The sequence below is a fragment of the Macrotis lagotis genome, chromosome 2 (assembly GCF_037893015.1).
Source record: "Macrotis lagotis isolate mMagLag1 chromosome 2, bilby.v1.9.chrom.fasta, whole genome shotgun sequence".
Taxonomy (NCBI): Eukaryota; Metazoa; Chordata; class Mammalia; order Peramelemorphia; family Peramelidae; genus Macrotis; species Macrotis lagotis.
Window position 1 is genome coordinate 239126889 of NC_133659.1, and position 69769 is coordinate 239196657.

A 69769-nucleotide genomic window follows, 5' to 3' on the forward strand; every position below is an offset into this window, starting at 1 on the left:
ACTGAAACACAGACTGGGGAAAAACAGTTGAGCAAAATTCCTGGGAAGAAAAATCTCTCCAAAGGAAATATCCCCTCAGTGCAAAAGAATAATTTCCTCCTGGGCAAGGTCCCACATGTAATACTTCCTACCCTGGCCCCCATTACCTGAAAGCTAAAATATGTTACATTTCATTTTTTTTTAGTTTTTTTTCAAGGCAAATGGGGTTAAGTGGCTTGCCCAGGGCCACACAACTAGGTAATTATTAAGTGTCTGAGACCAGATTTGAAGCCAGGCACTCCTGACTCCAGGGCAGGTGCTTTATCCACTGAGCCACCTAGCCACCCCAATATGTTATATTTCAAATATATTCAGCATGAAACTTTGAAAGCAGTCCTTCTTGCCTGTAACGATTTCTGGCCTACCATCTGTTCTCTTCTGTGATTTTTTGGGGCCTATACTCATACATATTTATTTATTTATTTATTGTTCTCCATCTGTCAAAAGGTGATTGGGGTTCTGGAACATAGCTGAGGTCATTATATTCAATAATCAGAGTTCTTACTTCTTGAGTTGTTTGTCTTTACAAATTATTATTTTTATAAATTGTGCTCCTGATTCTGCTCTTTCAATTCTGCATCAATTCATACAAATGAAGACAGGATGAAGTAGGTAATGTGTGTGTGTGCTGAGGGGGTGGGAAAGAGATGTGGGCAAGGCTTTAGAGAGTTTATATCAGGGTAGAGTGAGGTTGATCTGTCTTGCTTTTAATGACTTATCTTGAATCTCATTCACTAGACAACACCCTACTCCCTCTCTACCACTACATCTGAGCACATTGATTGATCCCTCTCCAAGAACTCTCCTTAACCTTCCAGGCAACAGATAATGCACCCACTTCTTCCTGTGATAACCATTGCCCCTTACCAATTTTCCAGTCCATCACAAGGAGCATGAAACAGTGCCAATATTTCATACTGGCATTTTATTCTGCTGATCATCTCCTAGATATCCATTCAGGTAATTCAGTGTCCATCCAAGTTTCCTGGAAGCAAATGTCCTAAGTGAACCTTTGAGAACCAACCTGCTCATCATCCTACCACCTTTACCCACATCACTTGACACAGAAACCCATCTAAACTAGGAGGATTTTGAGTCATTTAGACACTGGGTAGCATTTATTAATTGCCTACTACATGCCAGGCATTATGGACATAAAAAGAAAGGCAAAAGATGGTTTCTGTTATCAAGGAGCTCACAGACTAAAGAGGGAGGCAATATATAAGCGACTGTGGATAAAACAAATAAGTTTTATACTTAGCATAAACTGAACATAATAAAAGAGGCAAAGCATAGCACTAAGGGGGTTTGGGAAAAGCTTCTTATAAGAAGGAAGGTAGAGATTTTTGCTAGTTGTGAAAGAAGAAAGGGAAGTGAGGAGGCAGAGATGAGAATGAAAATGCCTAAAGTTGGAAAATGAGGGCCTTGTATGAGGATTTACAAGAAGACCAATGTTGCTAGAGATACCAGAGTACAGAAAGTTAGAAAAAGGGTAAGAACAAGTGTAATTGATATTATGTTGTTTGCCTTCTCAGTGGGTGGGAGGAAGGTGGAAGGAAGGGAGAGAATTTGGAACTCAAAATTTTTTAAAATGAATGTTGTTAATGCTAAATTTTAAAAATTTTAATTGGGGAATCATTAATGAAATAAAAATATTTTTAAAGTGCAAGAAGAACAGAAAGGGGTGAAAAGAGGGGGAAGTGTTTTGAATTCTGAACTGAAGACTTTATATTTGATCCTGGAGATGATAAGGAGCCCCTGAAGGTCAGAGACAGAGACAAAGAGAGAAGAAGGAGGGAGAGGGAGGGAGAGGGAGGGAGAGGGAGAGGGAGAAGGGGACTGGGAAGGAGAGGGACAGGGGAAGAGGGAATGGGGAGGAAGAGGGAGAGGGGAGGGGGAAGGAGAGTGGAGGAGAGAAAATGGGGAGAATGGAATGGAGTGGAATGTTGAAGAGAGTAAGAGAGAAAGGGAGGGGAAGAGGAGAGAGGAGAGAGAGTTCAAGTTTGAGTATTGATGACATAGTTGGACCTATACTTTAGGAAAATCATTTTATTCTCTGAATGAAGGATGGATTGTAGTAGGGAAATATTTGAGGCAAGCAAACCAACCAGAAGATTACTGCAATAATCCAGGTGTGAGGAAATGACAGCCTGCACCAGGTTACTTGCAGGGTCAGATTGAAGAGGGAATATTTTAGAGATGTCACAAAAGGTAAGATCGACAGACCTTGGCAACATATTGGATATGGGAGGAGGGGATGACAGTATCCTTAGGCATGACATTTGAGTTGAGAGTGTGAAGGATGATGGTACTCTTGACCATAATAGAGAAATTTTGGGAGAAAGAAAATGAATTCAGTTTTGGACATAATGAGGTTAAAATGTCTATATGGTTTCCAATTTGAGACGACTAATAGGCAGTTGGAGATGGAATACTGACCATCAGCAGAAAGGTTAGGGCTGAATAAGTAGATCTGATGATCATAAGCACAAAGAGGACAATTGAATCCATAGAAGATGCTGAGTTCACCAAGTGAAATAAGAAAAGAGGGAGAAGAGAAGATCTAGACAGAACCCTTTGGGATAGCCATGGTTGGCAAGCATGATACAGATGAAGATCCAGCAAAGGAGACTTACAAAGAAGTCAAATAGGTAGCAGGAGATTTAGGAGAGAGCAGTATCCTGAGAAAAGGGAAAGGACAGTGGCAAAAGTGGCAGAGAGGTCAAGCAGGAGTATTGAGAAAAGCCCATTGGATTTGGTGATTAAGAGGTGATTAGTAACTTTGGAGAAAGAAATTTTGTTTGGTTGATGAAGTCGGAAGTCAGGCTAGAAAGTTAAGAAGAGAATAATGGAGGGACCTGGGGTCTTCTCAAGGACTTTCACCACAATAGGCAGAGAAGATATGACACAATAGGGATAGATGGATCAAGTGAGGGTTGGCATGTTCATAGACAGTATGGAAGCAGCCAGTAGACATGGAGAAACTGAAGATAAGTGAGAGTGGGGATTGATGGAGGTGTGCAATAAACTGTTGGAGGAGACAGGATGGAATGGGATCTCTTATACAGGTGGAGGTATTAGCCTTGGCAAGGATAAAGGCCACCTCATTATATCAGTTGTTATTATTGTTGTTTGTTCTTTGTTCTCAAAGAGGATCATGACATCTGGGAGGAGATAATCAGACAAGGATGAAGGAGGAGGTAGTGACAGAAGGCATCTGGGTGATTTGAGATGAAGATAAAAGGAGAAGAGGTAGCAAATGGCCTCAACTTTTTCAGTACTATATAAGGCAAAAAAGTACTTGTTTCAGAGGGTGGGAGGAGGGAAAGCTATGAGAGGTTTGAGGAGGAATGAAAATGTTTGGGAGAACTACTGTAGTCAGTGGGATAGTAAATTAATCAGAGAGGCATAAAAGGATTGCCTGGCAGCAGTGAGGACCCAGTCACAAGGTTTTTATGATTTTTCTCTACTTTTTTTTTAGCAGCACAGCATAGGATCTGAGGAAGTGGATGGTGGGAAATGATCTAAGTCAGAGACTTAGTAGGCCAAAATCAGTGACACGAGAGTAGATTGTGATCAGAATTTATAGAACACATGGATTGATGGCAAAATAAAGGTATGACCATGTTTGTGTGTGACTGGGGGTGGGTGGAAGACTAGGTTATGTTAAAATTTCATTCTATGAGGAGTTAATCTGGAGAGAGAAAATGTTAATAGTTATGGTCTGAGAGAAACTGTAGACAACAGAGATTGTTGTACCCACAAAGTGAGACAGAGACCAAGCTATGAAGTTCTGGAGATATATTTCCTGACTGTGTGGAGTTATGTCTCAAATCATATACCCCTGAATGTCCAGAGAACAAGATTTTTATAGTAGTTTTTTTTTGGGGGGGGGTATTGTGAGCAAGCAAGATTCAGAAGCAAAGACAGCAGTTAAATATGTAACATGTTTCCTGTGACATGGGGAGTCAAGTGAAGTTTACTATCTCATGGTCCCAGCTGCATCTGGGGAAGGGGGAGGCAGCTTTGGGAGGAAGAAGGAATTTTGTAGATACAGCAAAAAGGATTAGGTTAACAAGAGCATTTTGAGAGTCTCAGACAAATTTATGGTATATCTCGTGACCCCAGGGTCAACCATTTGGGTCCTGTTAGAATGTCCTCAGACACAGAGGCACCCAGCCAAATTTAGATTTCTGAGGAGTTTCTCGGGGGCCCAGAAAAGTATCAAGGACCCCTTTTATACAGGAATCACACAAATATTAATATTGTACTTCAAGATAAAGAAGATGGAAAGGACCTTCATTTCATAGTGGAACTGTTAAACTTTCTCTTGCAAAGAGTTTGAAGGAAATTCTTCTAAGAGACTTTGAGTGAACAGAATGGTGGAACTATGCTTACAGAAGTAAGGAGAGGTCATTTGTAATTGCAGAGATAGTTGGAGGAGACTAACTGTGGATCATTTTCCTAGTTAAAAAATTTTATAAGATTATTATTTGTGATCTCAGTGCTATTATTGATTACATTATTTAAATTACATGACTATAGCATTAGGGGTCTGGCCATTTGAATACACAGAGAGGTATGCACAGCTGATTATGAAGAAAGAAATTTCTTCAGTTTGTTAAATAAACAACATGCAATAAACTGTTAAATTGGTTGATTAATTTGAGAAGTATTACTATACTACAAAGCAGTGATCATCAAAACTGTATGGTGCTGGTTAACATCTCTTTCACAGGAATCAGATTTTCTTCCGATTTTATTCCACAAAGAAAACTTAACTTTGTTACTATTTAAGTGACCCATTCACCAAAAACTGATCTCAGTTTCTCTCTCTCTCTCTGATACATGTTCAAGTACAGGGCATTTGCACACATCTACACACACACACACACACACACACACACACACACACACACACACACACTCTTACACACAAAGTGTGGGTTGGAATAATCTAAGTTCCTGAAGCAGGGTAGCACTAGAGCTATCCCTTGATAATAGTATGGGATTTGGAAAATAAAAGAGGGCAGTTTGGTAAGGTGCCTGAGGGGGGAGAGAGCTACCAGGAATCAAGAAAGTATAGCCAACATGAATGATGACAACTTTACCTAATAGTCAAACTTTGCTAGAGCTGTCCTTGGAAGCCACAATTCTGTGTTCCTTGGGCAAAGACACCGCCAATCTCTTGGGCAGTAATATTTTTCCTGATCCTTTGCCTGACCCTTAGGAGTAACAGACTCCTCTCCCAGGGCTGGAGACCTGGGCTTGGTAAGCCTTTGATAGCAGGGGTGGGGAGAAAGTAAAGGGAGGACAGAGAGGCCAAGTCAGGGTAAAGTGAGACTGGGAGGCTCCAGATATGAGTCCAGTTTCAGGAGTCCTCCAATAGCCTGGCACTAAGATTCTTTTTTTTGTTTGTTTGTTTGTTTTTTTAGGTTTTTGCAAGGCAAATGGGGCTAAGTGGTTTGCCTAAGGCCACACAGATAGGTAATAAGTGTCTGAGGGCAGATTTGAACTCAGGTACTCCTGACACCATTGCCGGTGCTCTATCCACTGCGCAACCTTTTTTTTTTTAAGAAAGATTTTATTTATTTTGAAGTTTTACAATTTGCCCGCCATTCTTGCTTCCCTCACCCCGCCCCTCCCACAGAAGGCATTCTGTTAGTCTTTACATTGGTTCTATGTCATATGCATCGATCTCAGTTGAATGTGATGGTAGTGAAATCATATCTTTAAGGAAGAAAAATAAAGTATGAGGTAGTGAAATTCCATGATAATACAATGGTTTTTTTCCTAATTTAACAGTAATAGTCTTTGGTCTTTGTTCAAAGTCCATAATTCTTTCTCTGGATACAGATGGTATTCTCCATTGCAGATAGCCCAAAATTTTCCCTGGTTGTTGCACTGAAGGGATGAGAAAGTCCATCAAGGTTGATCATCACCCCCACGTTGCTCTGAGGGTGTACGATGTTTTTCTGTTCATGGCACTAAGATTCTTGATAGGTTTTGCCTATTTTGCCTACCAAGGAGCTCATTTGCACAGAACCCAGGGCGTGGGGAAAAATGAGGGGACTCCTTCCAACTGCTCTGTGACAACACCTCTAAAGTTGGTATCTTTTCCTATACAAAAAAACAGAAAAATCTCGTTTCTCTCACTATCCTTGTCTCCTGTCTTTTACATCGTCAGGTACCAACCTGCCCTTCCTCTGCCAATATCTGCCACTATTTTGCAAGTTGAGGGACCCACCATTGGTTGCTCCTTCTTGTCCACTAGACAGGAGACTAATTATGGGGCTGGTGAGAGTAGAGCAGACTGGGATTTCAAAGGCCGTATAATCCAAAATAAAAGTATTTTGCAGATGAGGGTGAAGAAAAGTGAAACTTTTGAAAACCAGTCTGAGGAGAGTTAAGTTAAAAAACGGTTGAATCTGTTAACTAATAAAAAGTGAGTATAGGACTTATGAAGAAAAAAATGAAGGTGCAGGAGGTGAAACGAGCTGCCCGGTGCAGTGAGAATGAGGGCCTAGGGCTCCTGACTCGCAGCTCCGGGACAGAAGGCCAGCTCCCGGGACAGGCTCCAGCGAGTCCTTTAATCATTTCGGGGCCGCTTCAGAAAGCAAGCTCCAAGGCAGCGCCGTCAGTTTTCTAGCGGTCGCGTGAAGCGATAAACAAATACAAAAGCAAACAGGGTCTATTTCTTCATTGAAGCTAATAGGCGTGGCAATTCTCTGTACTGGCCGTGATGGTTTAGCTGGTTAGTCTCAGCTCTGCTCGCCCTTCCAGTCCCGGGCTGCAGAACCCCAGCCCTCAGACGCATCAGAGAAGCGGAGCACAGCTTCCTCGCGGGGCTGAAAAGGGCCTTTCGGGAGGGACGGAGCCGCCGGAGCCCTCCAAAGCGCGCGCCCTGGCCAGCGTCTGCCGTGACGGCGCCACGGACCGCGGCCTCCTCCCAAGTGAACCCGAGACGCGCCGCACACCCCGGCCCGGCCCGGCGGCGAGCGGCAGAATAAAACAGCGCCCTGGAGCTCGGCCCGCAGCGCCGCCCCGCGCCCATCGGCCCCGCCGCACCCCAGTGCTTTGCCTCCTTTGCCACAAGCAGACTCGGATACGGACAACCACCAGAGGCGCAGAAAGGAGGCCCCGGGGCCCCGCGAGCCCGGGTATAGGAGGTGCCAGCGGACCTCTTAGAAAACCCGCAAGGGGCTGACCAGGCGGCGTTGGGGAACTGCCTCCGAGGCTCCGCCTTCCCCGGACCTCAGGCTCCTTGTCATAGGACAGAACGGAGCAGAGAGACCATCCCGGACGGAAAGCCGCCCCTCCTCTCAGTTGTCTTGTTTCTTTGGAAAGAAACATGTAGCATTCTTTTCTGGAAAAAGAAGCTTTTCCCCTGGTTTTTCACTGTGATGAGTTACGGACTGGTGCATGGAAGCGTATCTGGTTGCTTTGAGATTTTGTTGCCTACGCCCTGAGTGATCCTTACTGAAGATGGCAGTGAATCTGCGACAGGATTTTGTACTTTAATAAACCTGACGTTTAAGCCATTTCCTCCCGCAGCACACGACACCTTCCCCGCGGATTTCCAGGCTCCCAGCTGAGTCCTGTCTCCTCACTACCTCTGCCTCCACTTGGCTTCAGACCCAAGTCCTCACCGAGGCCATTCCTGACAAGAGTTAACGGCTGTGGATTTTAATCCAGAGTTAGTCACTGGCCTAGTCCTAGCCCGACGTCCCCACGCCCTTCCTACTGGGGACGGGGTGCGCGTGGTTTCCCTCTAGGGCTGACGATGTGGGGGTGCTGGAGCGGTGGAGGGGGGGCTCAGGTTGCCTTTCCAGCTGTTTACTCTCGAAAAGAAGGGGGCGGCTAAAGCGGTTTAGAGGGCGGAAGTCCAATCCTGGAGCCAGGAGGACCCTAATTCCAATCCAGCCTTCAGACACCTACTAGTGTGAGCTTGGCCTACGCACTTAACCCTGATTATCTCAGGTCCAGGGCTATCTCCCGGTTCTCCTGATTCATATAAAGCCTTTGGATCCAGATGGCTCTGGGTAAGGAGAGGCTGGTGACTATGCAATTCCTTCATGTCTGGGACTTCTTTAAGAAAAAAGGTCAAGGGCTTCCTCGATGGCAAAACAGACACTTAATATTTATCTAGCTGTGTGACCGTGGGCAAGCCACTTCCCTTCCAGTCCCTTGCAAAAACGTAAAAAACAGAAAAGTTAATTTATAGTACTTTTTTTTGATTTCACTGAAAACAGAACAAGAAATGTTCTGAGCCAAAAGACTGCTCTTAAAACTGTCAAAAACATTTTAACAAAAAAATAAACATGACAGCATTATGAATGTTTTAGAAGAGTTGCACAAAAAAACCCCACAGTTACTGCACTAATTACAGTATTTAAAAAGATAGATGCAAAAAAAATTCTATGACCAGCCAAGCCAACACAAAAAATTGATGGCAAATTTATTCACACTATAATACTAACAATTTGAAAAAAGGTTCTCCTACATTTTATACTAAAATCACTTTGTTCTTTTTATAGAATTGACAGTTTATATTTACTTGGTGAGTAAAAAAAACTCACACCAGAATCAGCACCATTGTTTGTGTTATTTTTTTTATTTTTTGTTTGTCTTAATGTTCAATAATGGTAGAAAATAAATCAGTTTATTAATCATCGTAGCATGTGGCTTAAAAATTAAAAAGTGCCCAGCATCAAATAAACTGACAGGAACAGATGAGCTGGTGCAGTGATATCTTGTCCCTATTATACAATCCTTGGCTCTCCTCAGCTCTTACTGAGCTCAGTGGCCTCTCAAAGAAATGCCAGTCAGAGGTTTGATATATGTGTTTCGGTGTGTCTGTGTGTGTATGTGCACACGCATGTGCATGTGTGTACTTTTTAAAAAGCAAATCAATTTTTCCAAGTTAGTGTTTGTACAAATTCCTTAAATATGTCCTCCCTAAAACTGTTAAAGTGAAAGAAGAGACAAATCCTTCTATAATGTGTCACCCCTGGAAACAAACACTGAACCAGTAACATGCTGAGGAGGCCAGACTCTTTAATGGAGACAGCTTGTGAGAGTGATGGTGGCTTTGGCAGGCTGGCACAAAATAGGGGCTTCAAGAAAGGGAAAGAAAAGGACTCCAGAAAGGTGAGCTTGATCACTAACAGGCATCTTTTAGAACAGATCAACACACTTGAAAGCAGTGTTCTTAACCTGGAGGTCCTTGACCTATTGGGGGGGGGGGGCAAGGCAATGAGGTTAAGTGACTGGCCCAAGGTCATATAGCTAGGTAATTATTAAGTGTCTGAGACCAGATTTGAATTCAGGTCCTCCAGACTCCAAGGTCGCTACTCTATCCACTGAGCCACTTATCTACCCCAGACTTTTTGTTAACTATCTTTTGACAACAGCATTTTTGCCTTATTGGTAATGTCATTTTACTCCTACTGTCAAAGGGGATAGTGACAAAAAAATACACTGGCATTAAAGGCAAGCTGCATCCTTCCTCTCCACCTCCAAATACTGCTTCCCTAACTAAAGCAAAATCAAACCTAACCATGGCCAGTCTCACAATTTTTCAGTCGTGTCCGACTCTTATTGACCCCTTTTGAGGTTTTCTTGGCAAAGATATTAGAGTGTTTTACCTGTTTCCTTCTCCTGCTCACTTTCACAATAAAGAAACTGAGGTACTTAGTGATTCACCCAGGGACACACAATCAATATGTATCTGAGACCATATTTGAACTCAGGTGTTCCTGACTTCAGTCCAGTCTCTCTAGTTAATTGTTCCATTCAGCAGCCCAGTCTACTGGGAAAGCCACAGTTCTTTGGGACATAGTAGCAGGTAACCATAACCTCTCCTTATCTCCATATTTCATAGGTGTTATAAATGAATAAAGAATGAATGAATGACTCTTCCAGCCTTGTGATTGGCTGGGCCATTCCCACTCTGTAATGGATTCCCTAAGGGCTCCCATCCACACCCTGTGAAGACCAACATCTTACATTTCTCACAACTCCCCCTTTTCTTTTTAACAACAACTTGGTCTTCACACTTCACGAGCAGTATCTTCCTCAAATTAATTCATAATCCTCATCCTTGAAAGGACTGACTTTCCCTATTAATATCTTTACCTCTTCCTTATTAGAATTGTAAACCTGTACTAATTTGCTGATAGAATCTCATACTATGAGTTATTACCTGGATCATACATGGGAGACACACATGGCTAATAGTATTCTCCTTAGGGCCAATAGTAAGGTACTTAGTAACTGTTTTCCACCATGAGCCGGTAAACCAGTTCATCCAAGAGGTACTAAATGGACTTGTCCAGGTTTGGACTGGAACATGTGCCAACTTTCTAATATCCCTGGTTATCTTCTTTACCACCTGCCCATTGTCCTCTATCTTTAGGCAGCAGCTTGACAAGTTCATTTTGTCACAGACTACTTCCTTGGCCAACAGGTAGTCTAGTACCAATCTATGTTGAATACTCGCCTCTCTTGTTTGCGTGGCTTGGGTAATCAGCAAGTCCAAGACCTGAGCTGTTTGACTGGCAATTATTTCAACTATAGCTTGGAGTCTTATTAGCCTATTGAGGATATAAATTGGGGTTCCATAGCCCCAGACCCCATCCTGTGCCCAGGTAGTAGGCCTTCCTTTAAGTCTAGATAACTCCCTGACCAAATCTTTGAGGACACCTGGGTCTAGGCAGTAGTCCTACAAATCCAATAATGTCCCTCTGGTGCTAGCTGGTCTTCCAGGAATAGTTTCCAACAAATGGATAACACTGTTCCTCCTCTTTACTTCCAAGAGGCCCTCTCACATAGGCCATATAATCATCATGATAATAGGTACATTTCCAAAGTTGCTGTACCTCCTTCCACGGCAAGTTTTTATCCCAATGTCTTTAGAAAGGTCTTCCTGGCTCCAAAATTCAAACTAAATTCCTGATTTTGTGTCATTGGATCAACCCTAAGAATAGCTAATATACCTAGTGATGTTCCTTGAAACTATCTTTCTTGCAAATGGCCATTTCAGCACTTTCCTTGAAAGTCCATACTAACTCATAATCAGTTTCCCTTAACAAATGCTCCAGTTTGCACATCTTTACAAGGGATCCAGGTAGTATCATTCATCTCGCATGAGTCTGAGGCCACCTATCTTGTTGAGTCCTGAACAGATGTGCCCTGCTTCTGGACATGTCCAGATATTTCCTACTCCCCAGGCAATTATCCTGGCCAGTCACTTATAAACAATTGTCACCCTGAACTGACTCAGTCACATGCCACTGGTATCTGTCTCCTCTGGATCAGAATTCTGCACCGCAGTGCACCTCTGACCAGGGACTGAGAATCTAGGCGAGATCCGGGGGTACCCAAAGGACAATACTCAAACTGCTGTGAACTATGGCAAGTTCAACAGCCACACCAAAAAAACTGGGCAATGACTTCTGCCAGCTAGACTCTTTTCCCACCTTTACTAACACTCTGTTGTCTAAATCAGATAGGACTCATTCCCTATACAGACTCACAGAGCTGTAATAATGCCACCCAATAATCTCCCTCTTTCTTTCTCAATGGAGAAGTTTTTGCCCTGCCTCCCCTCCTTTCCTGTAAGGAGAAGGGCATAAGTAGGGGTGTCACACTTACAGAGTCAAGGGGAAGTTACAGATGAACAATGCACACTACACATAGGGGAGAGATGGTGAAGAAAAGTGGTCCAGTGTCTCATCTCTCTTCTCATCTCTTCTCCCTTGGAGGCATCCAATGTCCTTCAGCAGCTTCTGAATGTGTCCCAAAAAAGTCCTCTCCAGCTCTGACTCCTTGAGACCTTGTCTTCTGGTAGAGAAACTGCTTAATATATTATTCAGATCAAAACATATGATTCCATCAAAAAACAATGAAATTCTGGAACTTATTACAATTTACATTTTGCCTTATTGCCATATTGACACACATAGTTCACTTTTAACAGAAACTTCCATTAGTATTTTACTGCATGAGCAAACTCACAAGGTGGAGTCAATATGATCATTCTCATTAGGAGTTTGATCCAAACACATACATTCAACAGTCATCTTTTTTCTACAAGTACCCAGGATCTGACTTAAAATAAAACAGTTTCAACCTTTGCTCTCATTACAAAAACGATTCCTGAACGACACCCTTAACCAAAATGAATTTTTTTCCAAATATTCCCATATTTTTGTTTTCCTAGTATACTTGTCTAACACATTTGTTTCCTTAAATTAGAACTTGACACTAATTATCCTAAGAATTTCCCATTTTTCTTACCTAAATATCTCCTCTAATACAAAAACTAAGGAAGCTTAATTCCTATCTTAGCATGTAGCTGATAGTATGTGTCAGAACCAGACACCTAACCCATTTCTGGCTATTAGATCTAATTTACCTAAAATTTTCCAGGACATTAAAGGAAATTTCCTTTATGAGTATTGAATGTCAGTGTCCAGGAAGAGGTCACATGGGTAAGTCAAATGTCTTAGTCCAGATTTATTCTTCCAGTTGAGACATTATCCACATGACATTTTGGGGAAATCAAGTCAAAGGGGTCTAACCTCAGCCATACTGAGAAGGCGCCCCTTCGGCTGCCCATCCCTGTCACCTGACATCCTTGGCCCATTGACTTCCTTGGCTCCAAGAACACGACATTGACCCAGTAGCATTTTTTTTTTGTTGACCATCCAGGTATCTGACATAAGAGAAAATTTAAAATCCTGTGATCTAAAATAGTTGTTTTACCTAATTAGAATTTCCAGCAAATACAATTCACTGAATTCCAATTATAATCTTAATGGAGTCCCAATTAATCAAACCCCTACCTAAAGATTGGACTATCCTTCCTGGGTCTTTGCCTAAAACCTGTTATTTTACCTATGACTGGCCCTACAGGCCTGTCTCTTACCTCTTACTAGAGACATCCCTTTGTCTGAAATCATATCTACTCTATCTCTATATAAAGATGACATATCAGATTCCCCTTGGCTAGAGAAATCTCCTTCTAGCCTGTTGTATCTTACCTCCTTTCCAGGAGATTGCACAGAGAAATATCAGATTATCTTCTGTTTATCTTTCCTATATTATATAGCGCTTTTACTCCAAAGTGGAACAACTACTGCTTTGGAATATACATATATAGATCCAAAATATTCCCAATTCACATGCAATTGGGTTAAGTGACTTGTCCAAGGTCATACAGTGAAGCAATCACTAAGTATCTGAAGCCTTACCTGAACCCAGGACTCCAGGGCCGTTGCTCTCTCCACTGAGCCACGTAGCCACCCCCTAACATAAAATTTACTTTTCAGAATTCTTTAAAACCATTAAAACATCTTAGGTAGCCTTAAATTTCCAATATGCGTTATTAATTTCATTATAACAGAACAGAAATAAGAGTGACAGAGTAACATACAAATTGCTAGATTGTACAAAGCAATCCCTCCATTAATACACCCAGAAAGGGTCATACTTTTTTCACATTTTCCTTATTGCCTTTCAAAGCAATCACACATTAATCCCAGGCTTTAACAATACAGTATTTAAATGACATTCACAAGAGATAAGTAAATATTGCAAGTATAATCTCTTTGCAGTTACAAATGAATATCACATAACTGATAAAAACATCTTATTCATCAATAAGTTACCTTACAATAGGGCCCACAAGTGCAATTTGTTCAGAGCCAAGAGAGAAGTCCACATTCTTGAGTTCTTTAAACATGCATTGTTAATATACATTAAACATTAAGATCCTTATTTAAACATCTCATTTGCCTGCAAACAAGAGCATAATGAATATCCCATGTTCTTTACACTTGCCCCTTTACCCAAAATCTCAGAATCCAACCTAATACATAATACATTTAAAATCCCAATGTAATTACAACTCAACTAACTTCCCAACAGTTAAGTTTGATAAAAACTTTACAGTACCTTATACAGAGAATCCAGTACTCACATTCCCCAAGCTCTATCCAAAATAAAAGTACAATTGTTAGCATTATTAAACTCAACATTAAAACCAATTAGAGCTTGTCGCCAAAAGACATCAGTAAACATCCCTGATAACCTAGGCATTTCTCTTCTTAGTAACACAAGACCACTTTTCTTTAACCCAAAGGTGTTACAATAGAGTGAAAAATCCCTAACCACATAACTCCTTGCAAAAGTTACAATTGTGTTGAAAGTTACAATCGTGTCAAAATAGTTTAATCCCAAACTAATTTAACAATCTAATTTATTTAATTCCCCCCATTCTGTACAAATTGTCAGAATGTTACATTCCTTGTATCCCTCTTTTAAAACCCTCAGCAAGCTTTCTAAAACTCTAAAAACAATGTGAGTCATCACTCAGGCCACGTGGCCAGCAGATATTCATTAAACGTGATTTCCTTTCCATAAAGGAGTCTCTTAACCCCTGGATGGATCTTAGAAGCTTTTATTTTCTTTCCCAATCACACATCCAGCCTGTTGAGGGATCTTTCCCTTTAAGGCTTAAACCTTGGGCTCTCCTGTCTCTTCCCCCTCCCTCCACGGGTGGGTGGGGGCACTTAGGTAGACTCAGTCTAGGGTTCAAGTCTTAACAAGATGGCCATGGGATCAAGACCACCACCAGTCCAGCCCAGGGAGAAAGCATAAGGATAGGAAATCTTCCCTTCTCTGCCTTCTCACTCTTTCCGTTAAAGGTTCTTTCTTCTCTTGTACTTCTTCTGTAGTCTGTCTCCAAAGCACAGCTTGCTTTTCTCTTTAAGAATCCCCCTCCCCTTTCTTTAACTGTGCATACCTAGCCCAGTACCACAGTACCACCGGGTGAGGGAGGAGCTGATTTCCATGTGGGGGGTCGCTGCACAACCACTTCCTCATCCTGTTAGAATGATTTGTAAGCCACTTTACAGAGTTCCCCAAATCCAGGGAGAAAGCATGGGATCTTTCTAGAACTTCTCCATCCTTCTCTTCTCTTAAACTCTTCCCAAAGAGCTTTTTCTCTTTAGGAATCCCCTCCCTTCCCTTAACTCTACACACCGTGCCCAGCCACCACTGGCTCAGTGAAGGAAGAGCTGATTTCCACATGGGGGCCATTGCACACTACTTCCTTCTCCCCCATCTTCTGAAACTGCTGGGCCCAACTCTCAGCTAACCCTGTTTTAAAACTTGAGCTGGGTCCTTAGACCCAGAGATGCCTAAAAGACACATGTACTCAAGACAGGACATAACAAATACACACGCTCCTGTGGGAACATTCAAACCCACTCACACAACATTGGGTCCAATCTGCTTCCTTACTTTAGAAAGCATTTCTTTTTCTCCTCTCTCCAGACTTTCCCTTTCCTCCTGGGCCTTGCTGTTAGCCTCCTCTCCAGGAGCAGCCAGGGGATCCCACCTGTTTTTGTTTATCTTTTTCTAACTTTCTTAGACATAATTTGCATTCCCAATTATCCAGCATGCTGCATATTCCACCTCCTCTTTATTTAAAGGTACTTTATGGTTCACTGTTCATCAGACCCAAACCTTGGCCAGCAGACAGGCTTGTCTTTGGATGGAGATTTGCGGCCATTCAGAACAGCAGTATCTGATGACCTTACTTTTCTCTTTACCCTGGACAGCATCCTCACTGTCCCAGCTAGCTCATTTACTACCCAGAGGCCTCTCCTTGGGATTTGGATTGGGGGGGGGGGGGGGTCTGTACCTACCCTCCCTGAGGGGCCTTTTCGACCCCTGGCCTCCCATCTAGGACTTCCTTTCCTGGAATTGTCTAGAATCTGCCTCGAAAGATAAAAACCAAAGTTTCCCTACCTTTCTGGGTCGTTTCCACAATTTTCCACCACTCTCCCCCATCAATGGCAGGGTTTCAGGTCCATTCAGAGATCCACCAGAGGGAAACCCGAAAAAGAAACAAGGATCTGGCTTGAAATCAAGCTATGAGGTCTCCTTCTCCTGGTCTCTTCTGGGGCTTCCTTTGAGGTATCCTGAAGATCCTGGCACATTAACCCAAATTGCTATAAATGAATGAAAAGAAAAACCTGCTAGAGTGAGAGAAAATTGTACATTTTATTCACAAACCTTGCAATATGCACCTTAGAAGATACAGGTACCTCAGTCCTAGGTGAGGCACACCTTAGTCTCAGGAGTCAGGTAATTTATTGTCCTCAGAAACTCTTTACCCTCCCTCTTTGATGTTCATAGGCTCCCAGAGTTTGATTTACAATCCAAAAGGTCCACCCCATTACATGATATGTCCCTAATGTGATCTCCCCCCCATCATCCAAGGCATGATATGCTAAAGGATCACAGGGGATGTGTGGATTAATATTCAATTATCTAATTGCACAAACTCAGTAGCATTAGGTCAAGATCTCTAGGTCACTCTTCACTATTGGGGTTTGGTATCCCTGGAATGGGATTAGGAAGACTCTTCCAATCTTGTGATTGGCTGGGCCATTCCCCCTTTGTAATGGATTCCCTAAGGGCTCCCCTCCACATGCAGTGAAAACCAACACCCTACATTTCTCACAATAGGTAAGGTGAAAAATGAGTCAATCACTCAGTCAATAATCATTTATTAAGTACTTACAAGGTACTAGACACAGTACTAAGCTGTTGGAGAGACAAAGAAGGGCAAAAGATGGTCCTGGATCTCTAAGAACTTGCTTCCTCTTCCCTCCTTCTCCTCCTCTTCCTCCTCTTCCTCCTCCTCCTCCTCCTCCTCCTCCTCCTTCTTCTTCTTCTTCTAACTGGGAGGGTGTGAGTGCAGAGAGGAAAGTGGAATGATGAGGAGCTATCCAAGCTCCAGACAAGGCAAAGAGATTCAGTTTACTTTCTAGTCTTGTTTCACCAAGCTCCAGTGCAATGCATGCTAAGGCCTTGACAATTTGGATTGTTTTTCTTCTGGTCTCCTTGCCCTCCCCTTCCTAGGGGAATCAGAGTGCAAACTCCCGGAAGGCACAGGCTCCAAGGTTAATGGCAGTCAGGTTGGAAATGAAGAGATGGTGGACAGGAGTACCTCCTAAAATGGAGGTTCTGAGAGCAGCATGAAACCCTCCAACCCTAAGAAAGGTCAGAGGGTACTGATGAGGTGTGAGTTGCTGGGCTTGCAGTGATTTTCACTCAACTCTCCAGCAAGTAATTCTGAACTTCAGGGAGATTAAAAGAAAAATTTATCACTAAGAGAAAGAGTAGAGTTTGGCAAATTAAAGTTATCTATAGTCATGTGAACTGATCCAACCATTTCTGGAGAGAGTTAAGTTGGAACTATACCTATAGGGCAATGAAACTCTTTGATCCAGCAACATTGCTAATGGGTTTGTGTCCCAAAGAGATCACCCAAAAGGGGGCATATTCATGGCAGGTCTTTTTGTGGTGGCAAATAATTGGAATTTAAGGGGATGCCCATCAACTGGGAATGGCTAATTGAGTTGTGGTATGCAATGCAATGTTATTGTTCTATAAGAAATAATGAGCAGTCAGATTTCTGAAAAACCTGGAAAGACTTACTAAATGAATTGATGCTTAGCAAAGTGAGCAGAAACAGAACATTGTAAACCTCAGTAGCAACAGTGTTCGATGCTCTTCTCAGCAATATAGGGATCAAAGACAAGACTAAAAGACCTTCGATTAAAAATGCCATCCGCAACCAGAGAAAGGTCTATGAAATACGAATGCACATCAAAGCATACAATTTTCACCTTTTAAAATTTTTTTTCCCCTTTCTCCTTCTCGTGGTCTCCCCCTTTCTCTTCTGATTCTTCTTTCACATTGTGACTAATATGGAAATATGTATCACCTATGTCAGATTGCTTGCTATCCTAGGGAGGGGGAAACTTCGCAAGACTGAATGTTGAAAATTGTCTTCACATATAACTGGAAAAATAAACAAAAAAGAGTAGAGATTGGTTGGCACAGTCAATTGGATTTAGAGCTCTTTGTGGGGAATCAGGAAGATCTGAACTCAAATATACCTTCATGAACTCACTTGGGGTGATCCTGGGACCCTCATCTGCCTCAGTTTCCTCAAGGGTGACAGGTTGTTTTGAGGATTTAATAAGATAATGTAGAGCATTTAGCATATGCTCGGTGCCCAAGAAGTGCTTCCTCAGTTACCTATCTCAGATTCCTGATCTGAGAAAGAAGAGTGCAGAAGATCAGCGAACTCATGTTAATTTGCTTGTGTAGGCAGGCAAAAAGGAGGAACAGACACATTTTAAAGCAAGAACAAAAACAACAGCAAATCGAATTTCCTCTGAGGTGCCGGTTTCTTAAGAGAAATCCAAGAGAACTCTGATTGGTTCAAGTGTCTAATTCATTATTGTGTCTGCAGTATTTTCGGAATAATCTAAATTCCCCGAGGGGGAGTTTTGCTTCTGTATCACCTGTCTCTTCGTACCGGGTCTGGGGCATGGTAGTTGCCTGAGAGGCTTTTTGGGATTGTATGAGGGCGAGGCTCTTCTCCAAAACCTCAGAGACCTCTTTGATTTCCCTTATTGCCTACATCCAAACAGGGTACCTGGTCTTTACAGATTTCAAATCTGGGATTCCTAATCTGCCCCTAACCTTCCCATTCACTGCCAATACAGTAGTTGTGTTGTTGTAAAAATATGCTAACAGCCTCCCTTCCCTAAGTCCAGTGATTCCCCTCTCCCAAATAGGCCTCATTTCACAGGGATGTAATAGGTTTACATGCATTGCCTTGAGAGCACTGTTGTAAATAGTCTGCTGCCTGCCTTCCTTCCTTCCTTCCTTCCTCCCTTCCTTCCCTCAGAAGGTTTTTCACCATCTGGCTCCAAGTTCACTTTCTGGTCTTGTTTCTCCAAGCTGCAGTGCGATGCATGCTGAGCCCTGGACAATTTGGATTGTTTTTCTTCTGGTGTGCCTGCCCTCCCCTTCCTAGGGGAGTCAGACTAAACTTGCTGAAGGTTCCTCTTTCCTTCCTAGCAGCCCAGTGGGGGCCTCAGTATGTGGCACTGGAGAAAAGCTGGGAGTTAGTTGAAAAGGAGTGAAGAGCAGAGCCCCGCCCCCAGCCCCAATCCTGGGGGTTTTCCCTCTCTCCTCAGGCTGTGGAAATCCCAGGCTTAGAATTTCGTAGCCCAGAAGAGTGGCCCCAACTCCGATGGACTTGCGAAGGGTGTGCGGGTCCCGGACGAGCTTCATCCCCGCGGCCCACCCGACGGACGCCGGCGCAGAGATCCCCGGAGCCCGTGTTACTTCCCGCACGGAGACGTGGGACTCGGGTGCAAACGTGGCGAGGGATTCATTCGGTTTTGTACGGCTGAGAAGCCAAGGGTGCAAGAAGCGTTCCCGGGAGGAAAGTGCCCCGGGAGCGAGGCGGCAATTTCCTAATTGAAAGGAAACACGGAGAGCTGCCTCAGTTTGGCCCGGCTTTTGCCGGTGGCTGCGGGGCTTGGGGAAGCTGGGAGCCTAGAACTGGAGGGGGCTCGAAGAGAATTCACGGGCAGCGAACAGCGAGGCTTTCCCCTTGAGGTCTGCATAGAAAGCGGGGGGCTGCGTGCGGAGTGCTGCGGTCTTTTCCTCCTTTTTCCGGGGACAAGAAACACAAGCGCGGAAAGCAGAATGACTGCAGGGGCCCGAGGACCGGGTTGCGCAAGCCCAGCGCACCAATCACAGCGCGACGCCCTCCCCTATATATATATATATATCTCCCCCCGGCCCGGCCGGCCCAGCTGTGGGGACTGTGCCCCGTGCTGTTTTGTTTACTTCGCCCTTCCCCTCTTTTCTTTCTCTGCGTGGTTCCCGTGGCCCCGGAGCGGAAAGCATGTCGGAGACCGCCCCTGCCCCGCCGACGGCCCCTGCGCCCGCGGACAAGACGCCTATGAGGAAGAAGCCTGGGAAGAAGGCCGCGGGCAGCGCGGGAGCGCGGCGCAAGGCCGCCGGTCCTCCGGTGTCCGAGCTCATCACCAAGGCCGTGGAGGCCTCCAAGGAGCGCAGCGGCGTGTCCCTGGCCGCTCTGAAGAAGGCTCTGGCGGCCGCCGGCTACGACGTGGAGAAGAACAACAGCCGCATCAAGCTGGGGCTCAAGAGCCTGGTGAGCAAGGGCACTCTGGTGCAGACCAAAGGCACCGGGGCTTCCGGCTCCTTCAAGCTCAACAAGAAGGCTCCGGCCGGCGAGGCCAAAAGCAAGGGCAGGAAGGCTGCCTCGGCCAAGCCCCAGAAGGCCCGCGCTGCAACCAGGAAACCTAAGAAGGTTTCTGGGGCGGCGGCTAGCAAGAAGAGCGCCAAGACCCCCCAAAGCGTTAAGAAGCCAGCTGCGGCGGGAGGCAAGAAAGCGTCTTCCAAGACTGCCAGGAAGCCCAAGGCTGCCAAGGCCAAGAAGGGAGCTAAGAGTCCGGCCAAGGCCAGACTAGCCAGGCCCAAAGCAACCAAGGCTAAGGCTGCCAGGCCCAAAAAGGCGGTTCCCAAGAAGTGAAGGAATTTCCGTCCCACGTGTTTCCTCCCAAACCCGTTCTTTTATATAAAAACTCAAAAAGGCTCTTTTCAGAGCCACCGCCCATAGATCTCCAAAGAGATGCTGAGCACCAGCGTGCATACACAGCCCTCGTAGGCCGGCTCAAATACTCCGGATTTCGAGTATTAGAGCCGGGTTGTTGCTGCATTAATGGGGCGGAGGGAGGGGCCGCCTATGGAAGCAAGCCTAGGGCGGGAAAGTTTTTTTTGAAAAAGCGCGCGCATTCGTGCGCGCCCCGCCCAGGGGCTTCCTCTCCCTCTGCCGCGGGCAGGAGAAAATTCCTAACTTATTTTTTTTGAGTTGGTGAGTGGCTGGAGTTGAAAACCAAGCAAGTGGCCGGTTTTCTACCCGCTACGCCACGATGCTGCTCCAGAGGGGACTCCCAGAGTTACGTGTGAATACAGCCGCTCTTTGCCGAAACTGTGGGTGGCTCTGAAAAGAGCCTTTGGTTGCTTAGCGTTTTCAAGGTCTCAAGCCCTCTCCCCGCGGATGCGGCGAGCCAGCTGGATGTCCTTGGGCATAATGGTCACTCTCTTGGCGTGGATGGCGCACAGGTTGGTGTCCTCAAAGAGCCCCACGAGGTAGGCTTCGCTCGCCTCCTGCAAGGCCATCACGGCCGAGCTCTGGAAGCGCAGGTCGGTCTTGAAGTCCTGAGCGATCTCGCGCACCAGCCGCTGGAAGGGCAGCTTGCGGATCAGCAGCTCCGTGGACTTCTGGTAGCGCCGGATCTCCCGCAGCGCCACGGTGCCGGGCCGGTAGCGGTGAGGCTTCTTCACGCCGCCCGTGGCCGGCGCGCTCTTGCGGGCTGCTTTGGTGGCCAGCTGCTTGCGGGGCGCCTTGCCGCCGGTGGACTTGCGAGCGGTCTGTTTCGTCCGAGCCATGGCAAGAGAGCGAGCAGCCTCACCTCCCAACGACCAAACGAGTACGGAAAACTGCCCCACAGGCGCCTATATTTATATCGACAGGAACGTTCTGATTGGGACGTTTAAAAGCTCCGCGCCCCAATGAACTGGCGGAAAGTCAACCCTTCCCACCCTCCAAATTCCGAGCCATTTCATTGGGTAGCGAGGTTCCACCCTCCCTCTCTTTCAAAATCTAGGCTCAAATCTATTCGTTTCCCCCTTTTTTTGCCCCCCCCCACTTCCTCTCACACGCTGGCCTAACGCCATCCTTACTGGGCCCCTGCACAACCCTCCCTCACTCAAGGTTTTTTTTTTTTTAATTTGGGATATTTTTTCCCCCCACTTCTCTTTTATTGGTCTGGTCGTTTGACTCTGAGTCCCGTTTTCTTTCGCGTTCGCCTCGCACTTAGAACATCCTAGCCACCCACCTATTCCCGCCACTTGTACCGAGCCGGTCCCGCTGGCCCGGAAGACCCAGAGTGCCTTTTAGCTCCAGGCTTTCTCCGAGCGGGATCTCTTGACTTTCCCCTCCCTCCAATCCCCCCATCCCTCTGCTCTCCCTCCTTCCCGCCATCCTCACATTCCAAATTCCCAGTTTCTCAACATCAAAAAGGCTCTACTTTTTCCTTTTTTAAGTGACTATGAGTCACCTTGGCTTGCAGGCGGCTTGAAGTTTCAGGTTTTGGTGGTTTTGCGGGATGAAGGGACGAATTTAGGGAGTCTCACGCTGATGATGTGTTTGCTGCCCCACACTAAGTTCTGGATTAATTCAAGGAACCTCTTCCTCGGGTCGGCCCTCTGGTTATTTGCAGAGGAGCTCCTCTTGGTGTCAGGGCACTGGCTTTCCTATGCGTACACCCGGGCCCAGTAACCGCTGCCCTCCACTCAGCTCCGCGGGCATTTTAATAAGCGCCTGCCTTTTCCAATGAACTGGCATGACGCGTTGGCCATGCAAAGCAGCACTGCCCTCCCGCAACTGAAGCTTTTCTTGCGCTTTTAGGACTTTACGTGTGGTTTCGGTAGTGGGAGGAGGGGGGCATCCCGAGCGATACACCTTGTACGACAGCAAAGAGATTTAAGGAGGGAAAAAGAGTGCCAAGTGAGCACACAAACAAGAGGAAGATAAAGCTTCTATATAACGAACTGACTGAAGACCGAGTGTGCGAGTTAGGCGAGAAGCAAAAGGAAACTGAAAGTTTGGGGACCGGGGGCCCTAATGGACCGCCCTGTGCTTTTAGCAAGATGACTCACGAAGCTGTTCCAAGGAGGGATGGGCGGGTGGGCGAGGGGATGGATGGGAGAGGCTGGAAGCAGGAGCACCAAGGGCAGAGATGTTGTTTGTAGGGATATAATGAGAACAATTTGGACTTGGAGGTGGGGAAGGCAGAAAGGGTCTTAGGAAGCTCCGTGACTGGGGGGGGAAGGATAAGGAGAGAAACGGTGGCTGTCTCTGTCTCCGTGAAAATGGAGAAGACCAAGAGCGAGGGAACTTTGTTGGTTCAGACCTTACGGACAGGGAGTCTCAACAAGCTGGGAAAAGACGTGATTGTGTAGGTTTGAGACCTAAATTTAGACTCCGGCTTTATTAAATCAAAGTTTACTGAGTGACTTTAGATAATACAGGATTAGGACTTTTCTCCCCAAAGCTTCAAAGTTGCTAAACTTGAGTGTGCCAGGCGGGAAGAAAATTACGGGCAACTCGCCAGCCTCCCCCAGGGACCACCCCGCATTTTCCGGCGCACATTGGCCACCGCGTGCTCCAGCCCTTTGTTTGAAGGTGTAGGTGGCTCTGAAAAGAGCCTTTGGTTTCTGCGTGGTAGACGAGTCCCTTATCCGACCGTCCCGCCAGCCGCGCTGGCTTACTTGCCCTTGGCTTTGTGGTGGCTCTCGGTCTTCTTGGGCAGCAGCACGGCTTGGATGTTGGGCAGGACGCCGCCCTGGGCAATGGTCACCTTGCCCAGCAGCTTGTTGAGCTCCTCGTCGTTGCGGATGGCCAGCTGCAGGTGGCGGGGGATGATGCGCGTCTTCTTGTTGTCCCTGGCAGCGTTGCCCGCCAGCTCCAGGATTTCGGCAGTCAGGTACTCGAGGACCGCAGCCAGGTACACGGGCGCCCCAGCGCCGACGCGTTCCGAGTAGTTGCCCTTGCGGAGCAGGCGATGTACCCGGCCCACGGGGAACTGCAGCCCGGCCCGGGAGGAGCGGGACTTGGCCTTGGCGCGGGCTTTGCCTCCTTGTTTTCCGCGTCCGGACATGGCAGGAGAAGGACAGGAGCGAGGCAGGCAAGGACTTTGCAGAAAGCCGGTCTCAGACGAGAAGTGACGCCTTCCCGCCCAAGAGCTACCCTATTATCCTGTAAGACAGTCGGCTGGACGGCGCTGTCTGATTGGTCACTAGCGTCTTTGGCTGAACCAGCCAATGGAGAAGCAGAGTTGGAATCTTTTCATTTACATATATGCCCCTCCCACCCGGGGCGGTTTGTGACGCCCCATCCATTCAGAAAGAGGACTTCGCCATCTCTCATTTGAATAAAAGCCCTTCAAATAGGCTAAAGTCACCGCCGAAGTTCTCATCGGATCAAGCTGTTCCTTGGAACTGTCCGTCTGCTACCATGCCCGAGCCCGCCAAGTCCGCGCCCGCCCCAAAGAAGGGCTCCAAGAAGGCCGTGACCAAGGCGCAGAAGAAAGATGGCAAGAAGCGCAAGCGCAGCCGCAAGGAAAGCTACTCCATCTACGTGTACAAGGTGCTGAAGCAGGTCCACCCCGACACGGGCATCTCCTCCAAGGCCATGGGCATCATGAACTCGTTCGTCAACGACATCTTCGAGCGCATCGCCGGCGAGGCCTCCCGCCTGGCTCACTACAACAAGCGCTCCACCATCACCTCCCGGGAGATCCAGACGGCCGTGCGCCTGCTGCTGCCCGGGGAGCTGGCCAAGCACGCCGTGTCCGAGGGCACCAAGGCCGTCACCAAGTACACCAGCTCCAAGTAAGCTGGAGACCTGGAGGCGCGCTGACCTCCCACTACACAACGGCTCTTTTCAGAGCCACCTACTTTTCCCTATGAGAGCTGACACGCCAGATGCGCTCCGGAGTAGTGCCGTCACCTCCCGGGGCTCAGACGGGGTCGGGTCGGGTCGGGTCGGTTCGGTACGGGTCGGGTGGGGAACGGAACGGAACGGAACGGAAGGAAAGGAAAGGAAAGGTGGGCTTAGGGTCCGGGCTCCGGCTCGCGGCTCGTGCGCCCGGATACCCGAGCCTAATGGCTGCTCAAGTTAGTCCCTCTTGCCCCTTTCCTGTAAACCAGCCACCAGTGCCTCAACCCTACATGCCACCTCCTGGCTTGGCAACCTAAGCAACAGCGAAAGGTCTTTCTTTCCTCCAAGCCGCATGCCGCAGGCTCGCTTTGCTGCCTGCGAGTCTGGGTAAGGTCTCCTGCTCTTCCGCTAGAAAGGCATGTCTGTGCCCAAGGCCGTGCCGGAGGGAGACTCGGGCAAACCTCGGTTTGGGCAGGATTCACTGCGGGCTGAAGAGGGGCTGGATTCTACCAGCTCTCCCCCCTTGCTTGCCATTTGCTATTCACACTCCAGCCGGGATCTCACCGAGTCCTTCCAGAGACTGAGCAAAGGCCAGGTCGGGAGGTGACAAGGCTGCACCAAACTGAAACCAATGACCGGCTCTGCATGTTTTCTTTTTTTTCCTGGTAACCGATAATGATACAATGAAGCTAGCTCGCTCTCCTCTCTCTGTCTCTCTCTCTCTGTCATATGCTGAAATGAAACAGTGAACCAACCTTGAGTTCTTTGACCAGCTACTGTGAAAGGATGAAAAACATGAGGCTCTTTTCATAGGAAAAAAAAGTCCCAAAGACCATTTGATTGAGCATCCTTAACTTATATATCTTCCCAATGCCCTTGGACAGCTCAAACATCTCATGAGATAATCAATGGGAGTCAACCATATAAAGAGATCATAAAGTTGCTTGCCCAAATGCTTGTCATACTAACTTATCTATACAGTTTTGGTATAATCCTGTTACCTCAGGATGAGCCACTTCCTGGGAAGACACAAAAGGAGAATGAAGATGTCTCAAGATACAGAGCCGGCAGTATTGCAAAACAACAGAGGGGCAAGAGGGTCTTGGAAACCTTTATCCTTGTTATCTCACAGCTGTGGTCCTCAAGGATCACTAATATTTCCCCTTCTTTGGTTTTGCCAAATACACGACTTCATGTGATCAAAGTTGGAACTTATAACAGAAATGGCATATCCAGCAAGAAACGATAATCAAAAACCATAATAGTTGCTCCAGTTGTGTATAGCATGCTGTCTCCAAGAAGGAAAGGATAAAGTCATATAAATCTTCAGTTTGTATAGAAATATTATCATTATCAATAACCCCATTGAAGTGATTCTTAATCCTGTCCCATGAATGATGTGACTCATTATATTGTAATTTCATCAAACAAAAAGAGGAATGTCGATAATCATGCTAAAGTAGCCTTATATTCTATCATGTCTACTTTATCCCCAACATTTTCTATAGTATCCCTTAGTGCTTTCATAGCCTTTTAAAACTCATCTATAATTCACTGTTCTTTAAACCCCAAAGAGACATTTTTAGCTAATTCTCTAAAAATTGAACCTGTACTATTTTGTTTCTTACAGTACTTTCAGACATTGCTAAGGAAATTGAAGAAGCAATAAGAGATATTAAATACATATATTGCTAAGATAACACATGAAATACACCTTTTCTCTCTGATGGCTATAGGAGAGTGAGATATCCTTTTTTCTATTTCTGAAAATACTTGATCAGCCCTACTTTGATGCCAACCCTGGGCTTTTACAAGTATCATAACATATCTTGGTCTAATAACTATGAATATTGTTCCTTTGACTTTTCTACCTACACATTTTGATATAGTACAATTTATGCATGATACATTATAATAATTGTCAATCATAGTTACATTCACTTGAGATCCAGACATAAATACATAGTTATCCCTCAGAGAAGCCCTTCCCATCAGTACATCTGTTGAGGTAGTCCTGTTGGATGTATCCCTCTGTGTGATCTTATTCCATCCCATAACCATAGCTATTTTCCATCCTTCCCCCAAAGTCTTTCCCACCTTATTCAGGTATAATGGAGCAGGGAATCCATGATAAAGTGTTCCATTAGGAAGTGAGTCATTGTGCCATTACACATAGTCCTTGAAGCAAGTAGCTTGCTGTGTACTACATTTAATCATGTGTGGATTTAACTCCAGATGCAAGTATCTAGATCCCATAGTACAAGGAAAATAGAATCTTTGTCCAGTGACATGACAAACTGTCCCATTGATCCCAAAAGTATCAAGTTGTATCCTATAATTCATAAGGTTTGATATTATCTGTGGAAATGGGATGGTGTCACTGGGAATTTCTGTTAAGTGATAAGTCACTGGAACTACTGGAACATACCTATCATTATTCTTGGAAAAGCAAAGAGGGGATTTAGCTGAAAGTCCTGTAAAATTGAATTTAACAGGGTGGTTGATATAATTGCCAGAAGTATTCCATTCAAATTGTGACTGAATTATTTGAGACAAATTACCAAATATGATCATTGGAGTTTTTTCTCCTTCCTCTATAATCTGGACTCAGTGGTTATGGATAAAAGGCCCGCCTTTTTGCTTCTTCCTGTTGGGCATCTACACCAATATTTAATTGAGGTAACAGCATCATGATCTTTAATTTTTTGTATGGTAGGTTTGTGTTTTCTATGGGTTTGTTCATAATGTTCTTAACTGGTTTTTGACCTATTAAAAGCATAGTCAACTGACTGTATTTCTATGCTAATTCTGTGACTTCTTTTTCTAATCTATCCATTGTTTCCTTATTAACCCTTTCTCTTTCATTTTTAAATGGACTCAAATCCAGATACAATAAATTGTTAAGTATCAGGGAGCTGGGAGAGCTTGACCTAGGAGCAGAAGTTTGTGTTTTTGTTTTAAACTTCCTAGGGCATTGTAAGTTCAATTCATCTGTATAAAACAAACTTAACCAAATTATGCATAAAAATATCCCTTTAGTGATAGGTTCATGCTTATGAGGTTCAGTCATTTGTTACCCTACTATGATCCAATCATTCATGTCACTGGACATTCTTGCTAGCACCTGGGAGATGCTTTATAAACTACTTCTAAATATTTCCTAATATCTCTGATTTGTACTGTACAACCCTGTTTCTTTAAGGCTTTCTATATTAATCTTATGTGTGTGTCTTTATTGGAAACCCCTAATACTTGTCCCATGATAAGAATATTCTTACCTCACCAGTCCATACACTGGGCTGTAGCAGAGACCTCCTGGATCCCTGGAGGCTGATCTGCCCTGTAGTTGAAATCCTTCCAGGATCTTGGGCGCCAAGTGAAATGAAACAGTGCACCAACCTTGAGTTCTTTAACCAGAAAAGAACTTGTTCTCAGCTACAGTGAAAGGACAAAAGACAAGAGCCTCTTTTCCTAGGAACAAAAGACTAAAAGGACCAAAAGACCATTTGATTGAGCATACTTAACTTCCATATATCTTCCCAATGCCCTTGGACAGCACAAACATATCTCGTGAGATAATCAATGGGAGTCAACCATACAAAAAAGATAATAAAGTTACTTGCCCAAATGCTTGTCATACTAACTTATCTATACAGTTTTGGTATAATCCTGTTACCTCAGGATGAGCCACTTCCAGGGAAAACACAAAAGTAGGAGAATGAAGATGTCCCAAGATACTGAGCCAGCAGTATTGCAAGACAACAGAGGGGCAAGAGGGTCTTGGAGACCTTAGTCCTTGTTATCTCACAGCTGTGGTCCTCAAGGATCACTAACACTTTGGTTTGGGACATACATAAAAGTTCTGGGGGTCCATGGGCTCACCTGAGTTGGCTCTTGGGGGCTGTTCTCTGCTGTCTCTTTATTCTCCACTTGGGCAAGAGCTTCTGTTCCAAGTAATCATCACAGGTACAACAGGACTCAGCCAGGGAGGAGTGCAACCTGGCATGGGGTTCCAACATGAAGGTACATAGCCTGCAGGATCAGCTTCAGGGACTTCATATCAGGCATGTGTGAAGGATAGGACTTTTTCCAAGTCCTCAGAAAATGGACAGGGGATGGACTCTCCCTGCCTTTTCTCACTGGCTTCCTGGATCTATCAGTACAAGTCTTCAAAAGATAGCATCATAGCCTGTCACTGCATGCAGCTTGCAGCAAAGCACACCCTCCTTGTTTAAATGGTTGGCTATAGCCCTAGAGACGACTCAGTCTCTCTTTCTGGCTTTCCCCAGAGCCTGGATGTCAGGGGAGGCCCACACATTCAGCAGCAAGAGATAGAAAAATTCCATTTAAAGTAACTCCAGAAAATATAAAATATTTGGGAAAATATACAAAGATTTAATATTTATATTTTAAAATATTAAAATATTCATATTTTTCTAAATGAATTTGTTAAGGTAATATATAAAATTGCTCACTATATTAAATGTTTAAAATTTCTTTTATGTATTGTGTTCCCCTTCTTGTAGCATTTTCCCCCTTTTTTGATTTGATTCTTCTTTCACAACATACTATAACCTGTATTACAAAAATGATTGTTGAAAACTCTTTGCATGTAGGTGGAAGAATAAATGAAATATTTTAGAATAAATGAAATATTTTTTTGTTACAAAATATACAGAAGAGAAAGAGCAGAAAAAATTTCAGAAGGGGAACAAAGGGGTAAGAATAAATTTAAATTGGTCTACTTTTAATTTTTTATTTAAAATTTTTTTATTAATTTTTCATTTATTTATAGATTATTAAAATAGTCTTGTTGTAAGTAAACATAATCCCCCCCTCACCCCACAAAAATAAAAAATCTCACAAGTAATAAAGTGAATGAAAGAAAAAAACTTCAGTCTTTGTCCCAATAAACTCTGTCTTCTTGTGGATCTCATAGTTTATCATGTCCATCAGAGAAGTTACTTCCACAGTTGATGTTGCTGATTGTAATTCCCTCTATCCATTTCTCCCTACTAACAATTATTATATGTTCTCTCTACTTTCACTCTTGCCCTCATCAACAGTATGCTGTGGTACAGCCAAGTAGCACAGCCATCCACTTGTGTTTTATGGGAGAGTTCATCCAATTCACATGCAAAGTTTATGATTACAAACCCTGCATTACTTTTCATCTTATTCCACTCGTTTTTCTTCTTTCTCCTTTTTCCCTTTCCCTCCTCATTAGTATTTTGCTTCTGACCACTACCTCCTACAATTTACTCTCCTTTCAATCAGCCATCATTTTTTTTCTTTCCCTTTCTGCTTCCACTTCCCTTCTGCTCTCCCTTCTATCAGCTCTTCCCTTTCTGCCCCCTTTCCCCTCCTTCTCCCTCAGCCTTTCCCATCAGCTGTCATTTCTAAGGGCTGAGTGTAACTAAGCCTTAAGTGCACTATCATTGTATAAGAGTTAGGCCTTAGAGTGGAATATTTAAGCTACAAAAAACCCAAACCCCAAACCTTCATTCTACCTCCAGTTTGTATAGAATTTTTTCTATAGTTACCTGCTTATATTATTTATTATTGATATCCTATTCTAATTTACTATACCTCTATCAACTAAGTCATTCTATATTTCTAATCAAAAATTGCTTTCTCAACTTCTAATTACTAGTCGTAAATCTGAAAGTTGTCTCTGTGTGTAAAAATATGAATCTGCCATACCTTCAAGGCCTAACTCCTACATTTGAAAGTTGAGTTGTCCTGTGTCAGCACAACCTGGTAAGCACTAATAAATTCCTTTAACTGGGTCAAAAAATCACATTGCCATTATTGGGTCAAAGAATATGCAGTTTAGTGGTTTTGTGGACACACTTCCAAATTGCTTTCCAGATGAATTGTATAAAATTGTAGACCAAAGGTGCATGAGTCTTCATTATGTTACAGGGCCTAGTTAAGCCTGTGGGAATTAGTGTGAGAAACTCCTGGTTAGTGGAGGTAGCTTCAACATGACCAACTTCAAACTACTTTCTCCAAGGGAAAAAGGATCATCAGAAATATATAAAATTCATGGAGAGCAAGAATGTAGAGCAACAATATCAGATTCTCGGGGTGGCTAGGTGGTGTAGTAGTGGATAAAGCACCAGCCTTGGAGTCAAACCAGTCTCAGACACTTAATAATTACCTAGCTGTGTGGCCTTAGGCAAGCCACTTAACCCTGTTTGCCTTGCAAAAACAAACAAACAAAAAAAAAACCCCAATATCAGATTCTCCAGAATTTTCAGCCACTGGAAGATGGCAGAGGCTGCAATCTTCTGCACCCCAATGGAAGACCTGGAGTTCAAAGTCTATTCAAGTCCCACTGCACTTGTGTGCACCTCCCCTGACATCCAGGCTGGGGGGGAAGCAAGAGATTCTGAGTAGTCTCTAGGGCTATAGCCAACCATTTAAACAAGGAGGGTGTGCTTTGCTGCAAGCTGCATGCAGTGTCAGGCTATGATGCTATCTTTGGAAAACTTGTACTGATACATCCAGGAAGCCAGTGAGAAAAGGCAGGGAGAGCCCATCCCCTGTCCATTTTCTGAGGACTTGGAAAAAGTCCTATCCTTCACACACACCTGATATGAAAGTCCCTGAAGCTGATCCTGCAGGCTATGTACCTTCATGTTGGAATCCCATGCCAGGTTGCACTCCTCCCTGGCTGAATCCTGTTGTACCCGTGATGATCATTTGGAACAGAACCTCTTGCCCAAGTGGAGAATGAAGAGAACAGCCCTCAAAAGCCACCTCAGGTGATCCCATGGACCCCCAGAACTTTTATGTATGTCCCAAACCAGATGACTAATGGGAACACAACAGATGATTCACTGGACCCCGAGGCCTCTCATTTCTATGTCAAATCACTTTCCCAGAAAGCACAAATTGTTCCAATACCACTTCCCTATATCCAGCATCAAGAGACCAATGAGAACAATCCCCATTACCAGAGTCAGTCAGCACATCCTTTCATCTGGTCATGATTCTGACTTCAGGAAAGATGATATCCCATGTGATCAACATAGACTTTGAAGAGTCAATTGAAAACAGTTCCCAAGACCCAATAGTACTGATCCCACAGGTTGTGCCAACCATCAATTCAATCCAGAATGTGGAGATAGGCGACACCACCACCCAAGATCATAGCAGATCACCTTACACCTCAACTATGATGCCATTCCCCCAAATCCAAATTTAATGTTAACCATCCCCACCGTGCTACCCATACAAAACTCCACAATTCTTCCCCCGTCTCTTTATTTCTTTCCAAACACTAGTATCAAAATACCTTAGGAACTTTCAAAAAAGAAATGAGGTCTCTCAAAAACAGGAGACAATCGTGTTACCTACTTCGAACAGAACTTGCCTGGTGTAGGATTTGTCTGAATCCCTAGATTCCTGCTGTCATATCCTCATTTAGACTCTCCTTGTTTGGATATGTCTAAATAAAGATATTCCACAAACTTTGAGATATCAGCTACCCGGAGATCAAGGGGGAACATTGAGGTCATCCCACATGTAAAAGAGTAAGGATCCAGTCCACAAAGTAGAAGGTCCTTCTGATCAGAACTGGGGGAGGGGTGGAAAGAGCGAGCTAGCTTCATTGTATCATTATCGGTTACCAGGAAAAAAAAAGAAAACATGCAGAGCCGGTCATTGGTTTCAGTTTGGTGCAGCCTTGTCACCTCCCGACCTGGCCTTTACTCAGTCTCTGGAAGGACTCGGTGAGATCCCGGCTGGAGTGTGAATAGCAAATGGCAAGCAAGGGGGGAGAGCTGGTAGAATCCAGCCCCTCTTCAGCCCGCAGTGAATCCTGCCCAAACCGAGGTTTGCCCGAGTCTCCCTCCGGCACGGCCTTGGGCACAGACATGCCTTTCTAGCGGAAGAGCAGGAGACCTTACCCAGACTCGCAGGCAGCAAAGCGAGCCTGCGGCATGCGGCTTGGAGGAAAGAAAGACCTTTCGCTGTTGCTTAGGTTGCCAAGCCAGGAGGTGGCATGTAGGGTTGAGGCACTGGTGGCTGGTTTACAGGAAAGGGGCAAGAGGGACTAACTTGAGCAGCCATTAGGCTCGGGTATCCGGGCGCACGAGCCGCGAGCCGGAGCCCGGACCCTAAGCCCACCTTTCCTTTCCTTTCCTTCCGTTCCGTTCCGTTCCGTTCCCCACCCGACCCGTACCGAACCGACCCGACCCGACCCGACCCCGTCTGAGCCCCGGGAGGTGACGGCACTACTCCGGAGCGCATCTGGCGTGTCAGCTCTCATAGGGAAAAGTAGGTGGCTCTGAAAAGAGCCGTTGTGTAGTGGGAGGTCAGCGCGCCTCCAGGTCTCCAGCTTACTTGGAGCTGGTGTACTTGGTGACGGCCTTGGTGCCCTCGGACACGGCGTGCTTGGCCAGCTCCCCGGGCAGCAGCAGGCGCACGGCCGTCTGGATCTCCCGGGAGGTGATGGTGGAGCGCTTGTTGTAGTGAGCCAGGCGGGAGGCCTCGCCGGCGATGCGCTCGAAGATGTCGTTGACGAACGAGTTCATGATGCCCATGGCCTTGGAGGAGATGCCCGTGTCGGGGTGGACCTGCTTCAGCACCTTGTACACGTAGATGGAGTAGCTTTCCTTGCGGCTGCGCTTGCGCTTCTTGCCATCTTTCTTCTGCGCCTTGGTCACGGCCTTCTTGGAGCCCTTCTTTGGGGCGGGCGCGGACTTGGCGGGCTCGGGCATGGTAGCAGACGGACAGTTCCAAGGAACAGCTTGATCCGATGAGAACTTCGGCGGTGACTTTAGCCTATTTGAAGGGCTTTTATTCAAATGAGAGATGGCGAAGTCCTCTTTCTGAATGGATGGGGCGTCACAAACCGCCCCGGGTGGGAGGGGCATATATGTAAATGAAAAGATTCCAACTCTGCTTCTCCATTGGCTGGTTCAGCCAAAGACGCTAGTGACCAATCAGACAGCGCCGTCCAGCCGACTGTCTTACAGGATAATAGGGTAGCTCTTGGGCGGGAAGGCGTCACTTCTCGTCTGAGACCGGCTTTCTGCAAAGTCCTTGCCTGCCTCGCTCCTGTCCTTCTCCTGCCATGTCCGGACGCGGAAAACAAGGAGGCAAAGCCCGCGCCAAGGCCAAGTCCCGCTCCTCCCGGGCCGGGCTGCAGTTCCCCGTGGGCCGGGTACATCGCCTGCTCCGCAAGGGCAACTACTCGGAACGCGTCGGCGCTGGGGCGCCCGTGTACCTGGCTGCGGTCCTCGAGTACCTGACTGCCGAAATCCTGGAGCTGGCGGGCAACGCTGCCAGGGACAACAAGAAGACGCGCATCATCCCCCGCCACCTGCAGCTGGCCATCCGCAACGACGAGGAGCTCAACAAGCTGCTGGGCAAGGTGACCATTGCCCAGGGCGGCGTCCTGCCCAACATCCAAGCCGTGCTGCTGCCCAAGAAGACCGAGAGCCACCACAAAGCCAAGGGCAAGTAAGCCAGCGCGGCTGGCGGGACGGTCGGATAAGGGACTCGTCTACCACGCAGAAACCAAAGGCTCTTTTCAGAGCCACCTACACCTTCAAACAAAGGGCTGGAGCACGCGGTGGCCAATGTGCGCCGGAAAATGCGGGGTGGTCCCTGGGGGAGGCTGGCGAGTTGCCCGTAACTTTCTTCCCGCCTGGCACACTCAAGTTTAGCAACTTTGAAGCTTTGGGGAGAAAAGTCCTAATCCTGTATTATCTAAAGTCACTCAGTAAACTTTGATTTAATAAAGCCGGAGTCTAAATTTAGGTCTCAAACCTACACAATCACGTCTTTTCCCACCTTGTTGAGACTCCCTGTCCGTAAGGTATGAACCAACAAAGTTCCCTCGCTCTTGGTCTTCTCCATTTTCACGGAGACAGAGACAGCCACCGTTTCTCTCCTTATCCTTCCCCCCCCCCCCCAGTCACGGAGCTTCCTAAGACCCTTTCTGCCTTCCCCACCTCCAAGTCCAAATTGTTCTCATTATATCCCTACAAACAACATCTCTGCCCTTGGTGCTCCTGCTTCCAGCCTCTCCCATCCATCCCCTCGCCCATCCGCCCATCCCTCCTTGGAACAGCTTCGTAAGTCATCTTGCTAAAAGCACAGGGCGGTCCATTAGGGCCCCCGGTCCCCAAACTTTCAGTTTCCTTTTGCTTCTCGCCTAACTCGCACACTCGGTCTTCAGTCAGTTCGTTATATAGAAGCTTTATCTTCCTCTTGTTTGTGTGCTCACTTGGCACTCTTTTTCCCTCCTTAAATCTCTTTGCTGTCGTACAAGGTGTATCGCTCGGGATGCCCCCCTCCTCCCACTACCGAAACCACACGTAAAGTCCTAAAAGCGCAAGAAAAGCTTCAGTTGCGGGAGGGCAGTGCTGCTTTGCATGGCCAACGCGTCATGCCAGTTCATTGGAAAAGGCAGGCGCTTATTAAAATGCCCGCGGAGCTGAGTGGAGGGCAGCGGTTACTGGGCCCGGGTGTACGCATAGGAAAGCCAGTGCCCTGACACCAAGAGGAGCTCCTCTGCAAATAACCAGAGGGCCGACCCGAGGAAGAGGTTCCTTGAATTAATCCAGAACTTAGTGTGGGGCAGCAAACACATCATCAGCGTGAGACTCCCTAAATTCGTCCCTTCATCCCGCAAAACCACCAAAACCTGAAACTTCAAGCCGCCTGCAAGCCAAGGTGACTCATAGTCACTTAAAAAAGGAAAAAGTAGAGCCTTTTTGATGTTGAGAAACTGGGAATTTGGAATGTGAGGATGGCGGGAAGGAGGGAGAGCAGAGGGATGGGGGGATTGGAGGGAGGGGAAAGTCAAGAGATCCCGCTCGGAGAAAGCCTGGAGCTAAAAGGCACTCTGGGTCTTCCGGGCCAGCGGGACCGGCTCGGTACAAGTGGCGGGAATAGGTGGGTGGCTAGGATGTTCTAAGTGCGAGGCGAACGCGAAAGAAAACGGGACTCAGAGTCAAACGACCAGACCAATAAAAGAGAAGTGGGGGGAAAAAATATCCCAAATTAAAAAAAAAAAACCTTGAGTGAGGGAGGGTTGTGCAGGGGCCCAGTAAGGATGGCGTTAGGCCAGCGTGTGAGAGGAAGTGGGGGGGGGCAAAAAAAGGGGGAAACGAATAGATTTGAGCCTAGATTTTGAAAGAGAGGGAGGGTGGAACCTCGCTACCCAATGAAATGGCTCGGAATTTGGAGGGTGGGAAGGGTTGACTTTCCGCCAGTTCATTGGGGCGCGGAGCTTTTAAACGTCCCAATCAGAACGTTCCTGTCGATATAAATATAGGCGCCTGTGGGGCAGTTTTCCGTACTCGTTTGGTCGTTGGGAGGTGAGGCTGCTCGCTCTCTTGCCATGGCTCGGACGAAACAGACCGCTCGCAAGTCCACCGGCGGCAAGGCGCCCCGCAAGCAGCTGGCCACCAAAGCAGCCCGCAAGAGCGCGCCGGCCACGGGCGGCGTGAAGAAGCCTCACCGCTACCGGCCCGGCACCGTGGCGCTGCGGGAGATCCGGCGCTACCAGAAGTCCACGGAGCTGCTGATCCGCAAGCTGCCCTTCCAGCGGCTGGTGCGCGAGATCGCTCAGGACTTCAAGACCGACCTGCGCTTCCAGAGCTCGGCCGTGATGGCCTTGCAGGAGGCGAGCGAAGCCTACCTCGTGGGGCTCTTTGAGGACACCAACCTGTGCGCCATCCACGCCAAGAGAGTGACCATTATGCCCAAGGACATCCAGCTGGCTCGCCGCATCCGCGGGGAGAGGGCTTGAGACCTTGAAAACGCTAAGCAACCAAAGGCTCTTTTCAGAGCCACCCACAGTTTCGGCAAAGAGCGGCTGTATTCACACGTAACTCTGGGAGTCCCCTCTGGAGCAGCATCGTGGCGTAGCGGGTAGAAAACCGGCCACTTGCTTGGTTTTCAACTCCAGCCACTCACCAACTCAAAAAAAATAAGTTAGGAATTTTCTCCTGCCCGCGGCAGAGGGAGAGGAAGCCCCTGGGCGGGGCGCGCACGAATGCGCGCGCTTTTTCAAAAAAAACTTTCCCGCCCTAGGCTTGCTTCCATAGGCGGCCCCTCCCTCCGCCCCATTAATGCAGCAACAACCCGGCTCTAATACTCGAAATCCGGAGTATTTGAGCCGGCCTACGAGGGCTGTGTATGCACGCTGGTGCTCAGCATCTCTTTGGAGATCTATGGGCGGTGGCTCTGAAAAGAGCCTTTTTGAGTTTTTATATAAAAGAACGGGTTTGGGAGGAAACACGTGGGACGGAAATTCCTTCACTTCTTGGGAACCGCCTTTTTGGGCCTGGCAGCCTTAGCCTTGGTTGCTTTGGGCCTGGCTAGTCTGGCCTTGGCCGGACTCTTAGCTCCCTTCTTGGCCTTGGCAGCCTTGGGCTTCCTGGCAGTCTTGGAAGACGCTTTCTTGCCTCCCGCCGCAGCTGGCTTCTTAACGCTTTGGGGGGTCTTGGCGCTCTTCTTGCTAGCCGCCGCCCCAGAAACCTTCTTAGGTTTCCTGGTTGCAGCGCGGGCCTTCTGGGGCTTGGCCGAGGCAGCCTTCCTGCCCTTGCTTTTGGCCTCGCCGGCCGGAGCCTTCTTGTTGAGCTTGAAGGAGCCGGAAGCCCCGGTGCCCTTGGTCTGCACCAGAGTGCCCTTGCTCACCAGGCTCTTGAGCCCCAGCTTGATGCGGCTGTTGTTCTTCTCCACGTCGTAGCCGGCGGCCGCCAGCGCCTTCTTCAGAGCGGCCAGGGACACGCCGCTGCGCTCCTTGGAGGCCTCCACGGCTTTGGTGATCAGCTCGGACACCGGAGGACCGGCGGCCTTGCGCCGCGCTCCCGCGCTGCCCGCGGCCTTCTTCCCAGGCTTCTTCCTCACAGGCGTCTTGTCCGCGGGCGCGGGCGCGGGCGCAGGGGCCGTCGGCGGGGCAGGGGCGGTCTCCGACATGCTTTCCGCTCCGGGGCCACGGGAACCACGCAGAGAAAGAAAAGAGGGGAAGGGCGAAGTAAACAAAACAGCACGGGGCACAGTCCCCACAGCTGGGCCGGCCGGGCCGGGGGGAGATATATATATATAGGGGAGGGCGTCGCGCTGTGATTGGTGCGCTGGGCTTGCGCAACCCGGTCCTCGGGCCCCTGCAGTCATTCTGCTTTCCGCGCTTGTGTTTCTTGTCCCCGGAAAAAGGAGGAAAAGACCGCAGCACTCCGCACGCAGCCCCCCGCTTTCTATGCAGACCTCAAGGGGAAAGCCCCGGTGTTCGCTGCCCGTGAATTCTCTTCGAGCCCCCTCCAGTTCTAGGCTCCCAGCTTCCCCAAGCCCCGCAGCCACCGGCAAAAGCCGGGCCAAACTGAGGCAGCTCTCCGTGTTTCCTTTCAATTAGGAAATTGCCGCCTCGCTCCCGGGGCACTTTCCTCCCGGGAACGCTTCTTGCACCCTTGGCTTCTCAGCCGTACAAAACCGAATGAATCCCTCGCCACGTTTGCACCCGAGTCCCACGTCTCCGTGCGGGAAGTAACACGGGCTCCGGGGATCTCTGCGCCGGCGTCCGTCGGGTGGGCCGCGGGGATGAAGCTCGTCCGGGACCCGCACACCCTTCGCAAGTCCATCGGAGTTGGGGCCACTCTTCTGGGCTACGAAATTCTAAGCCTGGGATTTCCACAGCCTGAGGAGAGAGGGAAAACCCCCAGGATTGGGGCTGGGGGCGGGGCTCTGCTCTTCACTCCTTTTCAACTAACTCCCAGCTTTTCTCCAGTGCCACATACTGAGGCCCCCACTGGGCTGCTAGGAAGGAAAGAGGAACCTTCAGCAAGTTTAGTCTGACTCCCCTAGGAAGGGGAGGGCAGGCACACCAGAAGAAAAACAATCCAAATTGTCCAGGGCTCAGCATGCATCGCACTGCAGCTTGGAGAAACAAGACCAGAAAGTGAACTTGGAGCCAGATGGTGAAAAACCTTCTGAGGGAAGGAAGGGAGGAAGGAAGGAAGGAAGGAAGGCAGGCAGCAGACTATTTACAACAGTGCTCTCAAGGCAATGCATGTAAACCTATTACATCCCTGTGAAATGAGGCCTATTTGGGAGAGGGGAATCACTGGACTTAGGGAAGGGAGGCTGTTAGCATATTTTTACAACAACACAACTACTGTATTGGCAGTGAATGGGAAGGTTAGGGGCAGATTAGGAATCCCAGATTTGAAATCTGTAAAGACCAGGTACCCTGTTTGGATGTAGGCAATAAGGGAAATCAAAGAGGTCTCTGAGGTTTTGGAGAAGAGCCTCGCCCTCATACAATCCCAAAAAGCCTCTCAGGCAACTACCATGCCCCAGACCCGGTACGAAGAGACAGGTGATACAGAAGCAAAACTCCCCCTCGGGGAATTTAGATTATTCCGAAAATACTGCAGACACAATAATGAATTAGACACTTGAACCAATCAGAGTTCTCTTGGATTTCTCTTAAGAAACCGGCACCTCAGAGGAAATTCGATTTGCTGTTGTTTTTGTTCTTGCTTTAAAATGTGTCTGTTCCTCCTTTTTGCCTGCCTACACAAGCAAATTAACATGAGTTCGCTGATCTTCTGCACTCTTCTTTCTCAGATCAGGAATCTGAGATAGGTAACTGAGGAAGCACTTCTTGGGCACCGAGCATATGCTAAATGCTCTACATTATCTTATTAAATCCTCAAAACAACCTGTCACCCTTGAGGAAACTGAGGCAGATGAGGGTCCCAGGATCACCCCAAGTGAGTTCATGAAGGTATATTTGAGTTCAGATCTTCCTGATTCCCCACAAAGAGCTCTAAATCCAATTGACTGTGCCAACCAATCTCTACTCTTTTTTGTTTATTTTTCCAGTTATATGTGAAGACAATTTTCAACATTCAGTCTTGCGAAGTTTCCCCCTCCCTAGGATAGCAAGCAATCTGACATAGGTGATACATATTTCCATATTAGTCACAATGTGAAAGAAGAATCAGAAGAGAAAGGGGGAGACCACGAGAAGGAGAAAGGGGAAAAAAAATTTTAAAAGGTGAAAATTGTATGCTTTGATGTGCATTCGTATTTCATAGACCTTTCTCTGGTTGCGGATGGCATTTTTAATCGAAGGTCTTTTAGTCTTGTCTTTGATCCCTATATTGCTGAGAAGAGCATCGAACACTGTTGCTACTGAGGTTTACAATGTTCTGTTTCTGCTCACTTTGCTAAGCATCAATTCATTTAGTAAGTCTTTCCAGGTTTTTCAGAAATCTGACTGCTCATTATTTCTTATAGAACAATAACATTGCATTGCATACCACAACTCAATTAGCCATTCCCAGTTGATGGGCATCCCCTTAAATTCCAATTATTTGCCACCACAAAAAGACCTGCCATGAATATGCCCCCTTTTGGGTGATCTCTTTGGGACACAAACCCATTAGCAATGTTGCTGGATCAAAGAGTTTCATTGCCCTATAGGTATAGTTCCAACTTAACTCTCTCCAGAAATGGTTGGATCAGTTCACATGACTATAGATAACTTTAACTTGCCAAACTCTACTCTTTCTCTTAGTGATAAATTTTTCTTTTAATCTCCCTGAAGTTCAGAATTACTTGCTGGAGAGTTGAGTGAAAATCACTGCAAGCCCAGCAACTCACACCTCATCAGTACCCTCTGACCTTTCTTAGGGTTGGAGGGTTTCATGCTGCTCTCAGAACCTCCATTTTAGGAGGTATTCCTGTCCACCATCTCTTCATTTCCAACCTGACTGCCATTAACCTTGGAGCCTGTGCCTTCCGGGAGTCTGCACTCTGATTCCCCTAGGAAGGGGAGGGCAAGGAGACCAGAAGAAAAACAATCCAAATTGTCTAGGCCTTAGCATGCATTGCACTGGAGCTTGGTGAAACAAGACTAGAAAGTAAACTGAATTTCTTTGCCTTTTCTGGAGCTTGGATAGCTCCTCATCATTCCACTTTCCTCTCTGCACTCACACCCTCCCAGTTAGAAGAAGAAGAAGGAGGAGGAGAAGGAGGAGGAGGAGGAGGAGGAGGAAGAGAAGGAGAAGGAGGGAAGAGGAAGCAAGTTCTTAGAGATCCAGGACCATCTTTTGCCCTTCTTTGTCTCTCCAACAGCTTAGTACTGTGTCTAGTACCTTGTAAGTACTTAATAAATGATTATTGACTGAGTGATTGACTCATTTTTCACCTTACCTATTGTGAGAAATGTAGGGTGTTGGTTTTCACTGCATGTGGAGGGGAGCCCGTAGGGAATCCATTACAAAGGGGGAATGGCCCAGCCAATCACAAGATTGGAAGAGTCTTCCTAATCCCATTCCAGGGATACCAAACCCCAATAGTGAAGAGTGACCTAGAGATCTTGACCTAATGCTACTGAGTTTGTGCAATTAGATAATTGAATATTAATCCACACATCCCCTGTGATCCTTTAGCATATCATGCCTTGGATGATGGGGGGGAGATCACATTAGGGACATATCATGTAATGGGGTGGACCTTTTGGATTGTAAATCAAACTCTGGGAGCCTATGAACATCAAAGAGGGAGGGTAAAGAGTTTCTGAGGACAATAAATTACCTGACTCCTGAGACTAAGGTGTGCCTCACCTAGGACTGAGGTACCTGTATCTTCTAAGGTGCATATTGCAAGGTTTGTGAATAAAATGTACAATTTTCTCTCACTCTAGCAGGTTTTTCTTTTCATTCATTTATAGCAATTTGGGTTAATGTGCCAGGATCTTCAGGATACCTCAAAGGAAGCCCCAGAAGAGACCAGGAGAAGGAGACCTCATAGCTTGATTTCAAGCCAGATCCTTGTTTCTTTTTCGGGTTTCCCTCTGGTGGATCTCTGAATGGACCTGAAACCCTGCCATTGATGGGGGAGAGTGGTGGAAAATTGTGGAAACGACCCAGAAAGGTAGGGAAACTTTGGTTTTTATCTTTCGAGGCAGATTCTAGACAATTCCAGGAAAGGAAGTCCTAGATGGGAGGCCAGGGGTCGAAAAGGCCCCTCAGGGAGGGTAGGTACAGACCCCCCCCCCCAATCCAAATCCCAAGGAGAGGCCTCTGGGTAGTAAATGAGCTAGCTGGGACAGTGAGGATGCTGTCCAGGGTAAAGAGAAAAGTAAGGTCATCAGATACTGCTGTTCTGAATGGCCGCAAATCTCCATCCAAAGACAAGCCTGTCTGCTGGCCAAGGTTTGGGTCTGATGAACAGTGAACCATAAAGTACCTTTAAATAAAGAGGAGGTGGAATATGCAGCATGCTGGATAATTGGGAATGCAAATTATGTCTAAGAAAGTTAGAAAAAGATAAACAAAAACAGGTGGGATCCCCTGGCTGCTCCTGGAGAGGAGGCTAACAGCAAGGCCCAGGAGGAAAGGGAAAGTCTGGAGAGAGGAGAAAAAGAAATGCTTTCTAAAGTAAGGAAGCAGATTGGACCCAATGTTGTGTGAGTGGGTTTGAATGTTCCCACAGGAGCGTGTGTATTTGTTATGTCCTGTCTTGAGTACATGTGTCTTTTAGGCATCTCTGGGTCTAAGGACCCAGCTCAAGTTTTAAAACAGGGTTAGCTGAGAGTTGGGCCCAGCAGTTTCAGAAGATGGGGGAGAAGGAAGTAGTGTGCAATGGCCCCCATGTGGAAATCAGCTCTTCCTTCACTGAGCCAGTGGTGGCTGGGCACGGTGTGTAGAGTTAAGGGAAGGGAGGGGATTCCTAAAGAGAAAAAGCTCTTTGGGAAGAGTTTAAGAGAAGAGAAGGATGGAGAAGTTCTAGAAAGATCCCATGCTTTCTCCCTGGATTTGGGGAACTCTGTAAAGTGGCTTACAAATCATTCTAACAGGATGAGGAAGTGGTTGTGCAGCGACCCCCACATGGAAATCAGCTCCTCCCTCACCCGGTGGTATTGTGGTGCTGGGCTAGGTATGCACAGTTAAAGAAAGGGGAGGGGGATTCTTAAAGAGAAAAGCAAGCTGTGCTTTGGAGATAGACTACACAAGAAGTACAAGAGAAGAAAGAACCTTTAACGGAAAGAGTGAGAAGGCAGAGAAGGGAAGATTTCCTATCCTTATGCTTTCTCCCTGGGCTGGACTGGTGGTGGTCTTGATCCCATGGCCATCTTGTTAAGACTTGAACCCTAGACTGAGTCTACCTAAGTGCCCCCACCCACCCGTGGAGGGAGGGGGAAGAGACAGGAGAGCCCAAGGTTTAAGCCTTAAAGGGAAAGATCCCTCAACAGGCTGGATGTGTGATTGGGAAAGAAAATAAAAGCTTCTAAGATCCATCCAGGGGTTAAGAGACTCCTTTATGGAAAGGAAATCACGTTTAATGAATATCTGCTGGCCACGTGGCCTGAGTGATGACTCACATTGTTTTTAGAGTTTTAGAAAGCTTGCTGAGGGTTTTAAAAGAGGGATACAAGGAATGTAACATTCTGACAATTTGTACAGAATGGGGGGAATTAAATAAATTAGATTGTTAAATTAGTTTGGGATTAAACTATTTTGACACGATTGTAACTTTCAACACAATTGTAACTTTTGCAAGGAGTTATGTGGTTAGGGATTTTTCACTCTATTGTAACACCTTTGGGTTAAAGAAAAGTGGTCTTGTGTTACTAAGAAGAGAAATGCCTAGGTTATCAGGGATGTTTACTGATGTCTTTTGGCGACAAGCTCTAATTGGTTTTAATGTTGAGTTTAATAATGCTAACAATTGTACTTTTATTTTGGATAGAGCTTGGGGAATGTGAGTACTGGATTCTCTGTATAAGGTACTGTAAAGTTTTTATCAAACTTAACTGTTGGGAAGTTAGTTGAGTTGTAATTACATTGGGATTTTAAATGTATTATGTATTAGGTTGGATTCTGAGATTTTGGGTAAAGGGGCAAGTGTAAAGAACATGGGATATTCATTATGCTCTTGTTTGCAGGCAAATGAGATGTTTAAATAAGGATCTTAATGTTTAATGTATATTAACAATGCATGTTTAAAGAACTCAAGAATGTGGACTTCTCTCTTGGCTCTGAACAAATTGCACTTGTGGGCCCTATTGTAAGGTAACTTATTGGTGAATAAGATGTTTTTATCAGTTATGTGATATTCATTTGTAACTGCAAAGAGATTATACTTGCAATATTTACTTATCTCTTGTGAATGTCATTTAAATACTGTATTGTTAAAGCCTGGGATTAATGTGTGATTGCTGTGAAGGGCAATAAGGAAAATGTGAAAAAGTATGACCCTTTCTGGGATAGATCTGTGGGTTCATGAATAATGTAATAATGGAAGACCAAGTTGTTGTTAAAAAGAAAAGGGGGAGTTGTGAGAAATGTAAGATGTTGGTCTTCACAGGGTGTGGATGGGAGCCCTTAGGGAATCCATTACAGAGTGGGAATGGCCCAGCCAATCACAAGGCTGGAAGAGTCATTCATTCATTCTTTATTCATTTATAACGCCTATGAAATATGGAGATAAGGAGAGGTTATGGTTACCTGCTACTATGTCCCAAAGAACTGTGGCTTTCCCAGTAGACTGGGCTGCTGAATGGAACAATTAACTAGAGAGACTGGACTGAAGTCAGGAACACCTGAGTTCAAATATGGCCTCAGATACATATTGATTGTGTGTCCCTGGGTGAATCACTAAGTACCTCAGTTTCTTTATCTGTAAAAGTGAGCAGGAGAAGGAAACAGGTAAAACACTCTAATATCTTTGCCAAGAAAACCTCAAAAGGGGTCACTAAGAGTTGGACACGACTGAAAAATTGTGAGACTGGCCATGGTTAGGTTTGATTTTGCTTTAGTTAGGGAAGCAGTATTTGGAGGTGGAGAGGAAGGATGCAGCTTGCCTTTAATGCCAGTGTATTTTTTTGTCACTATCCCCTTTGACAGTAGGAGTACAATGACATTACCAATAAGGCAAAAATGCTGTTGTCAAAAGATAGTTAACAAAAAGTCTGGGGTAGATAAGTGGCTCAGTGGATAGAGTAGCGACCTTGGAGTCTGGAGGACCTGAATTCAAATCTGGTCTCAGACACTTAATAATTACCTAGCTATATGACCTTGGGCCAGTCACTTAACCTCATTGCCTTGCCCCCTCCCCCAAAAATAGGTCAAGGACCTCCAGGTTAAGAACACTGCTTTCAAGTGTGTTGATCTGTTCTAAAAGATGCCTGTTAGTGATCAAGCTCACCTTTCTGGAGTCCTTTTCTTTCCCTTTCTTGAAGCCCCTATTTTGTGCCAGCCTGCCAAAGCCACCATCACTCTCACAAGCTGTCTCCATTAAAGAGTCTGGCCTCCTCAGCATGTTACTGGTTCAGTGTTTGTTTCCAGGGGTGACACATTATAGAAGGATTTGTCTCTTCTTTCACTTTAACAGTTTTAGGGAGGACATATTTAAGGAATTTGTACAAACAGTAACTTGGAAAAATTGATTTGCTTTTTAAAAAGTACACACATGCACATGTGTGTGCACATACACACACAGGCACACCGAAACACATATATCAAATCTCTGACTGGCATTTCTTTGAGAGGCCACTGAGCTCAGTAAGAGCTGAGGAGAGCCAAGGATTTTGTAATAGGGACAAGATATCACTGCACCAGCTCATCTGTTCCTGTCAGTTTATTTGATGCTGGGCACTTTTTTAATTTTTAAGCCACATGCTACGATGATTAATAAACTGATTTATTTTCTACCATTATTGAACATTAAGACAAACAAAAAAAATAACAAACAATGGTGCTGATTCTGGTGTGATTTTTTTTTTACTCACCAAGTAAATATAAACTATCAATTGTATAAAAAGAACAAAGTGATTTTAGTATAAAATGTAGGAGAAACTTTTTTCAAATTGTTAGTATTATAGTGTGAATAAATTTGCCATCAATTTTTGTGTGATGGCTTGGCTGGTCATAGAATTTTTTTTGCATCTATCTTTTTAAATACTGTAATTAGTGCAGTAACCGTGGGGGTTTTTTTGTGTAACTCTTCTAAAACATTCATAATGCTGTCATGTTTATTTTTTTGTTAAAAATGTTTTTGACAATTTTAAGAGCAGTCTTTTGGCTCAGAACATTTCTTGTTCTGTTTTCAGTGAAATCAAAAAAAAATACTATAAATTAACTTTTCTGTTTTTTACGTTTTTGCAAGGGACTGGAAGGGAAGTGGCTTGCCCACGGTCACACAGCTAGATAAATATTAAGTGTCTGTTTCGCCATCGAGGAAGCCCTTGACCTTTTTTCTTAAAGAAGTCCCAGACATGAAGGAATTGCATAGTCACCAGCCTCTCCTTACCCAGAGCCATCTGGATCCAAAGGCTTCATATGAATCAGGAGAACCGGGAGATAGCCCTGGACCTGAGATAATCAGGGTTAAGTGCGTAGGCCAAGGTCACACTAGTAGGTGTCTGAAGGCTGGATTGGAATTAGGGTCCTCCTGGCTCCAGGATTGGACTTCCGCCCTCTAAACCGCCTTAGCCGCCCCCTTCTTTTCGAGAGTAAACAGCTGGAAAGGCAACCTGAGCCCCCCCTCCACCGCTCCAGCACCCCCACATCGTCAGCCCTAGAGGGAAACCACGCGCACCCCGTCCCCAGTAGGAAGGGGGTGGGGACGTCGGGCTAGGACTAGGCCAGTGACTAACTCTGGATTAAAATCCACAGCCGTTAACTCTTGTCAGGAATGGCCTCGGTGAGGACTTGGGTCTGAAGCCAAGTGGAGGCAGAGGTAGTGAGGAGACAGGACTCAGCTGGGAGCCTGGAAATCCGCGGGGAAGGTGTCGTGTGCTGCGGGAGGAAATGGCTTAAACGTCAGGTTTATTAAAGTACAAAATCCTGTCGCAGATTCACTGCCATCTTCAGTAAGGATCACTCAGGGCGTAGGCAACAAAATCTCAAAGCAACCAGATACGCTTCCATGCACCAGTCCGTAACTCATCACAGTGAAAAACCAGGGGAAAAGCTTCTTTTTCCAGAAAAGAATGCTTCATGTTTCTTTCCAAAGAAACAAGACAACTGAGAGGAGGGGCGGCTTTCCGTCCGGGATGGTCTCTCTGCTCCGTTCTGTCCTATGACAAGGAGCCTGAGGTCCGGGGAAGGCGGAGCCTCGGAGGCAGTTCCCCAACGCCGCCTGGTCAGCCCCTTGCGGTTTTCTAAGAGGTCCGCTGGCACCTCCTATACCCGGGCTCGCGGGGCCCCGGGGCCTCCTTTCTGCGCCTCTGGTGGTTGTCCGTATCCGAGTCTGCTTGTGGCAAAGAAGGCAAAGCATTGGGGTGCGGCGGGGCCGATGGGCGCGGGGCGGCGCTGCGGGCCGAGCTCCAGGGCGCTGTTTTATTCTGCCGCTCGCCGCCGGGCCGGGCCGGGGTGTGCGGCGCGTCTCGGGTTCACTTGGGAGGAGGCCGCGGTCCGTGGCGCCGTCACGGCAGACGCTGGCCAGGGCGCGCTTTGGAGGGCTCCGGCGGCTCCGTCCCTCCCGAAAGGCCCTTTTCAGCCCCGCGAGGGAGCTGTGCTCCGCTTCTCTGATGCGTCTGAGGGCTGGGGTTCTGCAGCCTGGGACTGGAAGGGCGAGCAGAGCTGAGACTAACCAGCTAAACCATCACGGCCAGTACAGAGAATTGCCACGCCTATTAGCTTCAATGAAGAAATAGACCCTGTTTGCTTTTGTATTTGTTTATCGCTTCACGCGACCGCTAGAAAACTGACGGCGCTGCCTTGGAGCTTGCTTTCTGAAGCGGCCCCGAAATGATTAAAGGACTCGCTGGAGCCTGTCCCGGGAGCTGGCCTTCTGTCCCGGAGCTGCGAGTCAGGAGCCCTAGGCCCTCATTCTCACTGCACCGGGCAGCTCGTTTCACCTCCTGCACCTTCATTTTTTTCTTCATAACTCCTATACTCACATTTTTAGTACTTAACAGAATCAGCCGTTTTTGAAATTAACTCTCCTCAGCCTGGTTTTCAAAAGTTTCACTTTTCTTCACCCTCATCTGCAAAATACTTTTATTTTGGATTATACGGCCTTTGAAATCCCAGTCTGCTCTACTCTCACCAGCCCCATAATTAGTCTCCTGTCTAGTGGACAAGAAGGAGCAACCAATGGTGGGTCCCTCAACTTGCAAAATAGTGGCAGATATTGGCAGAGGAAGGGCAGGTTGTTACCTGACGATGTAAGAGACAGGAGACAAGGATAGTGAGAGAAACGAGATTTTTCTGTTTTTTTGTATAGGAAAAGATACCAACTTTAGAGGTGTTGTCACAGAGCAGTTGGAAGGAGTCCCCTCATTTTTCCCCACGCCCTGGGTTCTGTGCAAATGAGCTCCTTGGTAGGCAAAATAGGCAAAACCTATCAAGAATCTTAGTGCCATGAACAGAAAAACATCGTACACCCTCAGAGCAATGTGGGGGTGATGATCAACCTTGATGGACTTTCTCCTCCCTTCAGTGCAACAACCCCGGAAAATTTTGGGCTATCTGCAATGGAGAATACCATCTGTATCCAGAGAAAGAATTATGGACTTTGAACAAAGACCAAAGACTATTACTGTTAAATTAGAAAAAAAAACCGTTATATTATCATGGAATTTCACTATCTCATACTTTATTTTTCTTCCTTAAAGATATGATTTCACTACCATCACATTCAGCTGAGATCGATGCATATGACATAGAACCAATGTAAAGACTAACAGAATGCCTTCTGTGGGAGGGGCGGGGTGAGGGAAGCAAGAATGGCGGGCAAATTGTAAAACTTCAAAATAAATAAAATCTTTCTTAAAAAAAAAAAGAGGGGCGGCTAGGTGGCGCAGTGGATAGAGCACCGGCAATGGGGTCAGGAGTACCTGAGTTCAAATCTGCCCTCAGACACTTATTACCTAGCTGTGTGGCCTTAGGCAAGCCACTTAGCCCCATTTGCCTTGCAAAAACCTAAAAAAAAAAAAAAAAAAAAAAAAAAAGAATCTTAGTGCCAGGCTATTGGAGGACTCCTGAAACTGGACTCATATCTGGAGCCTCCCAGTCTCACTTTACCCTGACTTGGCCTCTCTGTTCCTCCCTTTACTTTCTCCCCACCCCTGCTATCAAAGGCTTACCAAGCCCAGGTCTCCAGCCCTGGGAGAGGAGTCTGTTACTCCTAAGGGTCAGGCAAAGGATCAGGAAAAATATTACTGCCCAAGAGATTGGCGGTGTCTTTGCCCAAGGGACACTCTGAGAATTGTGGCTTCCAAGGACAGCTCTAGCAAAGTTTGACTATTAGGTAAAGTCATCATTCATGTTGGCTATACTTTCTTGATTCCTGGTAGCTCTCTCCCCCCCTCAGGCACCTTACCAAACTGCCCTCTGTTATTTTCCAAATCCTATACTATTATCAAGGGATAGCTCTAGTGCTACCCTGCTTCAGGAACTTAGATTATTCCAACCCACACTTTTTGTGTAAGATTGTGTGTGTGTGTGTGTGTGTGTGTGTGTGTGTAGATTTGTGCAAGTGCCCTGTATTTGAACATGTAATCAGAGAGAGAGAAACTGAGATGTTTTTGGTGAATGGGTCACTTAAATAATATCACAGTTAAGTTTTCTTTTTGGAACAAAATCGGAAGAAAATCTGATTGCTGTGAAAGAGATGTTAACCAGCACCATACAGTTTTGATGATCACTGCTTTGTAGTATAGTAATACTTCTCAAATTAATCAACCAATTCAACAGTTTGTTGAATGTTGTTTATGTAAAGAACAGAAGAAATTTCTTTCTTCATAAGCAGCTGTGCATACCTCTCTGTGTATTCAAATCGCCAGACCCCTAATGCTATAGTCATGTAATTTAAATAATATAATCAATAATAGCACTGAGATCACAAATAATAATCTTATAAAATTTTTTTAACTAGGAAAATGATCCACAATAAGAGTCTCCTCTAACTATCTCTGCAATTACAGATGACCTCTCCTTATTTCTGTAAGCATAGTTCCACCATTCTGTTCCCTCAAGGTACAGCTCAAAGTCTCTTAGAAGAATTTCCTTCAAACTCTTTGCAAGAGAAAAGTTTAACAGTTCCACCATGAAATGAATATCCTTTCCGTCTTCCTTATCTTAAAGTACAATATTAATATTTGTATGATTCCTGTATAAAAGGGGTCCTTGATACTTTTCTGGGCCCCTGAGAATCTCCTCAGAAATATAAATTTGGCTGGGTGCCACTGGGTCTGAGGACATTCTAACAGGACCCAAATGGTTGACCCTGGGGTCAAGAGATATACCATAAATTTGTCTGAGACTCTCAAAACGCTCTTGTTAACCTAATCCTTTTTGCTGTATCTATAAAATTCCTTCTTCCTCCCAAAGCTGCCTCCCCCTTCCCCAGATGCAGCTGGGACCATGAGATAGTAGACTTCACTTGACTCCCCATGTCACAGGAAACATGTTATATAGCTAACTGATGTCTTTGCTTCTGTATCTTGCTTGCTCACAATATTCCCCCTCAAAAAAATACTATAAAATCTTCATATTTGGGTATAATTGTGATTTCCATCTGTCTGTGGTCATTTGACATTGTCTCTTTTGAGATTTGACTAAATGGCACTGAGGAAGCAAGGGAAAAAGACTTTGCTTATACCTCCCCAGTCTACATGCTCTGAATTTGGGACAAATATGCCTCTGACTGTTCTTCAGAATAGGCCAATTTCAAAGAGGAGGGACATGTAAGACAGGTTTTAGAGCCTTCCCAGATTGCTTAACACAGAGGCACCCTGCTTCGCTGCGTTCCCTCTACTATCATATGCGTGGGACGTAGTCTCCTTCAATTGGCTGTGCCACCAGAACAGGAAAGATCTTCAGAAACTACCAGCCTGGGACTGTCATCCCATTCTTTTCTGCTGCATCCTGAGGGTGGAGATCATACATAATGCTGACTCTATGATTAGACTGAGAGGATGATAGATATCTCCCTTCCAGGCCACCACTTTAACTCTTGCTCTGAGAAATGGAACTAGACAATCTCAGTTTTGTTTCATTTACCCTTCTATTTCAGGTACAGGTGCTGTGGACAAGGGGAACTTGGAGGCAGGATTCTAGATGGACTGCCATCCAGCCTAGCAGGTGAAGCCCTGGGAAGCCTGGATGCCTGGGACTTCAGCCTGAAGGGGGCTAGTACTAGGGACTCAAGTCTATAGGAACTGAACTAAGCTAATATTTCTTTTTAATATTCCTGCTTCTGGTTGTGGAATTAGGGTTCAGGAGACCCTATCCTCTTCAATTATAAGAACAACCTAGGCAGAGGCTGGAAGAAAACAGACACCCCAAAATCCCTTTACCCTTACCAGAGAATACCAGGGGGTGGCATGAAATGTAACATACTCGATCTTTAGGCAATGGGGGCCAAGGGAATCAGTGTTACGTAGTATATATTTTAAAAGAGAAACATTATGGAGATTATGGAAATTCATGCACAAAATATGGATTGGGATTATCCCTAGGCAAATGAGTCTTGGTGGGGAGAAGTTTGTGAGTGGGCTGTGATTGGCATAGGAGGTGGAGGCTTTGACAGCTTCCTCTTCTATTGTCTTCCCATGTCAGGTTTGAAAGAAAAACCATTCCTCTCTGGGTCTGAGCCAAGGAAGTGACTAGGGAGAAAGTCATTCACAAAGGAAAAGACAGAGAAAGTGGCTGGGAAGTAATTTAATTGGGAGCCAGGTATTAGCCCTCCTCTTCCTCAGCCCAGCATGGGATCTTTAACATCACTATGCTAAATCACTATTCCTTACCTCAGATTCATTCCTCAGGAATGGTTGGTTGACTGGTTGTTGTCCTTCCTCCTCAAAAAGGACCAAAATAAAATTACTCTGTTAGAGTAAAGTTACAGTGTATCCAACTGTGACCACTCAGACCAATAAAAGCTTGGAATGCTCTACCATAGGTTAGGCATAAATAAGTCAAGTGAAATATTTGGGGTGAATCTTCTAAATCTGCACATCTAGTTTCTTTTGAGTTACCTCAATTCTGTTTTGCTCATAGAGCACAGGTGGTCCTGTGCCAGTTTCCCCCAGACCACACAATCAATTCCAAAATTTTTCAGAGAGACATTGGGAGTGTCTTTTTGCTGTTTCTTCTGACCAACATGGATGTGAGCACTTACTTTGTGTGAGTTCTCCCATAAAATAGTGTTTTAGCTAAGGAACACATGGTCATTCAAACAACTTTGGGCACCCCTTGGAGTTGTGCTCTCTGCAGTAGAGTTTGAATACTTGGCAGTTGAGGTCAAGAAAAGACCTCAGTGTCCCCTACCTTATCCTGCCAAGTGATCTTCAGAATCTTCCTAAGACAATTCAAATGAAAGCGATTCAGTTTCCCAGCATGGCGCTGGTATGCTGTCCAGGTTCCACAGGTAGTCTTCCTAAAACCTCTTCTCCCCTACACTTTCCTTCAGAGTCTCCCTAAGACTGAGATAGCTCTGGCAAGGTGTGTGTCAACCAACGGTTATATCCGAAGGTGAGTGAACTTATCCACAGGGTTCAAAACTTTTCCATTTGCTGAAACTGATGGTTTCCCACATGGATAGTGTGGTGCTGGCTGGTGGAGCACCTGTGTTTCCTTGCTAATTGCTAGGCCAAAATTATCACAAGCAGTCACAAGAGTTAATCCAGACTTTGTTGCATCTCAGTTTTAAAGGCCTCAAGGAGTGCAGTCATTTGCAAACAAAAAAAAAAAAATCATACATCAACACCCCCTCCACTTTAGTCTTAGCTTCTGGCATTTTCAAGTTGAATAATTTGCCATCAATGTAGCAGTTGACCTTGATACCATGTTAGTTCTCATCAAAGGCCCAGCCTAATATCACTAAAAAAAAGACTCATTGAAGAGTCTCTGTCGGAGTACTTTGCTCATAACTAAGTGTTAATAAATGAAAGTGTGATGCATGGAGAAGAGAGACTTGAACTTCATTTGACTTCTCCCTAATGTATTCTCTGCCACCTTTATCCTTTACTTTAGCAAGTGGCATCCCTCTCCAGGAAGGTCACTTTATAACCTTTCCTCATAGGCTTTGTCTCTTTGCCCTTACTGAACAAAAAAGGCAAAAATAATCCTCTTCTCTCTAAGCCCACAAAGGGAGGGATCAAATCATAATTCAATCCTATCCATGCCAGGATTTAATACTGAAAGGAACTTTAGAATTTATTTAGGTTGGCCAATTCATTCTACAAATTAGGAAACTAAAGCCCAAGGGAAGTAAATTCTACACAGCATTTATTAAACACATGCAGATTCATTATTCATTTAGCTTATTTAGTATACTAATCAGTATTCTAGACATGTGAAGAGATACAAAATTCAGGTAAAGCATGCCAATCCAGGGTAAATTAGCATATCTGGTTTCATTCTGAAAGGAAAATGTGGAACTGAAAGGAAGAAATCTTTCAAAAGTGGTCTAGAGTATGTTAAGCCTTTATCTCTTTCTTGATCTTTCTTACCAGTCTCTTCCAAAACTTTACAGATAAGGCAGTCACTCCCTCAGTTTGCATGAAGTTGTAAAAGGAAATAGAAAGGGGAGAGGAAGTCAAGGGGGGAAGGGAAGAAGGATGCAGGAAATACTTGAATACCCAGAGATAGGAATCTATGAGTTTTGACTGAGGCACTGAAAGATGATCCTTTGAAAACTGTCGTGGTTGCCCCATATCTTAAAAGGACCACATTTTTCAAGCCTTCTAGTAGTAGATTGCATTTGTTGAGCTTCTGTAGATCAAATTGACTTTGCCTTTCACCTTTTGGCAGAGACAATTGGGATTTACATATTCCTTTGTATCCTTTTGTTTACCAAATCTTGCTATTTTCTTAAACTTCCTGGGTCCAATCTTCCAGAGACTTTTTTTTTGCCCTTCCCCAGGAAATACTGGGAGAGACAAGGGCAGAGAGAGACCAAAAGAGACAGAGAGATTGTGGCAGAGTGAGGCGGACAGACACAGAGAGAGTTGTGATTCAGGGTGAGTATGTGATAGATTCTGGCTAAGGATCAAACTATGTTACTGAAAAATAACAGGGAATACCATTGCTCACAGATGAATGAAAACATGGTGGCAGAACCCAATAAGAGTCACAGGTTGAGTCCATCCTTATTGGATGGTTTCTCTACTGAATGCTTTGTCTCTGTTGAAGCCTACTCCCCCAAAAGTATAGTTTTCAGGGAAAAAAAATCTCCTGGAAACCTATCTGTCAGTCAGAGGAACAAGGCTGTACAACAACTAGAGTGTAATAAAGGGGGAGGGAGGGAGAGGCAGAATAGTAAGATCCTAGGAAGAGAATAGGCATGTAGAGAATGATGAAAATGAAAGCAAAGGATGTCTGGATCTTTGGAGAACATAGGTTTGGGACAAAAAAATGGACAGGACCTATAAGACCTCTGTGTCCTGAGGAATGAATCTGAAGTAAGAAATAGGGATCTGTGGAACTTGAGTAGGAATGGGACAGAATGCATCCTGGAAGGATTGATAACCTTAAGATGATGAAGATGAGACTTTGGCTGGGGGGGGGGGGGGACAGATAAGGGGGAAGGAAGCTGTTATATCATTAAAAAAGGAGACCAACATATTGGCACAAAAACCTAATGCACAGTCTACTGGGGAAACAATATGCAGACAATTCTGTATAAACAAGTTATGTACAGTATAAATTTAAAATAGTCAACAGAGATACAGCACTAATATTAAGGAGAATTTGGTAAAAGGCAAGTATTTTTCAGTCAGGAGGAGGCTGAAATGAGGGACAGTCAGTGAGCATGCCCAGGTTAGGGATATGAGTGCCTTGTGTGAGGAATAAATTGAAGAGTTTTGTTTCCACAGTCCAAAGTAAGAAGACTGGATAGGTAGGAAGGGGATGATAGGTTATGAAAGAGTATAAAAAGTCAAAGTATTTTACATTTGTCCTGTAGTAATAGAGAGCCACTGGAGGTGATTGATTATTTTAGGAGGGTGACACAGTTAGACTTGTAATTTAGGATGATCATTTGACAACTGAGTGGAGAATCACCTAGAATGGGGAGAGACAAGACAGGGAGAGTAGTCAAAAGACAATGCAAATAAACCAAAAGTGAAGTGATAAAGGCTTGCACCCGAGTGCTGGCAGTTTCAGAGGAGAGGAGACATATATGAGAGATGTCTTCTTTTTAAAATTTTAAATTCAATTTCATTATATTTTCAAGTCTAAATCCTCTTCCCCTATCCCCCAACCACTGAGAAGTTAAGAAGTCCTTGTTGTTGTGGTTGTGGTTGTGGTTGTGGTTGTGGTTGCGGTTGTGGTTGTGGTTGTGGTTGTGGTTGTGGTTGTGGTTGTTAAGCCATTTCAGTCAAGTCCAACTCTTTATGATCCATTTGGGGTTTGCATGGCAAAGATACTGGAGTAGTTAGCCATTTCCTTCTCCAACTCATTTTATAAATGAGGAAACTTGAGGCAATTAGGATTAATAAATGATTTGTCTAAGGTCACATATCGGGGCCTGGGTTTGAAATCAGGAACATGAGTCTTTCTGACTCTCAGCCTGACACTTTATCTGTTGTTGCCATGCAAAAGAAATTTCCACCATATCAATGTCAATTAAAGAGAGAGAGAGAGAGAGAGAGAGAGAGAGAGAGAGAGAGAGAGAGAATAAAGGGGTTAGAGACCAGTTTAAAAATGGTCTTCTCAAAGAGTTTAAACACAGGAGAAGAGAGAGATAGGTTGGTCAAGAAGATTTGGGGGGGGGGTGTTTGGAGGAGACATGGACCTGTTTAGAAAAAAAGTAGGAAAGCAGCCAGTAGTCAAGAAGAAACAAGGCTAAATGAGAGAATGGGAACTATAAGGGGAGACAAACTGATGGAGGAGATGGGATAGAATGGAATCATTTGTATAGGCAGAAAGGTTTGCCTTGCCAAGGAGAAGGGCCACCTCTTCATATGAGACAGGGATGAAAAAGGAAAGGTACCTGCATAATGTGAGTTGAGAGGGAGATGAAAAGGAGCTCTTTGCAAATGGCCACAATTGTTTTTAATGAACTGTGAATTGAAAGGGGGAGGAGGAAGAGTCACAGGAAGTTTGAGGAGGGATGAAAAAATTTGGAAAAATTACTGAAGCAATTGAGAGAGTGAACCAATTGCTGAAGTGACAACCCAGTTGAGATTATGTAACATAAATTCATGATTGACACAGCAAGGAGGGTTATATGATTTTTATTTTACAACTTGCAACTTTTAAGCAGGAACTGAAGGGCAAAATCTTTGATATAAGAGGATAAGAAACTCTAGAGATTAAGACAGTATAGAATTGACCTGGTTCACTCACAGAAGTTAAGATGGGCAAGTGAAAAGGTTGTGGTCTGTTTTTTTTTTTAAATTTATATATTTCTTTCCATCCATATGTACATGCATATTTCCACATTACAAAATTTCCCTCCACCCATCCTTCCAACCCCACTCCCCTCAGTAGGGAACAGTCAGGTTAGCGTTTTATATACATATTTTGCTAAACATGCTTACAATTAGTAATATTTGGCACGAGGGATTAGGCTTAAGGGAAAGAGATACATGAGATAATTTTTATAAAGTGTTCATCAGATTTGGAAGGGTTCATTTTGGTTTTCTTTTTATTTTTTTGTGCATTTTGATTTGTTTTGCTTTAATTCCTCTTGTTGGGGACAATATAGTCCATAACTAATCCTAGCTCTCTAGACTGTCAAAAGGAACTGTGTCTATCAAGGTTGTTCATCTCATAATGTTGTTGTTGATGTGTACATTGTTCTCTTGGCTGTACTCCCTTCGCTCAGCATCAGATCCCATAAGTCATTCCATGCTTCTCTAGAGTCCAACCATTTATGGTTTCTTAGAGAACAATAGTATTCCATGGTATTCACTGACTACAATATGTTTAGCCATTCCCCAATTGATGGGTATCCCCTCATTTTCCAATTCTTTGCCATTGCAAAAAGAATTTCTATGAATATTTTGGAACATGTAGGACTTTTCCCATTTTTTATAATTTCTTCTGGATATAGACCTAGAATTGGAATTGCTGGGTCAAAGGGTATGAACAGTTTTATTGCTCTTTGGGAATAGTTCCATATTGCTCTCCAAAAAGGTTGGATCTGTTCACAATTCCACCAGCAAAGCATTAATGTCCCAATCCTTCCACAACCCCTCCAACATCGATCATCTTCCCTTATTCTCATCTGGGCTAATCTAATAGGTGTGACATGATACCTCCTTGCTGTTTTAATTTGCATTTCTCTAATCAATAGTGATTTGGAGCATTTTTCCATGATTATGTATAGCTTTAATTTCTTCATTTGAAAACTGTCTGTTCACATCATTTGACCATTTATCAATTAAGGAATGACTTGTAATGTTATAAGTATGATGTAATTTTCTATATATTTTAGAAATGAGACCTTTATCAGAACTCCTAGTTGTGAAGATGGTTTCCTAGCTTTCTGCTTTCCTTTTAATTTTGGCAGCATTGATTTTATTAGTGCAAAATCTTTTTAATTTAATATAGTCAAAATCATTCTTTTTGCAGTTTATAATCTGCTCTAATTCTTGTTTGGTAAATTTATCCCTTTTCCATAGATCAAATAGACTATTTTTTGGTGTATTAACTTATCTATGGTATTACTCTTTAGGTCTAAATCCTGTACCCATTTTTTGACCTTATTTTGTTATAGGGTATAAGATGGGGATCCGTGCCTAGTTTTTGCCATACTATTTTTCCAGTTTTCCCAACAATTTTTGTCAAATAGTGAGTTCTTATACTAGAGGCTGATGTCTTTGAGTTTGCCAAATAGTAGATTGCTGTAATCAATTACTGCAGTTTGTTTTAAACCTATCCTAATCCATTGATCCATTACTCTTATTTCTTAACCAGTACCAGGAAGATTTGATGACTGCTGCTTTTATAGTAAAATTTTAGATCTAGTAGAGAGCCAGGCTGCCTTCCTTTACATTTTTTATTCCATCAGTTTCCTTGCTATTCTTGCCCTTTTGTTGGTCCAGATGAATTTTGTTACTATTTTTTTTCTAGCTCAGTAAAGGAGTTATTTGGTAGTTTGATTTAGTATGGCACTGAATAGGTAATATAATTTGGGTAGAACTGACATTTTTATTGTATTAGCTCGACCATGAGCATTTGAAAATTTCCCAATCATTTAGATCTGACTTTATTTGGGTGAGGAGTACTTTATAATAGTGTCCATACAGTCTCTGGGCTTGTCTTAGGAAGTAGATTCCCAGGTATTTAATGTTGTCTACAGTTATTTTAAATGGAATTTCTCTATTTCTTGCTCTTGGTTTAGGTATCAGCACCATGTTGGTGTCATAAAACCAGTTTGGCAGAACTCCCTCCTCTCCTATTTTTAAAAATAGTTTATGTAGTATAGGAACTAATTGTTCCTTGACTGTTCGGGAGAATTCACTTGTAAATTTATCTGGACCTGGAGACGTTTTCTTAGGGAGTTTATTGATGGTTTGTTCAATTTCTTTTTTCTGAAAGGGGGTATTTTAAGTAATTTATTTCCTCTTCTGTTAATTTGGGTAATTTGTATTTTTATAAACATTCATCCATTTCACTCAAGTTATCCAATTTATTGGTATACAGTTCAGCAAAATAGCTCTGAATTATCTCTTTGATTTCCTCCTCATTGGTGGTTAATTCACCCTTTTCATTTTTGATACTGCTAATTTGATTATCTTCATTCTTTTTTTTAAAATCAGATTAACCAAAAGTTTGCCTTTGTTGTTGGCTTTTTTCATAAAACTAACTCTTAGTTTTATTTATGAGATCAATGGATTTCTTGCTTTCAATTTTATTAATTTCTCCCTTGATTTTTCAGAATTTCTAATTCAGTATTTAATTGGGGATATTTAATTTGTTCTTTTTCTAGCTTTTTTAGTTGCATACCTAATTCATTGATCTCCTCTTTCTCTATTTTATTCATAAAGGGATTTAGAGGCATTATGTTTCCCCTCAAAACTGCCTTGATTGCATCCCCTAAATGTTAGTAAGATGTCCCCTTATTATCATTTTCTTGAACATAATTATTGATTATTTCTATACTATTTGCTGTTTGATCCACCCATTCTTTATGATAGTTATTTAATTTCCATTTTTTTCTTGGGTTTATCTTTCCCTCACCCTTTATTACATGCAATTTTTATTGCATCAAGGTCTGAGAAGTGTATATTTATTGTTTCTGCCTTTCTGCATTTGATTATAAGGTTTTTCTGCCCTAGTACATGGTCAGTTTTGGTGAGGTTGTCATGTACTGCCAAGAAAAAAAAGGTATATTCTTTTCTATCCCCATTAAGTTTTCTCCAGAAGTCTATCATATCTAAGTTTTCTAAGATTTCATTCATCTTCTTAACTTCCTTCTAGTTTATTTTGTTGTTAGATTTATCTAGTTCTGAGAGAGGAGACTGAGATCTCCCATTATTAAAGTTTTGCTGTCTATGTCTCCCTGCAATTCACTCAGCTTTTCCTCTAGGAATTTGAATACTATACCACTAGGTGCATACATGTTTAGTAATGATATAGATTCATTATCTTTTAAGAAGATGTAGTTTCCTTCCTTATCCCTTTTAATGAGTTTGAATTTTGCTTTTACTTTGTCTGAGATTAGGATCACTACCCCAGATTATTTTCCTTTTGCTGAGGCATAATATATTTCGCTCCAACCTTTTACCTTTACCCTGTGTGCATCTCTCTGCTTCAAATGTGTTTCTTCTAAACAAAATATTGTAGGATTCTGTTTTTTAATCCACTCTGCTATTCACTTCCATTTTATGGGACAGTTCATCCCATTTATATTTACAGTTAAGATTACTAATTTTGTATTTCCCTCCATGATATCTTTCTCCATTTATTTTTATCTCTTTCCTTTTCTCTTATTCCTCCTCAGCAAAATTTTACTGTCTTTCCCCTTTTCTTTTAAAAATTTAACTTTGTTTATTTTCACTTATACCTTTCCTCCTTTCTTATCAGTTCCATCTTCCCTTATCTTTCCCTTTCCCAGTCCCCCCCCTTCCTAATAGATTAAGTTAGATTTTTAAACCCAAGTGAGACTGTATCTTATTCCCACACTGGGCTAATTCTATTGAATAGAATTTACTCAGTATTCATGTTCTCCCTTCTTTCCATCTAAAATTATAAATCATTGTGCCTCTTCCTTGGTATTATTTATTGTTCTAATATTATTAATCAGGTATCATCAATCAGTTTGGTTATTTGACTGATGGATAAGCTCCTGTTGTTATCAAGATATCATCACAGATTGTTTACTTGATTGCTTGATAAGCAGCATTGACTCAAATTGCCTCAAATTTGGGGCGGCTAAGTGGTGCAGTGAATAGAGCACTGGCTCTGGAGTCAGGAAGACTTGAGTTCAAATCTGGCCTCAGATACTTAACACCATTGCCTTACATAAACAATATTTTTTAAAATTTGTGTCAAATTATAATTATAAACAGTTTTTAACCCTATCCCCTTTTCAAGTATCTTTCAAGTATACACAATCCTCCTCAAAAGCCACAGTATCATCCAAAGCCATAATATTTTTTGAACTATTTTTACCCCTCCCCCCCAGGCCAATATTCTTTCACACTTTACCTCCACCCTTCCCCACCCCAGTATTTATTCCCTTGTTAAGTGAAGTATATGTCCAACCCTGATCTAATTAACTGTAAGAATCTTAAAGATCTCTAAGTACTGGGAGGTTCTGGAGGTCTCACCAGAGAACTTCACAAATAATTATAAGTTACAGAGACATTGACTCAGGTCCTTGCAGTTTACCATGCCCTCACTAGACAAGGTGCTAAGCACCACATGATTAAAGTGAGTCAAAGAATAATGAGACACTTAAGTTTACAGTTAACACTTTTCTTCAGGGCTTTTTGTCTCAAAAATAGTGATGTGATCTTGGACCTCTATAATGCAGTGATAAGGTGGTACAGTGGATAGAGCACCAGCCCTGGAGTTAGGAGTACCTGAGTTCAAATCCGGCCTCAGACACTTACTAATTACCTAGCTGTGTGGCCTTGGGCAAGCCACTTAACCCCATAGCCTTGCAAAAAAAACCAAAACCTTGAATAACATATACTATCATTTCTCCCTTCCCTACTCTCTGTCCTCAAGAAAAACAGATTCCCTCAATTTACAGAAATATCACCCGAGGACTCACAAGGTAATAGAAGATCAAAATGAACTATCTTGTTATATTAGTCTACCTGGGATGTTGAAAGAATGTAGGGAGAGACTCTGAAAGATTAAGCATAAAGTTAGCTGAAGACTTATGGATTAAAGCTAGCAATTTACAAATCTTAGTTTTACTGAATATTTTGTCTGACAAGACAATGTTCCTACTGTTTAAGTCTTAGGCATTAGACAGCATAGGGATTTCCTCAGGGAGGAGAATACCCTATACCTCCAAGTCAGCAGGAGGGATGAATGATTCAGCTCCAGCCCTCAGAGCAAAAGGGAATCTAGGGAGAACTGAGAATGGGAGACATACCCAAGTATATCCAATCAACAAGTTAGTTCCAAAGGTTCTAGGGCTCTATGACACTATAGGATGCAATTACACTTGTTGCCTCACTCAGTGAACAGGAGTGAGGGAGTACAAAGAAGTCAGGGAATTAGGCCTCATAAAAGTTGTATCAAACAATTTTTGTAGGACAGTTGCCTGTGATCCTGATGAAAGGGAAATCGAATTTGGGCATATCAATAAAAGATGTAGTTACTGATCTGCAATGGGTGAGAGAATTTTCTCTCAGTAAATTCCTGCCTCTGTTAAATCCACAGAACCATACTGTACCAAATAAAGTGGCATATAAGACAATTACTATAATTAAATGAAAAAGGATTTTTAAAAACTATAAATGGCTGTATAAATGCCAATTATTGCTGTGAATCTTCTCTCTGACCACAAGAACACCTGTTCATCAGCTTCTTAAGGGCCCCAGTTACTTCCTTGTTCCTTAGACTGTAGATGAGAGGGTTGAGCATGGGTGTAATCATGGTGTAGAAAGCAGAGACTACTTTATCTTGCTTGGATGAGTGGTATGCCTGGGGTCTTATGTATGTGACCATGGCTGCCCCATAGAAAAGAGTGACCACAGTCATGTGGGAGGAGCAAGTGGCAAATGCTTTTTGTCTCCCCCCAGCTGAGTGCATTCGAAGAACTGCCGCTAGGATCTGTAAGTAGGAGGCAGAAATAATAGAGAAAGGCAAGAGCAGCATAAGGACACAGCAGACATAGATCATGGATTCATAGAGGGAGGTGTCAGCACAAGCCAGCTTGAGGACAGCAGGAACCTCACAAAAGAAGTGATCGATCTTGTTTGAGCCACAGTAAGGAAAGTGGAGAGTAAAGACAGCTTGGATTAATCCATCTACCAGACCAAAGAGCCAAGAAAAGGCCACCATGAGCCAACAGACACGTTTGTTCATGACCAATGAGTATCTCAATGGATTGTTGATGGCCACATAGCGGTCATAAGCCATAAAGGCCAATAGGAAGCACTCATTTCCCAGGAGTGTGAGGAAGAAGAGAATTTGCATTCCACAGCCTGTAAAGGTGATGTAGCCCTTGCCTGAAAGGAAGTCCACAGCCATCCGAGGTACAATGGAGGAGATGAGCATGAGGTCCATTAATGAGAGCCAGCTGAGGAAGAAGTACATTGGACTGTGAAGCCGTGAATCAATGTTGATGAGAAGTACCATGAAGCCATTACCAGTCAGTGCCACCAGGAACATGATTAAGATGATGGAAAAGAGGAAGAAGTGAAGAGGACTTTGAGTGAAGAGACCCAGGAGGACAAAGTGAGTGATGAGGGTCTGGTTGCCACTCCATTCCATGATTCTAGAGCAAAGTGGATTCTAGAGGAAAGAGAGACCTGGGAGAAGGAGATTTGGAAAGTGACAGATTGAATACTGCAAGAGAAAAACACTCTATAAATAATACTAATGGGTATAATACTATTTGTAATACTATTATAAATAATATTACTAGGTTTGCAAAGCACTTTACAAATACTGTCTCATTATCTACTCATAACAACCCTGGGAGGTAGGTGCTATCATAATTTTCACTTTTCTCAGGCTCATGCATCTAGTAAAGATTTGAGGTTAGATCTGAAATCAGGTCTTCCTGATTCTAGGTTCAGCACTCTGTCCATTATACTGCTGAGCTGCCTTATTATTATTATAAATTGATCTTATTTATGTAGCATTTGGGGTTTATAAAGTACTTTCCTTGCAACAACTGTATGAGGTAAGTTTTAAAACCTGTTCAATAATATCCATAAAGGTAAATGAGGCACAAGGAGAAAAATTATCCCTTTAAAAAAATTCCAGTAAGAGATTACAAGGGCAGGAGAAAATGACAGCCCCTTGTTATAATAGGACACAGCAAAACTGCTGTATCATCAAGAGAACATATTTCTGTTTGACTTTTTTGGCTTACCCTCTCCTAGTTTATTTTGACACTTTGGTTTGGGATCACTGAACCTGCAACCTTGATTATCCAATTCATGAAATCTGAAGGCACTGTTATAAAGTATCCTAAACATGGAGAAGATGCACATTTAAATTTCACCCCCAAAATTTACTAGTTCTATAATTTCAGCTCTGAGTCTCCTCTCAGAGACTTAGGAAGAAAGAACTAAGAATGGAAAAGTAAGAAACCTCATTTATAATAATAAAGTAGTACATTTTTTAATTAAGGAGAAAGTCAGAGAACACCTCAGCATTTTAGGACTTTGAAGACTTATTATTAAAAATGACTGGCTAATACAGTTATAGAACTTTTGGACACAATTAATTTGTGTCCTTCATCTCATTATTTTTGTCATTTCTTTGTATTAGTCCTTTGATAAGAGAAGGAAAGTGAGACAGAGAGTCTTAGGTCCCTTAGGGGGAACCAGGAGAAAAATGAATAGTAAGTATCAGAAAACACTTCATGCTTTTTTATAGGATATGTGATTGTTGTCCTCTTGTTCTCCCTTCCTCCTTACTTCTCTCCCTCAGAATTGAACTGTGAACATGTTCCAATCATTATGGAAAAGAACAAGTTTAAAATGTTGCTTTGGATAGAATGACTTAGTAGAGTAAGTTGTCGTAACTGTTTCTTATTCGATCTGGGTCTCAATTTCGTAATTTATATCATGGCCTGGGTGATCTCAAATGTGCTTCCCAAGTCAATTGTAATGCTATCCTTGAGAATTTCCTGCTGGGTCCACAGAGGGTGAAATATAATAAAGCTCCTCGTCCTATCTGCTTCCTGGCATGTGTTAGGGACCCATTCAGTCCTAGGGAGACTTGCCTCTGATGAGAGGGGAGCTAGGTTCCTTGTTCTCCTATTCTTTGGATCATTAAATCCTACCCTTGACATCCTGGGGGAACAAATTATTTAATATTTAGAGAAGTCATATGAGTCAGAATGTGAGCTTTGGGCCTCTCATTATCTTTTCAGCTTTGTGCTTCCTTTCCTGATCAAATATCAGTCTTAAAATGAATAGGTCCATACTTAGAGGATACCACTTGAGTGTTAGAAGTCTTGGAGTTCCCTGGGTCCATAGTTTGAATTTGACAAGGAGATTTTCTTCATCAAAGATAATGATCATGAATGAGTGACCAACGGTTTTGGCCTAGCTTGTCAAAAAGCAAGGAACCTATGGGAGACAATGCAGAATTCTGTTTTGTCACTGTTAATTTTTATTTTTAGCATTTCTTTTCTATATTTTTATAGGAATAAAATACTTGGCCTATTCCTGATTCATAAAGTACATTGAGTATCTTTTTTATCCTGCTCCTTTGGGATTACCTAGACAGGAGCCAAAAAACTCAACTTAAAAATAATTTGTTCCCGAGGTGCTGGGATTGAGTTTAACAAGACAAAGCTTGTGAGAAAAGAAAGCCTACTCCTATTCCCTCTCTCTCATCAAAGCCCAGGACTCTACTTTATTGCACCGCAAGCCATATCCATTAGGGAGAGAGAGTGTGGACTCAGTGCTCCAGCTGGAAATAATCAGGTAGTAACTACAAAAAAATAAGTTTAAAACCATAGTTTCAATATAAAATGCAATATTACCTAAACCCTTTAGTTTTTTTTAATGGGGGGGGAGGAGATGGGGAAGGCAAATTTCTGTCCACTGATACAGCATTGTAATTGGAACCTAGAAGACCTGGATTTGCTTCCCAACTCAGACACATAATGCTGAATGATCCTGAGCAAGTCTTTTAATCTCCTTAGCCTCATTGTCACTATCTATAAATGGAGAATAATAAAACCTACCTCACAAAGTTATCTTTGAGGATCGAATGAGGTAATGATCAAATGATACCTTAAATAGCAAAGTAAAGGTATTGAGATAAAGTTATTTAATCTTTGCCTTTGAATAACTTAACGGAGTAGATTATATGCCTATGGGCATCTCTGGCCAACCTAGCAGTACCTAATGATGCCACAGGCATAGGAGTATCTTCCATAGGTGATGATAAATGTTACTGAGGTGACAGCAGAAAGAAAATTAATAATTAATCTTTCTCTGACACATATATGACCTTCAGCAAATCACTTATCTCACATAGTTCTAGGCAGCTCTCTAACACTAAATTATAGAGAAGGTGATAATCTGTCTCAGTGTAGGGGGTTTGCTCATTTAGGAGTTCCGATGTCAGTAAAATCACAAGTTCAGTCCTTAACTTTCATGTATCAGAGATAGAACTGGAACCTAGGTCTTCCTGGCTAAGGAGCCACTCTATTCACTAAACAAACCACCTTCCCGTAGAGTTCAGAAAAAGTAAAATGAAATGTTCTCCAGAACCAAAATTTCCCTCCTTTCCCTTCATCTGAAAAAATATTAAGCTAGTTGACTGTGAGGCAGAGATGAGTAACAACAATAAAGGATGAGATGTACAGGGGCTGTGAACTGTAAGGGTGCAGGGATGTACTTGAACTAAGTGAAATCACAGAACTTTCAGTATATCAAGGACCAAATTAAATTTCCTCTGCCCTCTACTCTCATTTACCCCTCTCTTCAATTTATCCATCTCTTGATCAAATTCATCAAGGATGTAATTTCACTGACGCTTCTAGTGACTAACTTGTTCCCCTTTTCAGCATCCTCCCGACATCTAGTGCTCTGATCCTGCTTCCAGAAAACCATCCCCATCAAAGTGGATCCCATCATTTCAGACAGATCCCGAAGTTCTCAATCGTTCCTCACTCCTCTACTATCAAAACTATCTCATGAAAGTTAAAATATAATAGCATTTATAAACTATAGTCCAGATTCAAAAAAGATAGCTCCTTGAGTTTGAAAATGTGTGCTCCCTTGGGCTACCATTTCTTTGGAAGTATTTTATCAAAATAAATATGACATACACAGAATAAACACCTACATGCCACAGAAGATTGATTTTCTACCTTTAGTAGTATGTGCATTAACAAAAGGGTATCAAAGAGTATAATGCTGAATTTCTGGCATTATGGTAAAGTCAGGTACCAGCTCCCCAATCTCACCCAACAACAGTCCCAGCAACAGATAACTCACCTTAAAACATTTACGTTACCCCATGAAATGTCACATAATGATTGTTCCTGTATTTCATCTCTTGGAAAGGATAAGAGAATAGTCCTCCAGTATTCCGAGCTCCATTGTAAATTGTAAATCCTAATTTACTTGTCTCTCAAGAAATTAAAGAAAAACATGTGGGGGCACCTAGGTGGTGCAGTGGACAGAGCGTCAGTCCTGGAGTCAGGAGGCCCTGAGTTCATATCTGGCCTCAGACACTTAATACTTGCTTAGTTGTGTGACCTTGGACAAGTCACCTAACCCTAATCCTTGACAAAAAAAATAACCATGTCTAAAAAATCCCAGAGAAGAGGGAATGGGGAAGATGGAGTATGGGAGGGAGTGCATGATTGAAAATGGTAGGCCTCTATCCCAAAGAGATCAAAAGAATGAGAAGAACCTATTTGTTCAAAAATATGTATAGTAGTTCTTTTTGTAGTGTCAAAGAATTGGAAGCAGTAGAGGTACCTACACATTTGGGGAATGGCCAGATCAATTATGTCATATAAATGGAATCAAATGAAATGGAAAAATCATTAAAAAGGCAAAGTTTCATAGGAAACTGTGAAAATCTCTATGAACTGATAAAGAGGAAAGTGAGCAAAGCTAGGAGGACAATTTGTACAATGGCAACAACATTATAAAGGGTAAAAAACAATTTCAAAAAAACTTTAGAACTCTTATCAGTGCAATCACAGAGGACTAAAGATGAAACAATCACTATCTTCTGCCAGAGATGGAATGGAATTAAAATGTAGAATAGCCTCTACATTTTGGGGAATTTATTTACCTGAATTATGCAAATTTGTCAAGAGGGTTTCTCTTTCTTACTCTTTTTGTTCCTTTAGGAGCTGTGGAAGTTTGAGAGAATACTTTTTTTTAGGTTTTTTTTGCAAGGCAAATGCGGTTAAGTGGCTTGCCCAAGGCCACACAACTAGGTCATTATTAAGTGTCTCAGACCAGATTGGAACCCAGGGAACTCCTGACTCCAGGGCTGGTGCTTTATCCACTGCGCCACCTAGCCGCCCCGAGAATAAATACTTATAAATGTAAAAGAAATTTTGAAGAGAAAGTTAAGGAAAAATTCTCCAAGTAAATAAAAAACTATGCAATATTTAAACTAAGGAACAAAATTAATGCAGCTTTATAAAAACGAATCTACAACAGAAGTAATGGAAGAAATGCCCAGATATAATAAACACATTAGAAAATTAAAGAAAGATTCTACATTCATTGCCTTCCCCCTCATCTGGATGAAAATTATAAAAATGAATGCAAAATAGAAGACTTAAACTCTTCAATGTAAGACACCCATACCCAAAGACCAAAATTATAATAAATGCAATCAAGCAAAAAAAATCTGAAAAAAAAAGCTAGAAACAAAAAAAAAAGGAGACATAGCAAAATAAAGTAATAGAATTGGAGAAAACAATGTAGCATCAGGAAGTAGAAGTATCAAAGCAATTGCAATTCCAAATATCGAAAGTAAACTTCTTGAAGGCAGGTAAACCTTTCTTTGTATCCTTAGTGTTGAGTACAGTTCCTGGCATATAACTAGTGACTGACTAACCTTCTGACTGCTTGTTATGAGAAACATAAGAAACCAGGAATATTTAGCCTCCATCCTTTCAAAGCAAATGGTTTATTTGACTGTACCACACCCTTAAACTACTTTCTTTCATGAAACTCCTTCACTTAGCAGCCAAATTCTGAGGGGAAAAATAGCAAATGTGTTGCCTTTACTTACTTCTCAGCCCCTTTGGCTCTTCCTTCTGTCCTTATAACTCAGCTAAAACTGCTCTCTCCAACTTTGAGAGATTGGAGATCTCTTGCTTGCCAAATCCAGTGACCTCCTCCCCTTTCCCCAGGCTTTTAACATTTAATACTGTTAAGCACCCATCCTTGGGCTCCATGACACTGCTCTCTGCTGGCTCTCTTCTTACCTCTCTGAATTCACATTCCTAAATTCGTTGGCTAGATTGAAATCCAGATTACTCCCTCTAAAACTCTGCCCTGGGTTTTCTTCTCTCTTTCTTTTTTTTATTTCTTTTTTTTGAATTTTTGCAAAGCGATGGGGTTGAGTGATTTGCCCAAGGTCACATAGTTAAGTAAATAGTGTCTGAGGCCAGATTTTAACACCTAGCTGCCCCTGTTTTTTTTCTCTCTTACAAATTCTTGCTCTTGATGAACTCATCTGCTGTCATGTGTTTAACTATCTCTATGCAGGTAATTCCAAAAATCTATAAATCCAGTTCTAGTTTCTCTCCTGAACTCCAGTCCCACATCACCATAATGGCTTTCTCACATTTCCAGCTAAATGCCTCGTAGGCATCTTGGGCTCAAGATATCTAAAGTAGAACTGGTCATCTTTCTACAATCCTCCAAGTCTCTTGCTAACTTCCCTGTTTCTGCTGAGGGCATCACAATTCTTTAAATCACCCGGGCTTATCAAACTCAGAATCATCCTCAACTCTTCTTTCTCACTTTGCTTTAACCAATAAGTTGCCAATCTAGTCTACCTTCACAATTTCTCTCACATGACCACCACTCTAAAATCTCATCACTTCTCACTTGAGCTATTGCTATAGCCTCCTAATTAGTCCCCCAGCCTGCATTGTCTCCCCTCTGATTAATTGTCCACCATAGCACTCAAAGTGATACTGCTAAAGCATTGAGCTTGCTACCATGTACCCCCAAAAGCTTTCTAGAGCCAGGTGCCTCCAGGATAAAACATAATTCCTCTGTTTGGTGTTTAAAGTCTTTCTCAGTTTGCTTCTTTCCTTTCCTTCACATACTCTGTATTGCAGACCAAGAGATTTACTTACTATTCCCTCTTCACAACATTGTCTCTTGCTGAAATACATTCCTTTCTCATCTCCTCCTTTCAGATTCTCTATCTTCCATCAAGTATCAACGAGAATGCCACATGAGGTTTACCCAATCCTCTCTAGTTGCATTATCTCCCTACTCATAAATTACTTTAGCTTCAGCATTTTCTATGTATATACATCATCTTCCCTCCACATAATATAAACTCCATCAGTCAGAAATTATTTTGATTGTGCCTGTTTCCAGGATCTAATATAGAGCCTGGCACACTATAGGTATAAATGCTTATTGAGTGATTGTGTGAAAGGACTAAGAACAGCCAAGAAAACTGTCTTTAATGGTTGCCATATAGAAGAGCAAATCAACTAAAATAATCAGATCTTTGCTCAATTTATGTAAAGACTCCCTATCGTTTAGAAATGAACCAAAGTGAAATAGGCTATCTTAGAACATATTGTAATCCCTAATAATGGAGGTTTTTGAGCTGAGGCCAGATCACTATTTGTCAAATCCCTGTAAGAAATATAAGTATGACTAGATGAACCTTCTGAGTCTGAAATTCTATTTGGCAATTAAGGATATATAAATTTTTCTGTAATATTGAACTAGTATTTACCTTGAAGAGAGGCAGCCTAGTATAGTAAAAAACACAGTCCTGGGTTCAATTCTTATCTCTAACACTCACTACATGACTCTGGGTTAGTCAGTTTCTCAGTATTCTAGGTAACTAAAATGATCAAACTGCAATCAAACTACTGATTTGCACTGCTAAATAGAATTCCATCACCAGAAGTTCCCTCTATCAATAAAGTTACAGGTTGGGGTAGCTAGGTGGTGCAGTGGATAGAGCACTGGCCTTGGAGTCAGGAGTACCTGGGTTCCAATGCGACCTCAGACACTTAGTAATTACCTAGTTGTGTGGGCTTGGG

The 69769-nt window shown here is 43.8% G+C and overlaps 9 protein-coding genes across 9 annotated transcripts; 4 read left to right on the top strand and 5 right to left on the bottom strand.

Moving 5' to 3' along the window:
* Positions 1–16606: 16606 nt before the first annotated feature.
* LOC141514436 (histone H3) lies at positions 16607–21449 on the bottom strand. The gene has a single exon (XM_074225268.1). The coding sequence runs from the start codon at positions 21400–21402 to the stop codon at positions 20992–20994; it is 411 nt and encodes a 136-aa protein (XP_074081369.1). The 5' UTR covers positions 21403–21449; the 3' UTR covers positions 16607–20991.
* Positions 19722–21430, top strand: LOC141514433 (histone H1.4-like). Its single transcript, XM_074225265.1, has one exon. It carries the CDS (start codon positions 19832–19834, stop codon positions 20480–20482), a length of 651 nt encoding a protein of 216 aa, XP_074081366.1. The 5' UTR covers positions 19722–19831; the 3' UTR covers positions 20483–21430.
* Positions 21450–22987: 1538 nt separating the features above from the next.
* LOC141514439 (histone H2A type 1-like) lies at positions 22988–23765 on the bottom strand. Its single transcript, XM_074225271.1, has one exon. The coding sequence runs from the start codon at positions 23673–23675 to the stop codon at positions 23283–23285; it is 393 nt and encodes a 130-aa protein (XP_074081372.1). The 5' UTR covers positions 23676–23765; the 3' UTR covers positions 22988–23282.
* Positions 23766–23951: 186 nt separating this feature from the next.
* Positions 23952–24471, top strand: LOC141514435 (histone H2B type 2-E). Its single transcript, XM_074225267.1, has one exon. It carries the CDS (start codon positions 24032–24034, stop codon positions 24410–24412), a length of 381 nt encoding a protein of 126 aa, XP_074081368.1. The 5' UTR covers positions 23952–24031; the 3' UTR covers positions 24413–24471.
* Positions 24472–32747: 8276 nt separating this feature from the next.
* On the bottom strand, positions 32748–33265 carry LOC141514434 (histone H2B type 2-E). Its single transcript, XM_074225266.1, has one exon. The coding sequence runs from the start codon at positions 33184–33186 to the stop codon at positions 32806–32808; it is 381 nt and encodes a 126-aa protein (XP_074081367.1). The 5' UTR covers positions 33187–33265; the 3' UTR covers positions 32748–32805.
* Positions 33266–33463: 198 nt separating this feature from the next.
* On the top strand, positions 33464–34229 carry LOC141514438 (histone H2A type 1-like). Its single transcript, XM_074225270.1, has one exon. It carries the CDS (start codon positions 33543–33545, stop codon positions 33933–33935), a length of 393 nt encoding a protein of 130 aa, XP_074081371.1. The 5' UTR covers positions 33464–33542; the 3' UTR covers positions 33936–34229.
* A 1544-nt stretch (positions 34230–35773) lies between these two features.
* Positions 35774–40617, top strand: LOC141514437 (histone H3). Its single transcript, XM_074225269.1, has one exon. It carries the CDS (start codon positions 35820–35822, stop codon positions 36228–36230), a length of 411 nt encoding a protein of 136 aa, XP_074081370.1. The 5' UTR covers positions 35774–35819; the 3' UTR covers positions 36231–40617.
* Positions 35792–37523, bottom strand: LOC141514432 (histone H1.4-like). Its single transcript, XM_074225264.1, has one exon. The coding sequence runs from the start codon at positions 37400–37402 to the stop codon at positions 36740–36742; it is 663 nt and encodes a 220-aa protein (XP_074081365.1). The 5' UTR covers positions 37403–37523; the 3' UTR covers positions 35792–36739.
* A 20321-nt stretch (positions 40618–60938) lies between the features above and the next one.
* On the bottom strand, positions 60939–62477 carry LOC141514430 (olfactory receptor 2V1-like). The gene has a single exon (XM_074225262.1). The coding sequence runs from the start codon at positions 62290–62292 to the stop codon at positions 61333–61335; it is 960 nt and encodes a 319-aa protein (XP_074081363.1). The 5' UTR covers positions 62293–62477; the 3' UTR covers positions 60939–61332.
* Between the last annotated feature and the right edge of the window lie 7292 nt (positions 62478–69769).

Coding starts and splice junctions, on each gene's coding strand:
- LOC141514433 (XM_074225265.1), top strand. CDS start 19,832: ATGTCGGAGACCGCCCCTGCCCCGCCGACGGCCCCTGCGCCCGCGGAC.
- LOC141514436 (XM_074225268.1), bottom strand. CDS start 21,402: ATGGCTCGGACGAAACAGACCGCTCGCAAGTCCACCGGCGGCAAGGCG.
- LOC141514439 (XM_074225271.1), bottom strand. CDS start 23,675: ATGTCCGGACGCGGAAAACAAGGAGGCAAAGCCCGCGCCAAGGCCAAG.
- LOC141514435 (XM_074225267.1), top strand. CDS start 24,032: ATGCCCGAGCCCGCCAAGTCCGCGCCCGCCCCAAAGAAGGGCTCCAAG.
- LOC141514434 (XM_074225266.1), bottom strand. CDS start 33,186: ATGCCCGAGCCCGCCAAGTCCGCGCCCGCCCCAAAGAAGGGCTCCAAG.
- LOC141514438 (XM_074225270.1), top strand. CDS start 33,543: ATGTCCGGACGCGGAAAACAAGGAGGCAAAGCCCGCGCCAAGGCCAAG.
- LOC141514437 (XM_074225269.1), top strand. CDS start 35,820: ATGGCTCGGACGAAACAGACCGCTCGCAAGTCCACCGGCGGCAAGGCG.
- LOC141514432 (XM_074225264.1), bottom strand. CDS start 37,402: ATGTCGGAGACCGCCCCTGCCCCGCCGACGGCCCCTGCGCCCGCGCCC.
- LOC141514430 (XM_074225262.1), bottom strand. CDS start 62,292: ATGGAATGGAGTGGCAACCAGACCCTCATCACTCACTTTGTCCTCCTG.